General features: G+C 34.7%; 2 protein-coding genes across 4 annotated transcripts; both read right to left on the bottom strand.

Moving 5' to 3' along the window:
• Positions 1-983: 983 nt before the first annotated feature.
• Positions 984-31058, bottom strand: LOC107874779 (DNA repair protein XRCC2 homolog). 3 transcript variants are annotated; one of them, XM_016721523.2, is made up of 11 exons: positions 30776-31048; positions 28152-28299; positions 24754-24911; positions 13877-13947; positions 11904-11966; positions 10728-10865; positions 10169-10271; positions 1988-2024; positions 1813-1901; positions 1476-1715; positions 984-1401 (listed from the first exon to the last, which is right to left on the bottom strand). In XM_016721523.2, exons 1-10 carry the CDS (start codon positions 30956-30958, stop codon positions 1692-1694), a joined length of 1014 nt encoding a protein of 337 aa, XP_016577009.1. In that variant the 5' UTR covers positions 30959-31048; the 3' UTR covers positions 984-1401; positions 1476-1691. The 3 variants fall into 3 exon arrangements, with proteins under 3 accessions (XP_016577009.1, XP_047249916.1, XP_047249961.1); XM_047393960.1 differs by lacking the exons at positions 984-1401; positions 1476-1715; positions 1813-1901; positions 1988-2024 and adding an exon at positions 4400-7194 and having other exon boundaries at positions 30776-31056; XM_047394005.1 differs by lacking the exons at positions 984-1401; positions 1476-1715; positions 1813-1901; positions 1988-2024; positions 24754-24911 and adding an exon at positions 4400-7194 and having other exon boundaries at positions 13908-13947; positions 30776-31058.
• A 23197-nt stretch (positions 31059-54255) lies between these two features.
• LOC107854762 (photosystem II 5 kDa protein, chloroplastic) lies at positions 54256-55029 on the bottom strand. Its single transcript, XM_016699764.2, has one exon. The coding sequence runs from the start codon at positions 54870-54872 to the stop codon at positions 54522-54524; it is 351 nt and encodes a 116-aa protein (XP_016555250.1). The 5' UTR covers positions 54873-55029; the 3' UTR covers positions 54256-54521.
• Positions 55030-60948: the final 5919 nt, after the last annotated feature.

Genomic DNA, 60948 nt, shown 5'->3' with positions numbered 1-60948 from the left:
TGTGTCATTCATCCTGCTTCATGTTTCACTACGCTCTTATTTACTATTATTTATCTTGAGCCGGGAGTCTATCGAAAACATCCTCTCGACTTCTTCGGAGGTAGCGGTATGGACTGCGTACATTTTACCCTCCCCAGACCCCACTTTATGGAAATACACTGGGTTTGTTGTTGTTGTTGTTGTTTGTTTTTGTAATTATATCTTTTTTATATAATTTCTTTGTTATTTCTAAACAATAAAAAAAGCAGAATATTTGATCAGTTAATAAATTTATAGCAAAAAAAAATTGAAATATTTTTAAAAGGGTCGAATTTCCCAGGTTGAATACTATATCAGTATTTTATATAGACTGCGTCAGTATTGTATATGAACTGTATATGAATTACGTAGGCCAAAATGATCCAAATTAGAAATGGTTATAAAGCGAAAATAGTATATCCGACTAACCACTTTTTGAAAAGTTTTCAAACTTAGGTTATTTGTTTTAAAAAGTGCTATAGAGTGTCTTTTGTCCTTTTATATATTACTAGGGATCCATCGGGAATTTGAAATCAAACTTCAACATGACTTGTTAAGGTAAATCTTGTCCAACATTGGATGAAAACTGCCGAAGATAGAAATAGTTGGCGCAATTTTTCAATTAGGCCAAAAGTTAAATGGTGCTCTTGAAAGATTATAGCCCCTATTGAGTTTATGATTTTAAGTGAAATAAACTAATCCTTTTGTCTAGGCCTCATCAGCTGTTCTAGCAGGGTAAGTTAGTATTAGAGTGAAATCTCTTCTGTTGAGGATTAAATCCCAAAATCCAAAAGGTGTTTTCAGACCAAAAACAGTTTAGGTGTGGCTTTGCTTACATGTGCAAGACACCTTGCATTTATTCGCTTGGTGCAAATACCAGGTACGAATAAGTTGTTTCTGAATGACCATTTTGGTCAGCATACCGTAAGTGGGCATGGCGGGGCAATCGATTCAAGCCAATAAAATTTTCAACAGCTCCTGTGCAGAGTCATTTCATTAATTTATCTAAAAACACAGTACATATCCTAAGAACTCTCCAACCAGGTTTCTTGACGTCCTAGTTATTATCTTTATACAGAACATCACAACACCACTACAAAACATATCAATTGGAGAAAAAGAAATGCAGCCTCAACTTCTGCTCTTTACTATTGAAATTACCAATAGTATAATTTTTACTAAGAATTCTCATCTGCTTCACTGTCCTCCGATTTCTCTAGATTTGTGTCCCAAACTCAAAAATATTTCAAGAATCAACGCGAGAACTATTGACATCTTTGCTTTTCCTTTTCTTTCTTGCTTTGGTTATCAATTTACATTGGCTGGTGGAAAGTAGACGGAAGTCAACATCTCTCAGGTTGCCCAAAACTTGCAATACGAGTCCTACAAATCAACTTTCATATCACTCCAAAATTTGAACAATAATCAGCTTGTTAAAAATCTAATGAGATGCGTACCATATTGAGAACAGTCCCTGTATTTTCTGCCTGGAATTTTGTCTATCCAGAATCTTAGTAGGTAGAAAGCTTCCATGTTCTGAATAGGTACAGAACTTCCATGTAGCATCTCACTTCCCAAAGAGCAATTGGATCAAATTCCAAAATGCTTGAGCTCGGGTTGTGGGAGAAATCATGAATCAGTGTGTCAAAAGGCTAGTCCAAATCGTGTAAATTTCATGATACAATTTGTGTGCCATCCTACATTTTGAGGCAAGCACACAAGTGAAACATGAGACTGACTTATCGAATACAAAAAAAAGACATTTTAAAAACTCAACTTTTAGATTGCACATACATCATTGATTGTGAATTTGTCTGATATCTTCAGGGATGGCAACAGCCATTCTGACAAATAGATGGGCTGCTTTAGATATTTACCGTCATCTGCGGGGAGTAATGAGAAATCCAATTTTTTTTTAATTCATGATAAGAGTAAGAAATGGTCTGGCCTAAATGATTTTGAGCCATACCTAAAGGGCGCACAAGTATTCTGTGTGAAACAAAGGACTGCAACAACCAGAAAAGATTATCAAGGTTAGTGAGCCCTTAAAGACCAAATGTGCAACTGAAGAAAAACAGTTATATAAATGTGGGATTCCTGTCAAATCTCCCACATTCATTTATATATAGATGATTGGGTGTCATTCGTAGAACCCATATCTTTTTGCATGTTTTTTGCATTTTCGTATGGTTCTTGTATACGGGCGCCTCTTTATGCCCATGTTAATAGAAATTTAACTTGAAAAGAAATGTATCCTCGGACTAACTCAACCCACATTGGCCCTTTAAGGAATAGGTGGTCTCTTTAATATGACTTGAGCAAATCCTCACCTCTTGAGCTAGTTTTGAGGGTTGAGTTAGGCCCAAGATATATTTCTGTTCAAGTGTTATCAAGGGGAAAAGTGAAAAAAAGGGGGCTCTGCCGTCTGTTGGGTATGCTATATGAACCCTTATTATCTATTTCGACAGAACCTTTCCATCCCAAAATTCAAAACTTGGCCCTTTTAAGTTCTCGTCCGTTTCTATTGACATGCTAATTTCAAAAAAAAAAAAAAAAATCTAAAAAGGTACCTAGCAAATATTGAATCTAATATATTATCGCCTATATGAATCTTCTACTTCCATTATGTTCTCTGTTTTGCTAAATTGATTTTAGGTCCACGTTTCCTTCCAAGACTTCAATGATGGTTTCACTCCTTAAATAACAAATTATTGGCTGTCTTTCTCAAGTCCTTCATTTTATTTTCAACTGTGCATGAAGATGCAGATAGAGAACTACATACACTTTTTGATTTGCATAATCCATATGCAAGAGCATGAATTAAAAATGAGGATATCCGAGACAAGGTGGGAGTGACTTCCATAGAGGAAAAGATGCAGGAAGCGAGGTTGAGATAGAATAGGCAAGTGATGAGGAGAGACACGAATTCCCTAGAGCAGAGGTGTGAGGGGTTGGCTATGGATGCTTCATGCTGAGGTAAAGGTAGAATGTAGAAGTATTCGGGGGAGGTGATAAGACAGGACATGACGCAGTTGCAGCTTACCAAGGACATGACCTTAGATAGGAAGGTTTGGATGACGCGAATTAAGGTAGAAGGTTAGTAGATAGGTTACTAGGAAAAATGAGGTGTGAATGCCTCTCATGTCTCCAATTAATTAAAAGGGACAAGTGGATCCCGCAATATTAGTGGGTCAAGTCCTTCAAACAACTGCACACAGTTGTTCGACAACTGCATTAGTTGTCCCGACAACTATTCAGTCGTCCAACAACTTTGCATAGTTGTCGAACAACTTCTATAGTTGTTGAGATTGCGGGGGCGAAAGTAAAAAAAATAAAAAGCTGAAAAAAATTTGTTACTTTTACCTAATTTTTAAAACTTGAAGGACCCCACTTAATTGACAAACTTAATTTTCACTTTTAATTGCAAATCTCATTATTATTAACATCCATGCTAATAGGTAGAAGTGCATATATTGTTACCCATGCCTCTAGTCATAGTGCTACCTTCGTGTTTCTTGCTCTTCGATTTTTGTTGATATCTGCTGCTTCGTGTAGTTCAATTGTAGTATTATTTTGATGTAGTACTGTCTGCTACTATTTGGTGTTCTTTTACTGCCCACTGTCTCTTGTACTTCAATTACGTCTTTTGCAAGACTATTTTTGTCTTGAGCCAAAGGTCTATTAGAAACAACCTCTCTATCTCACCTCTCAGGTATAAGCAAAGACTACATACACTCCAACCTCATTTTTTGGGAATATACTAGGTATGTTGTTGTATAAATCCATATGCAAGAGTATGGTAGGTAGGTACGTAGGTAAATTGTTTAACACTGTCGAAGACTTGTATATTTGGAAAGACTGAAGCATATATTATTCCTTGATTTCAGGGTTTTGGATGCCAAGCTTTTGTAGCAATGCTGCTCCATTTTAATATGTGTTATATAGGGGATAGGGGATAGGTACATCATCTGTATGCACAAAATCTTTGGAAATATATAATGCTAGGGTGCATTGTGTTCATTAGTTTCATTTACAGAATCTCGTCTACTTCAAATGAATAGTTAATTCAGTACAAGTTATTACTAAAACAAGACAACCTGTTATATGCAGGATTCTCAAGTGTCTAAAACATTTTTGCACAGTTCATTAATCGAGATTGTGAGAATTAATGGAGAAAAATATTATTAAATTGAGTATTTACATAATTACATCGAGACCCTATTTAAAGACACTATAGTACAATCCTTTTTCAAGTAGGATTTTTATTTACTATTCTTATTTCTACTCATATTCTAACACTCCCCCTCAAGCTGGTGCATACAAATCATATGTACCTAGCTTGTTACAAATGTAATTAATACGAGGACCGGTGAGAGACTTGGTAAAGATATCTGCAAGTTGATCACTTGACTTCACAAATTTTGTAATAATATCTCCTGAGAGTATCTTTTCTCTGACAAAGTGACAATCAATCTCTACGTGTTTAGTCCTCTCATGAAACACCGGATTTGATGCGATAAGAAGGGCTGCTTGATTATCACACACAAGTTTCATCTTACCGGTTTCTCCAAATTTTAATTCTCTCAGCAACTGTTTGATCAAAACTAGCTCACAAGTTGCTACAGCCATTGCTCGATATTCTGCTTCCACACTAGGTCGAGCAACCACACTCTGTTTCTTACTCTTCCAAGACACCAAATTACCTCCTACTAAAACACAATATCCGGAAGTAGAACGTCTATCAGAGGATGATCCTGCCCAATCAGCATTTGTGTATCCAATGATATGCTTGTGACGTCGATTCTCAAAGAGTAGTCCTTTACCTGGAGCTGACTTTATATATCGCAGAATACGAACAACTGTATCCCAATGACTATCACGGGGGAAAGTCATAAACTGACTTACAACACTCACAAGAAAGGATATGTCAGGTCTTGTCACGGTGAGATAATTCAACTTTCCAACCAACTGCCTATACCTTTCAGGATCACTGAGTGGCTCCCCTGTCCTAGTAGAAGTTTAGCATTTGGATCCATAGGAGTGTCACTGGGTCTATATCCTATCATTCCCGTCTCCTCAAGAATGTCTAAGGCATACTTGCGTTGAGAAATAACAATACGTAATCTGGACTGAGCAACCTCAATACCTAAAAAATATTTCAATCTGCCAGTGTCTTTGTTCTGAAAATGCTGAAAGAGATTTTGCTTTAATTTAGTGATATCATCTTCATCATTGCTGGTGATAACAATATCATCAACACAAACAGATTTGGTAGAGAATATCGATAAAACACTGAGTGATCAGCTCTACGAATCATGCCAAACTGCTGAATTACTGTGCTGAATTTTCCAAACCAAGCTCGAGGGGACTAGTTCAGACCATAGATTGACCTGCGCAATCGACATACAAGGCTACTAGATTCCCCCTGAGCAACAAAACCAGGTGGTTGCGCCATATAGACTTCTTACTCAAGATCACCATACAAAAAAGCATTCTTAATATCCAACTGATAAAGAGGTCAATGACGAACGGCAGCAATGGATAGGAAAAGACGACAGATGCTATTTTAGCCATTGGAGAGAAAGTGTCACTATAATCAAGCCCAAATATTTGCGTGTATTCTTTGGCAACAAGGCGAGCCTTAAGCCGATCAACCTGACTGTCTGGACCAACTTTGACTACATAAATCCAACGGCAACCAACAGTAGATTTACCTGCAAGAAGGGAAACAAGCTCCCAAGTACCACTCGCATGTAAAGCAGACATCTCATCTATCATAGCTTGCTTCCACCCTGAATGAGAAAGTGTTTCACCTATAGTCATAGGGATAGAAATAGAGGACAAAGATGATACAAAAGTATAATGGGGTGATGATAAACGATGATAACTCAAGAAACTATAATGTGGGTTAGCATTACGAGTGGAATGCATACCTTTTTGAAGTGCAACTGATTGGCTAGGAGAAGGCAAGTCCGCAGTAGGAGCAGCGTCCGACGAATGACATGAATCATCTGAGACTAATGGTGGACGCAGACGACGATGATAAGTCAGAAGTGGTGGCACTGTAACTGGAGACGTAGAAGTAACCGTTGATTCCTCAAAGGTTGGTTCGGGTAAGTCTGGAGATACGGGTAAGACCAAAGATAGTGCGGGTAAGACTGGAGATACGGGTAAAATCTCAGAGATATCAAGATGATCAGAAGATATATAGTAAGGTCGAGATTAAAAAAAAGTGACATCGGCGGACATAAAGTAGCAACGAAGATCCGGTGAATAATAACGATACCCTTTTTGAACTCGAGAGTAACCAAGGAAAGACATGCTTGAGAGCACGAGGAGCTAATTTATCTTTTCTAGGGGCTAAGTTATGAACAAAGCATGTGCTCCTAAAGACACGAGAGGGGATAGAGTAGAGATGTGACTGTGGAAACAATATAGAATGGGGAACCTTATTCTGAATGGAAGACGATAGATGATGGCATTCTATTATTTAGATAACAAGATGTGAGGACTGCATTGCCCCAAAAATCCAACAGAATATGGAATTCAATGAGAGGAGTGTGAGCAGTCTCAAGAAAATGTCTATTTTTTCTTTCTGCTATACCATTCTGCTGAGGGGCGTACAGACAAGATGTTTGGTGAACAATTCCTTGATGAGTCATGAACTCCTGAAACTGAGAGGATAAGTATTCTAAGGCATTATCACTACAAAAAGTACGAATAGAAACACCAAATTGAGTTTGTATTTCAGCACAAAAACTTGTGAATATAGAAAATATCTCAGAACGACCTTTCATTTAGAAAACCCAAGTACATCTTGAAAAATCATCAATGAAACTAACAAAATAACGAAAACCTAAAGGTGAATTAACTCGACTAGGACCACAAACATCAGAATGAACTAATGAGAAAATAAACTCTGAATGACTCAATCCTACGTGAGAAAGTAGCACGAGTGTGTTTCCCAAGTTGACATAACTCACGATCTAATGTAGATAAACTAGACAAACTAGGCACCATCTTTTGTAGCTTGGATAGACTCGAATGTCCCAAACGTTTATGAATTAGGTTTGGAGGGTCTATAACGGAGCATGTTGTGAAGGAATTTGAAGAGATAAAATGGTAACGGCCTCGTGATTCATGTCCTGCGCCAATCGTCTGTCCCGTACTGCGGTCCTGCATTAGAAAAAGTCAACAAAAAAAATTATGCTACAATGAAGGGCACGTGTCAAACGACTAACAGATGCAAGATTAAAAGGACAACCAAGGACATAAAGAACAGAATCTAGAGGGACAAAAGATAGGGGTTTGGCTTGTCTAACTTCTTTTGGTTGTGTTAGGATCCCATTGGTTAAAGTAATAGCAGGAAGAGATTGTGAATAAACAATATCAGACAAAAGTGATTTGTTACCAGAAATATGATCAGAAGCACCTGAGTCCACAACTCATGATCCAAGAGTACTAGACTGTGAAACACAAGCAAAAGGATTACCAACAATAGAAGCATCAGGCTGGGCAACCGAGGCTACTTGTGGAGATGTCTGCTTACTTGCTCGATACTGAAAGAACTCATCATATTCTGTTTGGGCAATATGAGATTATTGGATAGTCGATTAGGCTGTGGTGATATGTGGAGATATCTGCTTACTTGCTCGATTCCAAAGGAACTCATATTCCTTTACAACAATAGGATCATAACTGGGTGGTGAACCATGCAAACAATGGCATATATCCTGAGTGTATCCAACTTTATGACAATACTAAACCTTGATCAAAATTTTCCAAAACGACCTCCTCCTCGCCGATTTTCCATAGGCTGATATGTTCATTTTTCTATGGTTTGACATGCAAGAATAGAAGAGTCAACAGCGGGTGATGAAATTACTTTGTGACTGGGAGGCGCGGCAAGACAAAGCAGACGAGAGAATAACTCATCAATTGTAGGAACCGTAGGACTAGCTAAAATCTGATCACGTACAACATCATGGTCAGTAGAAAGTCCAGCAAGTGTAAGAACTAAAAATAACATGTCTATGCTCTTCTTGTTTTTCCACTTTCCACATCCGCAGTGACGGGCATCAATGCATCAAATTCTTCCATGACAGCTTGTACTTGTCCTAAGTAGGCATCGGATTCTTGTTTCTTCAAGTTGGTCATTCGAGATATCACATCATAAAAACGAGATGTCATAAGTGTATAACGCATAAGCCTTTTCCCAAACTAAATAACACGTCTGGAATGGACGAAACACGGGCATCAACTTGGAGTCAATAGATCGCCATAAGAGACTACATAATTGAGCTTCAACTTTCTCCCATTGTTCTTTAGCTTTCGCATCTTCTGCGCTAGATTTTGCCTTTTCATCTACCACACCAGCCTTATTCGTCAAGTGATCTTAAACACCTTGACTTTTGCACCACAATTCAACCAAGGAAGCCCAGGCTAAATAATTTGAACTTCCCATTAATGGTTCGGAAGTGATCATAAGACTTGAACTTCCGATTCCAGTAGTTTTGGGGCCAAAAACATCATATCAAAAAGACATCTTGGAAATTAACTTGAAAACATCAAGAAACAGGATCTGGAAATCTGAAAACTTGCAGAAAAAGAAAAAAAAAATTGATGTCGCCGGAATTAGGGTTCTAGCAGTCCGAATCTCAAATATTGCCAGAATCCAAAAAAAAAAGTAACAGGTCGGAGCAGAATGGATCGGCGGCCCCAACAAAAAAACAACTCAAAAATTCGATCGGAAATGAGTTCACGCGCCAGATCTCGCCGGAATTTCAGAATTTCAGCAGGCGCGTGTCGGTGCGTGGTTGGTATTTTCCCGGCAGTTTTGGTCAGGTATTTGTCATCTGATCTTTCCGATCCTCTTGGTGGTGTTGTATTTTTCACACAACCCACAAAATAAAAAAAGGACACAAATCAGTCACCAAAATTGACGCACAATGACTGAGTTTTCTTTTCTAAAGTTTTTCACCGATACCATGTGAGAAATAATGGAGAAAAATATTATTAAATTGTGTGACTACATAATTACATCGAGACCCTATTTATAGACACTATAGTATAGTCCTTTTCCAAGTAGGATTTTTATATACTATTCCTATTTCTACTCATATTCTGACATAGATAGATTCTAAAAGGAGAAAAGCTGATAACTTTGCTACTAACTAAGCAGATGCATTTTATTTTATTTGAAACCGATAATGTATTCCTCAACATTGAGGATATGCAAGAGACCTTCAAAATGGGAACAAAAGAGGTATTAGGAGAGAGCCTACTTACAAAGAGACTAAGAGATCGTAACTAAGAAGATTGTATTATAGTTTGTTCAACCATGGTATTTCATTTTCGTTGTTAGTTTATGAATAACGCAGGGATCTACACGGCTATCATTTGATACACCTATTTATAGACTTCAAAAAAAAAAGGTAGTGAAACATTTGTCCTGAGCCGGGGGTCTATCAAAAACAACTTCTCTACTTCATCTAAGGTAGTGTGGTATATGGATTGCATACACTTTATGCTCCCCAAACCCCATTTTGTGGGAATACACTGGGTATATTGTTGTTGTTGAAAAAAAAGGTAGTGAAACATGAATTGCTAAATGCAAAAGTTGTAGTGATATTTAAAAGTTTACAATGTTGTACGCCGGAATCGTCCTCCAATTTTCTCAGTTTATATCCATAAACAAGTCACTATAACTTAAAAAGAAATAGTTAAGTAAAGTACTTGAACAAGATACCCAACAAATGAGTTCTTCGCTATGAAAAGATATCTATAAATCATTCACTAGAATTTCCTTCTCTGATATGGCAAAAACAGATCCAAGAGAATCCTCTATAGTGTCAAGTGAAAAAAAGCGCAGCCAGTGCACTAAAATTTAGCTATACCGTGCATTTCTGCAAGAGGCTGTACTAAACTTTAGCTACAACATTTGAACGGCAGCCTTACCCTACACATTTCTTCAAGAAGCTGAACTAAAATTTAGCTAAAATATTTGAACTCTTGCATTTAAGGTTCGTTATATGAAACACAACATATACTCTCTTTAACTGGAAAAGACAAAGAACACCAAATAGAAAAAGGAAAATAAGAGAGAATATACACTGGCTATACACAAGATTTTCATATATATCATGGTTACCTGCCACAGTGAAGGCATATATTCCCGATACAGTTGAGCATTAGTACTAATCCTAATGGTCCTTGAGTCCAAGTTATTCTCAACAGACAACTGCCCTGTATTCCTGTTTGAGTGGTTGCAAATTAGAGAACGATGAATGTGAAAAGAGAACTATTTGTCGGGTTTGGCAGCTTAAAATCATCAAGAAATGATCTTAGGAACAACTGAACAGTTTCATAAACATGGTATACAAAAGATCCTAAATTGATACTATCATGGGTGGAAAAGCTCATAAACCACTATTAGTGATCAAACATATAAAGTTCCCATATATGTTATGTTACTTGTTTAGTTGAAAAATCAGTCAATCAGAAGACAAACTGTCCAAAGCAATGACAACAGAATATGGAATTAAACCAGGGCACATCTACAGACATACAGCACATATTGGGGCTATAATTATTCCACCACATTCTCTACAAAGGATAAATTATCATATTTATTTGTTCATTTGTAACCAGATTTCAGTAATATGCAATACAAGATTTATTTTGGACAAAAGAAATGTACTGAATCCAACCTAATAACTTCACGTGCTGTAAATTTATCCTGTAAACTTGCTGCTTTTGTAGTTAGAACAACCACCGGATGCACCACAAGAATCTTCTGGATCTCTTGAACAGCAATGTCTGACACACTTTGCAGAGAGAGACTTCTCCTGGTAACAAGACAAATATGTAATACTAAAAAATTCAATTTGAGAATAAGAAGCAAAAGAAAAAAAACTGATGCAAATTATATAGAAAGAAAAGGAAAATACTGTATAAGTAAACATGGGAAGTACACCAATGAGTTTCTCTTTCCTGTACTTCACATTATTTCAGAAGACCGAAAAGAAATATGAAATATACCATTCCTCTTCCTATCTCTTTACCACTCCTTTTACCTCCTAAGAACAAAGCCAAGTGTTGACATAGGAAAAACATGAACAGATGAAAGAAAACAGAAGGAAATTCGTAACCATTCATATGATATTAGAAGTATGCAATTGATCTTACGACACGTGCGGTTATCAAAACCACAACCAGCACCATCCCACCTCCACGAGAAGAAAGAAAAATAAATGACAAGCAAACAACTTGGGTTTATCTAAAATGGTGGAGCTAAACAACAAAAACAAAGGGAAAGACAACTGAACTGCAACCTTTATCATAGGAGTAGAGTTACATCTCTAAAAGACTACAATTATGTGCTCATGCCTGAAGCAAATATGCTTTTAAGAAGCACAAATATGTTTTTAAGAAGCCCTCTATCAAACTGAAAAGCCTATATTTCAAAACTCCTAAGCCGTCTCCAAGAGCCGAGGCAGGCTTCCAAGAGCTATTTTTCTTACATGTGAATTTAGAATAACACGAGAAGCATTTTAGCATATCAAAGAATAGGTTCATATCTTAAGATTAATCCAAGAGTACTTTCCCAGCTCATCCGAAGAAAAAGAAGATCCATAGAGAGTAGAACGCAAATATCTTCAGCAAAACAATTGCATTTCTGATCAACTACTTACAAAGATGATCATTTTCCAACTAATATAGAGGTAGCAGAAAGTGCAGGATTTCCCAACACCACGAAGGTCTTGTGGGAAGTATTTGGAGACTAACTTTCAGGATTCTCCATAACTCACTCTGTGGTATTCACTTTGGATTACATCTTTCATTTATTTTCTCTTCAAATGTAAGATATTATTGTGGACTCTAACCTGTTATTGCTCCCTGGTGATATAGAAGGTGCACCGCGATCCATCCAATAAAAAGCTCCAATACTGGTCATACAAGTGAAGCAACAGAACTTAGCTACACCATTAAGGAGCATTAAAAGTTATAAGAGGGGAAAAACTAAAGTAGGCACAGAGAAGAGGAACATAGACGGAACATCTGAACACACTTTAGCTGACCTAACAGATAATCACTAAATGGACAGTTAATTGTGAAAAACAATCCTAATGCCTGGACAATGATCTGGTGAGTTAACAGAGAACAACCAAATCGATAATTCAGTTTCACTAGTTCTTTCAACCTACATGACAGATCTTGTTAATAAAAACATCTAGTCCGAGTGAAAACAGGACAAGATTATACTCCCCACCCCATGGGACCTGCCAAAGAATCAGACAAGGAACTAATGATAAGAATGCAAGATAACAAATATAACAAGGCACGTTTTGTGGGTTCGGGAGGAGGTTGAGTTTCCATGTAATGCAATATGGGTTCAAAATGCGCCAAGGAAGGTGTGTCCTTTTCACTTGGCTAGCCACTAGAGAGGTGATTTTGACGGCCGAAAATCTTAGAAAGCGGAAGCTTGTCTGCGTTAGTTGGTGCTACATGTGCAAGGAGACGGGCGAGGATGTGGATCACCTCCTTATACATTGCGGGTACCATTCGATTATGGCGGGATATGTTTAGATGGTTTCACACTCCTTGGATAATGCCAAGAACTGTGAAAAATCTGATGCTGAGTGGAAGAGCAGAAGAAGGAGGAGAAGACAAAGGGCTTGGAATATGGTTCCGATAGTGTTAATGTGGGTAGTTTGGAGAAAGAGAAAGAGAAGAGCCTATGAGGGTGTAGAATCAAGTTTCTTGCAATTGAGTAGTCTCCGCGCTCTTATTTTCTTTTGGTGTAAACAGAAAGTTCCTTCTAGCTTAGGGGATTGGGTGGATTTTGTAGAGCTTCATATTTTGTAGAGTTTTGATCTTTTGGTAACCTATGTATACGACCGATTTGGTCTTGTTTATGAATGAAAATTCTTTTACTTGATCAAATTAAAACAATGCACGTTTTGATAAATAGCTGTGTCCTTGGATGTTTCCCTGATAAAGAAAAGGATCATTTTTAGAGAAGACTATCTTATTGGTAGCACCATAGAGTAGGCTGCTTTAACATGGCCACATGAAGGAATTAGCAAATTGCCTAAAAGCAAAGATAATTCAAGATTTATACACTATCAGAAATTGTTTGATGTATCAATCAATATACTTGTCCTAAGAATACTTCTTTTCTGTAGTTTGATCGGAAAATGTTTAACGCATAAACAAGGATAAATTAGATCCTTTTTAAGCCCAATAATGGATGTTATCATTGTTTAGATACCAGTTTGGGTCGTCAGGGTAGGATATTACTTGGTGGGTGTACTTTTCTTGTTATGCTACCTTGTTTCATGCTTTATTACGAACTTGTTTACTAGTCTTCGTGTACTATTCCTTGTAGACGTCGTATTTATGTCATGTCAGCCTATTCCATGCTTTATTACGGATCTGATTATTATTCCTTGTCTTGAGCCGGGGGTCTATCGGAAACAGCCTTTCTACTTCTCCGGAGGTAGTGGTATGGACTGCGTACATCTTACCCTCCCCAAACCCCACTATGTGGGAATACACTGGGTTTGTTGTTGTTGTTGTATCATTGTTTAGATACCTTTGCTACTTGGCCATAACTGTTTATGTATACTTCATTTTATCATGGGGAATTAAAACAGCTTCACCACTTCTTGAACATGTTCACACAAATGCTTTGACGTCAATGGTATGCACTTGCTAGAGAGGTCAATGTAAGAACTCCACTGCAAATGACAACCCTGCTCATAGTAATCAACCATTAAAACCTCAAGTGTCTCTTTATTATTTGTGTGAAACTAAACAACAAAGTCAACAACAAGAAGAGATCAAAAGAAGAAACCTGTCAATCATAAGCAAATAAACACCAGTACCATGTGCCTCTTTTTCCTTTTGAAGTTGGAAATGCAACGTCTGCAACAAAACGAGGTTGAAATAATAGGCAACAACTTGTATATACATTGAATTATTTATATTCAAAGATAAAGAAAGTATCTCACAAACTATGCCAAACAAAAGAATACTTTGTCGAAATACAGAAAATGATAAATAAGAATACAATTAACAGCATATATTCACAGTCCAAAAGTGTTGGATTATGTCAAATTATGCAAACAGCTCGTCTAAAAGTCTAAAATGTTGAAAGGATACAGTGTTTTTTACCTAATCATTAACACATCTGATACTCTACAGTGAGTCAAGCACATCAACATCTTTTTGTAAAGTATGGCGATGAGACTTGAACTCAGAAGTTTCTATTGACCTCTATCTAACTCAACTAACTTTGTTTAAAAGATGGACATTGAGCCTTATGCAGCTCCTAAAATCCGATCACGAGGTAGATTGTCAAAATCACAGTACGTTTCTTATTCTTAATTAATCTAGAACGCTCTTAACATCCCTCTCAAGACTAGACATCAGAAACGTGAATAACTTAAGATCAAGGCCTAGAATTGAGAAGCACAACAAGGACGAGTGTTTTGATACAATGTTGAATTGTGCGACCAACAACTACAAACAGTTATGCATCAATGCCAAGCAAGTTAGGTTTGACTATATGACTTCTCATAGTCCATATTACACCATTTGAACCCATTACAATTCAATATTGTAAACACTTAGTTCCATAAGCACTAAAAGTTCTATACATTTTCTACTAGCATACAAACCTCTAGTGAGACTAACCAACTCCCAGCACTTGGAATTAAAGTAAACATACTAACTTGATTAAAACTTAGTCAAATTAATTTGTATCATCTTTATTTCAATTGCACCTTATTAATTGCCAGGTATGCATGGATTCATGGAGATTGTAAGTTTTACCGGACAACTTCCTTCCCGTCAGTGGTTCCTTGTTAACACATTCATTGAGCATGGTTCACACTATGGGCCAGCGGGAGGTCGACATAGGACAAGACCAACCCCATCTCTGATGGCCTTAACTCATTTTTCTTCTATGTGTGCTACTTGCAGTTTCTACCAAAGGGCTGTCCGGAGCACTAAAACTCCCGCTATCCCGAGGAAGGATTGGACCACAAGGGGCTATTGTATGCAGCCTTATCTTGCATTTCTACAAGAGGTTGTTAATACATGATCCTGAAATAGAAATCTTAGCCTATGTACATTATGAAAGGAAATCAACCTTGTTAGAGCGGTAAAGAGTTAAAATGTTTTTGTCGGATTTGGAATTGAAAATATATTAATTTTTAGTAAATAATTTTTGTTTTCTCCAGAGAATGCCAGAAACTAGTTTGGGACATGCTAAGTCTAGATGGGACGATGAAACTCATCTTAATTTTTTAGAATTGTGAAAAAGAAATAGATCAAACATTTATTTATCGAAAGATGGAAAGAAAAATATGAGTGCTGAATTCAGTAGAATGGCTGGAAGAAAATATAACAAACACAAACAAAAAACCATTGGGATTACACGAAGAAGGAATGAACTCTTTTTAAGAGCTAATTAGAGGGGAGAAAGGTTTAGGATGAGATGCCACGAAAAATACAATTATGGCAGATGATGATTGGTGGGACCAGGAAATTATGGTACATCTCTTACAACGTTCTATGTCTTTTCTTATAGCTTTTGGTACTAAATTTCTTGATTTGTTTAAAGTAGTTTATTTTTCTACAAAAGAATGTCAAGTATAAAACGTTAAGAAATAAAGATCTTTCACTTTTATGGTTTCGCTATAATGCATTGTTTGCTAATATTGTTACCACAAGAGAAGAAGCACGTGCAGCAAATCAAGAACAAATGTCTGGCATCGAAGCAGATCTCGATGAAGATGGAATAAATAATATTGAAGGCTATAAAAGAGAAAACTTTACTAATCCTAATGGTGAAAAGATTGATGATATGCGAAATGTGGACTTTGTTATGTTTCATGAACCTTCACTTAAAAGACAAAAAGCTAAGTGGTATTGACAGTGGAAATCAAGTAAAAAAAAGCAAGACAAAAGTTGTTCAGCATCAACAAAACGAAAAATATACTCTAATAGAGTTTATGTCTAGCCAAAGAATTATTACATCTCCACATAGAAATGAACCCATATCGAAAAGGGTAAGGACATGTTGACAAATACAACTGATATGCTTGAAGGGAGTGACACGTTCAACTATTTTGTGAACATGTTTCTTAAGAAAATGATGCATTAAGTATTTTATAAGTTGTCTTGTAATGAACCTAGGAAGTCGTGGTTGGAGTATAACTATTAGTTATAACTGAAGAAAATGTTATTGTGGTTAAGCACTTTCATTGATTCATGTTCAAACTTTATGGTTGTATGCTTAAACTTTTTTTATTGCTTTTTGTTTTAGACGTAGACTTGTGGTTGTATGGTTGAACATTTTTTATGGTAAGCTAAAATTATCGGTATATGTTTGCAGAACCGTTTTTACAATATACAACCACAAAATATTAGATTGGTTACTCATATTATATTATATGTTCATGTATTGTGTCTCAGTGTATTACCTCGTACGACATCCCCTTCATAGAAAATGACACCCTGTTGAGCATCGCCATGTTCATCTCCTTCATCATCCTATAACATTGAACTCTCACGAGCAATGGACCCATTTTGCTAACCGTCATCACCACAAATTGCGTGAACGGTATATATGGCAAAAAGATTATATATTTCAATTTGTGTTAAACCAAAGAAGTGCATACCCAATATGCCAAGATTAGTATCAACGACCTTATTTTTTCTTGATTCCCTATCTAAAAACAAACAGGTGGTATAGAAAATAGACATTTCCTGCCATAGTTAGACAAAGCAATCCGAGTTATTCATGCAACCAAAGTATGGATGGGGCAATCATTTTCTATGATAGGGGATGAAGTTCCAATGATAATTAAAATCTATTTATTTTTAGATTGGGAATCAAGAAAAATAAGGTCGTCAATACTAATCATGGGATATTAGATATGCACTTCTTTGGTGTAACACAAAGTGAAATGTAGAATCTTTTTGCCATATATACCGTTCACGTAATTTGTGGTGATGATGGTTAGCAAAAAGGGTCTATTGCTCTTGAGAGTTCAATGTTACAGGATGATGAAGATGAACATGGTGATGCTCAACAGGGTGTCATTTTCTATGATGGGGATATGTCGTATGAGGTAATACATCGAGACACAATACATGAACATATGATATGAGTATCAATCTAATATTTTGTGCTTGTATAGTTGTAGAAAATGTACCGCTAACACATACTGATAATTCAACTTGCAATAAAAAGGTTCAAACATACAAGCGCACGTCCACAACGTCTAAACAAAAAGCAATAAATAAAGTTTAACCATACAACCATAAAGTTGAACATGAATAAATGAAAATGTTTGACCATAATAGCACATTCTTCACATTTTCTTCAGTATAACTGATAGTTATACTCCAACCATGACTTTCGAGCTTTATCACAAGACAACTTATAAAATGTTTGACGCATCTCTATCTTAAGAAATATGTTTACAAAATAGTTGAACATTTCACACTCTTCATGCATATCACGAATATTTGCCAACATGTTCATACACTTCTCAATGGTGGCTCATTTCTACGCGGAGATGTAGTGATGCTTTGGTTATACATACACTCTATTAGAAAGGGTATTTCCCGTCTCATTAATGCACTACAGCTTTTGTCTTACTTTTTTTTTACTTAACTGCCACTACCAATACCACTTAAAGATTTTTACTTTTTTAGTGAAGGTTTAGGAAACAATAACGTCTATATATTGCATATAATCACTCTTTTCACCAATAGGATTAGTTAAGCGTTCCCTATTATAGCCATCAATACCGTTACCCAACTTCATCGAGACCTACTTCTATGTCAGATGCTTGTTCTTGATTTGTTGTGCGTGCTCCTTCTCCCATGCAGTACATCATAGCGAAACCATAAGAGTGAAATATCTTTGTTTTTGAACTTTTTATATTTAACATTCTTTTGTAAAAAAATAAACTACTTTGCAAACCAAGAAATTTAGCACTGAAAGATGTAAGAAAGATTGACAGAACGCTGTAAGAGATGTATCTTAATTTTTCGCACCAATCATCATCTAATATACTTGTATTTTTCGTGACATCCCATCCCAAACCTATCTCCCCACTAATCAACTGCTTAAACTGAGTTCATTCCTTCTTCATATAATCCCAATGATTTTTCATTTGTGTTTTCTTATAGTTTTTTCCCATCATTCTACTGATCAATACTCATATTTTTCTTTCCATCTTTCAGTAAATAAAAGTTTGGACTATTTCCTTTTATAACCTCTTTTTCACACAATTCTAAAAATTTAAGATGGGTACCATCGTCCCACTTAGGGGTCGTTTGGCAGAGTGTATTGGAAAAACTAATGCAAGCATTAGTAGTACCTTGTTTGGTACCATATTTAACTATGCATAAATAATACTTGTACCAATTATACACTATATTGTGTATTGAGGTGTGTACTAATAATACACACCATTTTTCATGTATTAGTAATGCAAGACTTTCAACACATGTATTAATTTATTAAATAACATTATTACCCCTTAAATTATTTTTCCGCCTTCTTTTCCCACCATATTACTCCCAGTTCCTTTCCCACCATATCTCTAGGAAGCCCTTTGCCTGCATTGCTTCCAATATCTATTTAAGAGCTCTTAGATCCTTGCCCGAATGGGTGAATTCTAGATCTTTCCATCTCTTTACTATCTCGTTGTAATCAGAAGGAAAGGGGTCTGCAGGCTTTACTGGAGCTTTTGTTGTCCTGGATATAGGTTTCTCCTGCAGAACTCAAGTCCTATCAGGTTGCTTCCAGGTTGCTGGTTTAATGGGAAACCTGGAGATAGGTTTCATAGCCATATCAGGGATTCTCCACCGAGGAAAAGTAGGTTCTTTCCACAAATTCTTAGAGGAAAGGGTTTGAGGAAAGGGTAATTCGGTAAACAAATATTTTTTTACAAAAATTATATAACTATATATTATCTTTAATACATCAAACCAAACAATATGTAAAAATAATGTATGTGTAACTAATACCAGCATTACTAATACTTGCATTAATAATACGGGCATTACTAATACACCATATTTTGCATTATTCTTATATACTCTACCAAACGACCCCTTAGCATTATCAATGTCACAAACTAATTTCTACATTCTCTGAAGAAAAAGTTATTTACTAAAATATTTATGTATTTTCAATCCCAAATCCAACAAAAATATCAACAACAATGTTAGGATCTTTAGGGAAGGATCGAGTCACAAGGCTATATATAAATTCACATTGTTAAACAGAGGTTGAAACCCTAGAGTTCAGAGTTCAGTAGAAAAGAAAACTCCAATCTCTTCAGCTCGTAAAGGGAAACTAAAACCTTAGAATTAAATAGAGATAACTTCAATCTCTTGTTTTTTGTTAAACTACAACTTAATGATTTACTCATCCAAAACCCCTCTAAATAGGAGTCCTGTTACAACAATAGTCTAATTTTATAAAAGTAGGAAATATAAAATCATATTCTTGAAAGTCTAATCCTTATGAAAGTAGAAAACATAAAATCATATTCTCGAAAGTCTAATCCTTATGAAAGTAGGAAACATGAATCATGAAACATAAAAACCTATTCTAGACTAATAACAATAGCTAACACAAATCCTATTCTAGTCTAGAATAATAAATAAAGCTACTAATAATATAATTATTTTTTATTTTAATTGTCTTAAATGCATCCATAAAATTACTCCCCTCTCATTGAAAGAGCTTATTCTCAAGCTCGAATTAAGGACAGTCATCCAGAACTTTTGAATAGTGTCAACTGAACATCCAATTCCAAACCTAGACAATTTTTCTTGAAATTGGCATTGATAAATTTCAACTATACCAGTTTGCCAAAGTGTAACTAATTCGCCCATCGGTTGCTACTTTCTGGAGGTCCAAATCACTGGAAATAACGTTTCTAAAATTCATCTGACCTCATTGGGCCTTCTGCTCGTTTAAGTCGACAATACCATAATTGTGTTTTTCCCAACATGTGAAACTCAACCACTCCAACCTTTTCCCTTCAGTTGTATATTGATTTTCAAAAAAATAATCACAACAATGTGCCCGAATTAATGGGTCGTTGGTGTCGTAATAAGTACAAAAATCCATCTTTGCGTAGCTTGGTACTATTGAATGAGAATTACCACTTGTTAGATGATTCTGATTGGCTAGTTGAATAGGCGATGGATTTCATTAAATAGCAAGAATTGTTGATCTGCCAATCGTCGGAGCGCTACTCCACTTAGGTGTTGCTAGTTTTGTGGAGCCGATTCCCAAGCTAGAAATTTGTTCTTGAATGACTTGGGACAATTCTTTATCCAAGGCATTGTTCCATTGCTGCAATTTAATAGTCCGTTAGGGTTCCTATAATCACACGTTCTTCCTCGAATCTGGAATTGATCTCGCCGTCCATTATGTTGGGCTTTGATACCAAATTATTAAAATTTTCGAGAAAAATCAATTCACAAGTCAATATAGAAATTCAGCTCGTAAAAGGAAGTTTGAAACCTTAGAGTTCAATGGAAGAGAGAACTTCAATCTCTTCAGCTCGTTAAAGGAAGGCTGAAACCTTAGAATTTAATGGAAGATAGAATTTTGATCTCTTGTTTTTTGTTAAACTACGACTTACTGATTTATTCCTCTAAAACCTCTTAAATAAGAGTTCTATTACAACAATAGTTTAATCCTTAAGAAAATAGAAAACATAAAACTCTATTCTAGAAAGTCTAATCCTTATGGAAATAGGAAACATAAAACTCTATTCTAGACTAATAACGGTAGCTAACATAGATCCTATTCTAATAATAAGTAAAGCTACTGCTAATATAATTAATTTCTTGTTTTAATTGTCCTCAACGCATCCACAACAAATAATTTTACATAAAACCTGATTTTTATGCAGCGATAAACTTAGAAAAGAAAAAACTATAAATATAGCAACAATGTATTCAATCATCTATTTGAAGATTTTGACCAGAAATAATAGTAGATTAACAAGTAAAAGGCACAACAATAATGTACATGCCACTAAAATGGCAGAGATGGAGAGATTCTATAGATTCAAAGGGTAAAGAAGAACTTATCACAAGCTCGATTTGACAATGAAATCTTTGAGCAAAACTCCAATGCAGGGACGGAGGAAAGAAAGAAGAATGTAATCCTATCCAAGCGGGCTCGAAATCGCTGAAGAATAAAGGAGAAAGATCGAAGATATATCGAGGAAAGTGAAAGATGGAGGAGAAGCGGCTGAGGCGAATGAAAGAAATAAAGGAGTTCGATACATTTTAGGGCTAAAAAACGGGGGTAATGTTGGAATTAGGAAAAAATATAAAGGATAAAAGAGTAAATATTTTGGCCAAACTTAATAGAATTTTAAGTTAAAAGGCAAAAAGGGTGGTGGTGGGGGGGGGTCTAAAGTAATTTTTTATTTTACCTAGCACCTAAAAAAGCTAAAAAAGAGATTAAACGCTGGTCAGCGTTTCATCCTATCCAAACGAGCTCTTAGTATTTTAGTTATAGAACATTTACTTTATTAGCATTGAACTTGATTGTTATCACAATATACATGGCTTATTATTCCCATATAAGGAGTACTTTGTCTACATTGTTGATCAACTCAATGAAAAGTTTATTCTATTTTTTACACGACATTAGAGCCTTTGAGATATAGCTAGATTTGGGTGGTGTTTGCTGCCGGAAGGTGGTGTTAACCGACTTGTGCTTCCTGGTCAGTGTGTCATTCTTTTGTTCTTACTTTGGTGTCTGACGTCACTCCTCCCTATGGAAAACCAGCTCCCGCTACTCATCTCGCTGACAATTTTCATCTTTCAGGCAATTGTTCAAGCATTGCTCTTCAGTACAAGAGTGTTCAAGCGTTACTGCTCATCTCTCTGGACAGTGGGGAACGATGCCCACCTCCGAACAATGAAATTCTTGCCATTGTGGGACCAATTCAAGCTGTATTGATAATGTCTATTTAGAACACTAACTCTTGGTGACTGAGAATGATTTTTTTCATTTATAGTGCAAGAAGCACTTTCTTTAGCTATTTATAGTGCAAGAAGCACTTTCTTTAGCTATGGATTTACCAACAATTTCCTAAAGAATGAAGTCCGACACGCTTTTCTTTTTGGTGATAGTGCATTTATTCTAGCGAGAATTCAGCATCAACTTTCTACTCTTTTAAAAACGGTTTTCTTACTTAGAGTTCGAGGAATCATGATAGAATATCAAAATAACATACATCTAGATTCCTACATGTATCGATTGTACTTGAAGAATATTCTATAGGATACCTTAGGGTGTTTTATATTTACTTATAGAATATTTACTAACCTTATTAGCATTGGAATTGATCACCACCATATTATGTAAGCCTGTGACTCTAATAAAAGGAGCACTTAGTCAATGAAAAGTTTCTTTTATTTTTTGCAAATCTCCATGCTAATAAGGTAAGTAAAAATTTCTTAGAAAATACAAAACATCAAGATATCCGATAGAATATTCGGTAAGATTTTCCCTATTCAAGTAGAATAAATCTAGACATATATTGTCTTGATATTCTAATAGCCTCCATTAAACTCAAAAGTTTCCACTTTTGAGTTTACTTATTTTGAAACATATAGAAAGTTGAGGTCAACTTTTTTTCAAACTGCTTTGTAATGCTTTTACTTGAACCGAGGGTCTATCGAAAAGAGCTTCCCTACCTTGTAGATGTAAGGTATGTGTACACACTACCCTCATCAGACCCCACCTGTGGAAGTTGAGGTCAATGCTAAAATAATGCACAATCGCAAAAAAGAAAAGAGGTGTTAGAGGTCTTTCCTTCGAAATTCGCTGGCAATTGCACAATGGAAAAAAAAATATTTTTTGAACTACACAAAAAGAAATCTATTCTTAATTACTCAAAATAGATATGGCGTTGCAAATCTCCCAGACACCAAGTGTGACTTGAATTGGCACATCAATCACAAGAAGTTTTTCACATTGAGGGGATGATTTTGATATATGACAATTCGACGAAGAGAAAGATTACATGTGGCACACAAGTGTAAAAGTTAGGGAGAAGACATGAATCACCTCCTTTAACATAGTCAGATACATCTCCCTTGTGGGAAATATTGCCATGGAAAGTCTTGTGCGGATGATGCCACCACGAGAATCCTATACGAGTAGGAGATTAGGTGTCGTCCATAGTGAACCATATTTATTTTTGTAAGGTTTTCTACTTATTTGATATACTTCCCGTCTACAAGTGTTCATTACCTTTGTTAATAAAATTTATTACTTAAACAAAAACAATAATCACAAGAAGTCAAGGCAGTGTTCAGGAATGCGCTCGCATCGTCGCATAATGCGATGATGCAAAGCGATGCGAGCTCGCCTCGCTGCGTGTGGCTGATGCAAAGCGCATCATGTTGGTTTTATTTTTACGGTCAATTTTAAATTTAAAAAAGAGTCACTTCGTGTTGATTTTATATTTAGGATCAATTTAAATTTTTAAAAAATAAAGTCTACTGTCGTGACTACGCATGCTGCGATTTTCTAAGAGTTAACTTTGAAGTCCACTGCTGCGACTTCTTCTTCTTCACTATGCGAGTACCACTACTACGCCTTCTTCTTCTTCACTGTTTCACTTCAATGACGCACTCGCATCGCTTCACGCTTCCCTAAACACAGAGTCAAGGTTTAGATGAGGGTATAGGTCATATAGAAAGTAGTAGCTCTAGGCGTGGGAGAGAAGAAAGGTGCTTATACAATTCTAGAGCAAGGAACAACGCTTGAACACTGCTAGGAAGAGCAATGCCTAAATGGTTTGCAAAGGAGCAACACCCTAACAATTGCCTGTAGAGAGGTATCAAGGGCTGCTGGAGAGAGGAGAGGCATCGGACATTGATAGAAGGACGAAAAGAAGAAAACATTGGTAGGATGGGCGATACACATTCGTGAGGATGGTCTGCTAGTAGCACAAATTGATTGTCTTTACCAAGATTGTAGAAGCTCTGACATCATATTTAAGTTAATAGATCTTGGGCCTAACCAATCAAAAAAATACTATCTTGTGAGGTGAGGATAACACAAGACTACATAAGGAGATATCTCATTTCCTTAACTAATACGAGACACTTTAACACCCAATCGCATGCAAAAAGCCGAATATCTAGAGCATGGATAACATAACTTGGAACTCAACATAGCCAAGCCTCCTTAATATACAATTGTTAACACTTAATATCCCATCCCCCCCACCCCCTATCTTCAGGGTATTTCATATATATTCATCTAAGGAGACGACATTTATCATTCTTAAACGAAAATAGTTCACAAATGTTCAGTAAATGAAAAGAGGTACAAGTTTCTAAGTTTTATACCAATATATTTTAACAAGACAATGTCAACGTAGAGCCATCTCAACCTTGATCAATCATTCACTCACTTTATTTACATATCTACCTTCAAAGGTATTGCAGAAATTGTCTGGAATGCTGGTTGTAACAATAATCTTAAATAACAAGATCTAACGAAGCATTAGCAAGGTCAAAGGAACAAAAGCTATAGGTATATTGATAGCAAAGATGACTCATTAAAAATGAGAAAAAGATAGGTAGAAAAGCATAGAAGCAAAAAATAGATAAAATGTGGAAGTTAAAACCTTAGTGCTCATTCTAACTCACCTTAAGAGTAGCAAGAAATTCGAAACTATCATAACAGCGGATGTACAAGAACCTTCTCATGCTGACAGCGAGCAATTCTTTGTCATATTCAGCGCATGCATCCTTTGATCCACTAGGAGAATCATCCACCTTTTTTAGATTGTGGCCTACACCATTGCCTGATTAGACATAATAAACCAAATACTACTTCCGTCAAATGTGTGAGGCCATAAACACGTTTAGTTACTATCTTTTCCACCATTATGAACATGTGTGTGTATCTTCAATTGTGCAAGGGCAGGTTTTGAGACGGTAGGTCATGGGTTTGAGGCGTAGACGTAGCCTCTTAGAAAAAATGCTGGGGGAAGGCTGCACACTGGATATTACTATTCTTCCTCCACCGCCTAGTGTCAGGAAGCATTTTGTGTAGGGGGCAAGCCCTTATTCTGCTTCAGCTGCACCTTTCCCTGCTAAGCCTCGAGCTTGTCACTTGAATTACACTTTAAAATTTGCAGAGAAGACTATCAGAATTGGAATTTTTCTTTTGATAACCAAAAAATCTTCGAGGGCTAGTAGAGCACGGTTTAAAAATTCAGTGGACACCATAATTGGGAACCTTTATGATTTCACCCTTGGAAAACAGTATTTTCTATTTTCTACTTTCTCGTACAAAAAATTCAGAAAAGGATATTGGTCATTAGAGAAATGCCAACAACTACTATCAAGGAAGCATAGCTCTCAACTCTTGCCAAATTTTCAGTGATACCTATGTGCTTCATTTATGTTTAGTTCCTACTGAAAAGTATGAAATGTCACTAATATTCACCAAGATGATCCATATGGATACAAGTGTTCAGAACTCTGAAACTCTATCAAACTATCTACAGTTAAAAGGGTCTTTTATTTACACCAAAAGCATAATCAGAAAACAGAGTTGTTGATTTCCAGATGGGTCAGTCAACTGCTTTCCTCCTGTTTTATTCTCAACATATCATCCATCAGATGCAACACAATGCCAAATTCCAAACTTCCTGCCTTTCCTTACCTATTCTGCTCAACCTCACGTTGCACGAGCATCAACAACCGTTAAGGGAGTACCCTTCATATATTAAACATGGAATACACCATACCACACAGCTCCATGACATAGAAAAAATGAGACGCAAATGTTTAGTCTTTTTTCCTTTCTTGCACTTACAATACCAACACAACATTATACAACTCTACTCTTAATCCTATTCAACATAGACCTTTAATAAGTTGGCAATTTGCCAACCTCTTGGCACTTTCAAGCTTGAATTATCCCCTTATTTCATTTGATTCGAGGTGATTCTCACGTTAAATTGCTCGTTTGTGTAGGTAATGGATGAATACAAGGTTGAGCTACCCATACGAGTCAAATGGGATGCGAAAAGTGATGAATAGGAGCTCAAAATAACACATTGGAGGGGTGAAGCCCACATGCGCACACAGGTGGGAAGGCAGCTTGGAGAATTAAGTTCTGGAAGAGCTAACTGTGTTGGCACTTTCCAAGAACGCAAATTTGGGGTTTTAAACGGGGTTCTTCAGCTGCATAACTCTATCTTTGTACTTTTTGAAGCTTGAGAAACATAGAGTGAAATCCTAAGAGTGAAATTAGTGACTTTCTTTTGCCTTTTATTGAATTTGAATTTCAATTCTTGTGATAATCTTTGATTCAATGGAAGAATGGAATGAGGATTTGGGTAATTTTCCTCTTTCTCTATGAGTAACTAATTTCTTTGCTTAGGGTTATGCTTGAGTAAGTTGTGATAATTGTACGGGTGTTGTTTATTTGTCTTTTACTCCTACTCCATGTTTTCAGTCTATAATTAGAGGTTGCAAACTCTAGTTAATCTTAGAACCCTTGACAAAGGGAATGAGGGTGATGAATAGGAGTGAACAATAACTTGATGTCATTTCTCATATAGTTACACTAGTGAGGTGTTCGAAAAAACCCACTCGTGAGATTTTGACGTTTGATTGATAAATTAACACTAAAAATACTCATAATCCAGCCTACCCATGACTATTTGCTGAATCTAGACAAATTTTCAATCACCCATACATGCACTCACCCTTATAATAGCATAACCCCAAGTCCCATTATACACTTGATTTCAACTCTTTCTCTAATCTTCGAAGTTAGCATTTCAACTACGATTAACTTGACAATTACAATTTGTTCGACTTAAACCCCCAATTTTATTTACCCATTTGATTTTCATCACATTACAAGCCAACTTGTAGCCGCTAAAAACTTGAGACTGAAGCTTGTGCTCTCATTCCCTGTGGATTCAACCCGGACTCTTGTTGGATAAAGTATATTGACAACGACCGCTTATATTGTGATATATAATTTGAGCATCATCAACTTTATCGTACTTTCGAATCTTCTGATGCAGTCACTGAATTTTAATCTTTTTTGCCAATAAACATCCTATAGAACTTAAGAGTTAAATAGCTAACCTTACACCTCTACATTGGAAACTCTAATCTATACAAGTTACTCAAAATTGAGATCTGCGAGCATTCAGAAGATGCTCCAAAAGCCAACAAATGACAGGCAGCTCAATTCATAAAATTATACTGCATTTTCCATTGGGTATGCTTGAATTACAGTTCATTTTTTTTGATCAAGTAAATGATAATAACAAGGACATCTTGACCATATACAAGGGGTATACCAAAAAAAGAAAAGACCTACAAAATAAGGTTCTTGCTTCTTGAATTACAGTATAATGAATTCCCGTCATTTTCTGAAGAATAATAGAGAATTCTGGTCATTCCAATGCCAAAAATCAAACATATCCTTTTACTTCAACCAGCTTATCAATATTGAAAGCTTCTAACATCAAGAACGGCATTTTCAATAATTACCTAATTTATTAAACCAAATATTCAGTTAAAACAAATTAATTCACAGCACCCAAGAGTTTAGTTCTTCTGTGTTAGAGAGCTTTGACACAACCTTGATTTATCTCCTCCACTTATCAGAACACCATTGCTTAAAGATGCAATATTACGATAGACTACACAAAGTTTCAAAGCATATCATCAATATTGCAAAACCAAAAAGCACAATGTACAATCACAATTAAAACTCAAGTTAACTCAGCCAAACATGAAAAAATAAAGTAAACTCTCAATTTGAAAATAGAATGGGTTGATCTACTCAACACATAAACATGTTATATTTCAAATGGTATTTCGAAATTGATTCTAAAACCAAATATGTTGATTGCAATATTATTATAGCTATTACTACTACAATGTTATGGAAAACATAAATTAGTCATACGTTTCTAGTAATTGACTAAACTACAGAAGTAGAGACTCCCAATTTTAAACAACATGAATTCCATAACACAAAACAAACAAGCTCAAGAAAAAGTATCTACCATTTGCTCGGATGATCCGCTGCTTCAGTGATCGCGAAAGGCTTAACACATCAAAACGACAATCCAGGTCAACAAACATAACTAATCGCTCCAAGCCTCCATAATTTACGCCCTTCCACTCCTTAGGCAAAATACAATTAATAGCAGCCTAGCATGGAACCAAAAAGAATCACATTAAGCTTCCTTAATGGAAGTAGGAAAAACAAGTTCTATAAGTGATATTCTATGTTTATTGTATCCTCCCACACCCAATACCCCCAACCCCTAGCCCTTGATCATCCCATCCCCACCACCCCTGAAGCCCCACACACCACCCTTCCCACCTCTATAATTTTTTACTAGATTGCATATAAATGCTATTGAGATAACACTGTTTTTTGCTTCCTTACCAAACACTAGAAACTATTTTCCTTCGTACCAAACACACACTAACTTTTTTTTGTCTTTGCCAGGAACCTATTTAATCAAAATAGGGACTTGTATGTCCATCAAGAGTATGGACAAGTGTGAGTTTTTGAGAGTTCCTTATTTGCATGATAAATTATTTCCCCTTTGTCCAAGAAGTATTATTTCATTATTTGCAAATACTCAGTTTGGTCATGTCATTTTGGGGAACTTCAACTAGAAATTGAAGTAGTTGTATGAAACTATGAAGGTGTATTTCAAGTGAAGCTTTTCAAATCTTCAACTTCCTTCCACAAACCTTTACCACAACTTCTACTTTCCTCAACTTCAACTTCAAATAATCTTCTTCCAGCTTTAACTGAAAACTGTCCAAATTCCCAATAGTATTGGTATGAAACAGACCCATACTTTTTTTATAACTGTGGTGTCCGGGCAAGACCCGCACATCCACTAATTCCACGAGATACTTGTCACCTCCCACCAGCAATAAATACGAGGTAACTCAGTCTACCAAGGCTAGGATAGATGTGAAGAGAACTCCTAGTGTGTTTGTCTCTGCTTGGATTAGAACCACGGCTTGGATTAGAACCCGAGTCCTCGTGGTTCTCACCCCACGTCATTGACTATTGGGCCACACCCTTGGGTGTTGCTGTAATAGGCTCATATTTTATTGAATTAAAAAAATAAAATAGACCCATATGGAGCAGAATGGTCGCATAGAATTCAAATAAAACATCCAACCCTAACTTATTGGTCCCGTGTCCTAAGCTCCTGCTATGCTTAGGGTTCATGAAAGGGTTGTACCATAAAAATCTATTCTAAGCAGCCTTACCCTGTATTTCTGTAAGAGGTTGTTTCCACAACTCGAACTCATGGCAACAACTTTACCAATTACGCAAAGGCTCTCCTTCTAATTGATTATTATTGGTAACAGTATAAAATGTGGGAGTCCAAGAAGCAAAATAAAAAGGCTTAATATGTAGCCAGCCTCTTTAAACTTAAGAGAATATTCCATTTAGACACTCAAACAAAATCATGTTTTGAATAAACCCTTCAACTTCTAAACAAACGTTCCAAATTAGACACTTTTTTTATAACCGTGGTGTCAGGGCCAGCTTGCGCGCACCTCGACTAATTCCACAAGAGACTACCACCTCCTACAAGCAACAGATATCAAGTAACTTTGTACATCGAGGCTAGAACAAATGGAAGAAATCACCTAATGTTTGTCTCTATTGGGAATTGAACCTGAGACCTCATGGTGCTCAATCCAAATTCATTGAACCACTAGATCACTCCCTTGGGTCTTCAAATTAGACACATTCAACTTAAATTTCAAAAGGAAAAAATGCACAAGTGTTCATTCATTGGTTCGGTAGTTAATTTTTTTTTGAGTGTGTGTTCTATCCACCAAGGCTAGATATATGGAAGAAATTACCTAGTATTTTCGCCTTTGCTAGAATTTAAACTTAAGACCTTATAATTCTCAACCCACTTAATTGACCTAGGCCATTAGGACATAAAATATGTCAACAACATCCAGTATATTCCCACAAAGTGGGGTCTGGGAAGGATAAAGTGTACGCAGTCCACCCCACTACCTCAAATGAAGTAGAGAAGCTGTTTCGGATATAGCCCTGCTCAAGACAAAGTGGGGTCTGGGAAGGATAAAGTGTACGCAGTCCACCCCACTACTTCAAATGAAGTAGAGAGGCTGTTTCGTATATAGCCCTGCTCAAGACAAATAACAATATAACAAACAAACAACATAAAAACAAACAACATAATGGGATAACACACCACTAGATAATAAAAAAAAACAAGTCATGTCATCTAATTATACCCAACAATCTCAAGTTAAAAGCCTGAGATTTTAGACTTATTGAAGCAAATACTGATAGGATAAAGTGTACGCAGTCCACCCCACTACTTCAAATGAAGTAGAGAGGCTGTTTCGTATATAGCCCTGCTCAAGACAAATAACAATATAACAAACAAACAACATAAAAACAAACAACATAATGGGATAACACACCACTAGATAATAAAAAAAAACAAGTCATGTCATCTAATTATACCCAACAATCTCAAGTTAAAAGCCTGAGATTTTAGACTTATTGAAGCAAATACTGATAAATAAAGTAAATGAAATACTTTATGTGACTAACCTAACTACTTAATAGACAAATAATAATACACACAACATAGGTGGGGCTTGCCTGTATAAGAATGCGAGTTTTTGAAGAAGGAGAAGGACCAACTATTTCGACAACGTTGCCCGGGCGAAGTGGAATGCGATGAAGTGGGGGAGGTAGTATTAGTAATGGTCGCTCTGTAAAAACCCTTGTAAGGAATTGATTCGCCGTTTCATCTACTTCGATCCATTCTTTCGCTGTCTCCATTTACACTCTTCCCCGAGAAAATTAAGTGGGAAATGATAAAAAAAGTTTTGAATTAAAAATGGTGATAAAGTTTTATTTAAATTATGATTAAATTAATTAGGATGTTCAAACTCCAAATTTTAAATTTTGGATCCCTTTTTCTTATTTTTTAATCTTTTTTCTTCTTTTTCTTTTTCTTCAGCTTTTTTTTCTTATTTTTTTGTCTCTCTCTAAATTTTTGTCTTCTTCCATTTTCTCTTCTTATTTTTCTTTCTCTTTTCATTTCATTGTTCCTTTTCAAATTTTCATAGACTATTTTTATAAAAATGAATTAAAAAGTTTAAGAAGAAATTTTTTGATTTCTTTTAAAAATTAATGAAGAAATAATTTAGCAAATTCAGTAACTACGAGAGTTGTTTCAGCAACTATGAGAGTTGGTTCAGCAAATACGAGAGTTGCTTCAGCAACTATGAGAGTTGGTTCAACAACTATTAGAGTTGCTTCAGCAACTATGGTAATTGCTGCAACAACTACTATTAGTCGTTGTGTTACAGCAATTATCAAAGTTACTGTAGCAACTGTCGAAGTTGCTGCAAGCAACTATCTTTGTGTAAATATGGAGTAGGGATCTTTATGTAAATAATAAAACTTGAGAATTTTAAAATTAGTGTCATTAACATTAATCTTACAATTGTCACCACTACTCAATATTTAAGACTTGTGTTACTCTTTTTTACTTTTGAAACTTTTTTGTCGCCCTTAATTATTTTGCCCCCTTCCCCTCTGTTGCTCGGCTTTAGGAATAAAATTTAAACGTTAATAGACCTTCGGATAACTTGTTACTGGAAAAAAGAAATAATTATATAATCATAATTTTTCGGAGTTAAAGTTGGAGTTGGAGTTGGAGTTAGAGTTGAAGTTTTGTTTGATCATGAATATAAATTAAAGTTATTTTTGAAATTTTAAAATTGTATTTAAAATTTTCATGGCCAAACGCTTCTTATTTTTACTTTTTTCACTAAAGTGAAATAATTTTTCAAAAAAAGTGAATAATTTTGATGGTCAAACTGCTACTATGAGTGTAAAAGAGAGGAGTAAGACAGCTCCTCAAAGTTACACTTATTATTATTTAAGAATTTTCTTTCACTTGCTTTAATCGTAATTATATTGTATCACCTTTAATTAATTATTATAAACTATTTACATATTAGAAGATTAATAATATTTAATAAAAAAAATAAAATAGACATTCTGACATGTTTGTTTCAGCTGGTTCAACCGTAATTTTACTATATTTAAAAAATAATGATATTTAATAAAAAAAGATAAAAATAAACATAAAATGATAAATTAACTCTGATTATTTTAAATTAACTTGACGTCTTATGTGAGGCCCACTTAAATTTAATTTGATCGATGCTTCAATTGTAATTTTACTATAAGTCGTTTAAGTATTAAAAAATTAATAATATTTAATAAAAAAAAAAGTAAAATAAACATTTCTGACATATCTGCTTTAGCTGGTTTGACCATAATTTTAATATATCACCTCTAATTAATTATTATAATTCATCTAAATATTAAAAAATTAATAATATTTAATAAAAAAGATAAAATAAACATAAAATGATAAATTAACTCTTGATGTTTTAAATTAACTTCACGTCTTATACGAGGCCCACTTAATTTTTTTCACAAGTATTCTTTGTGGTAGTTTTGTTATATCGTTTCTAATTAGTTATTAAACAGGAAAGAGTACAAGCTAGCGAGGAAGGAGGCGAAGTCAGCAGTCACGTCAGCTAAGACGGCCGCTTTTGAAAGCTTGTATGCAGGGTTACAGGGGAAAGGAGGGGAGAAAAAGTTGTTTAGACTCGCTAAGGCTAGGGAGAGGAAGGGTCGTGACCTCGATCAGGTGCATTAAGGGGGAGGAAGGTAGAGTGTTGGTGGAGGACGGTCACATTAAGAAGAGATGGCAGTCGTATTTTCATAGGCTCTTGAATGACGAAGGGGATAGAGCTATTGTGTTAGGGGAACTGGAGCACTTAGAGAAGTGTCAGGATTTTAGCTATTGTAGACGTTTTAAGGTAGAAGAGGTTAGACAAGCTATCCGCAGGATGCGAAGGGGTAGGGCGACGGGGCCGGATGAGATACCGGTGGAGTTTTGGAAGTTCGTTGGAGAGGCTGGTGTAAGGTGGTTGACTGGATTGTTTAATGAAATCTTCAGGATGGCAAAGATGCCCGAGGCGTGGAGGTGGAGTACCATGGTCCCTCTCTATAAGAATAAGGGGGACATTCAGAGTTGCAATAACTATAGGGGATTAAGTTATTGAGTCACTCTATGAAGATCTGGGAGAGAGTGGTCGAGGTGAGGCTAAGACGGATAGTGTCTATTTCGGAAAACCAGTTTGGATTTATGCCCGGCCGCTCGACGACGGAGGCAATCCACCTGGAGAGGAAGAAGGATCTGCACATGGTGTTTATCGACCTGGAGAAGGCATACGACAAAGTCCCCAGGGAGGTGCTTTGGAGATGCTTGGAGGTGAGTGGAGTACCGCTGGCATATACCAGAGTAATTAAGGATATGTATGATGGAGCGAAAACCCAGGTGAGGACGGCGGGAGGAGACTCAGAGCATTTCACTGTCCTGACAGGATTGCATCAGGGATCTACTCTTATTCCCTTTTTGTTTGCGTTGGTGATGGATGTGTTGACGCGGCACATTTAAGGGGAGGTGCCGTGGTGTATGCTTTTTGCAGACGATGTAGTGATGATAGATGAGACTCGAGGGGATATGAATGACAAATTAGAGGTGTGGAGGCAAACTCTTGAGTCTAAAGGGTTCAGGGTGAGCAAAAGCAAGACAGAGTATGTGGAATGCAAGTTTAATGACGTGAGGCGGGAGAATGAGGTAGTAGTGAAGCTGGAAGCACAGGAGGTATGTAAGAGGGATAATTTCAAGTATCTTGGGTCCGTGATCCAGAGTAACGGTGAGATTGACGAGGATGTCTCGCACCGTATTGGGGCGGGATGGATGAAGTGGAAACTCGCGTCGGGGGTGCTGTGTGATAAGAAGGTGCCGCCCAAGCTTAAAGGCAAATTCTACAGGGTGGTAGTCCGTCCGGCCTTGTTGTATGGAGCGGAGTATTGGCCAGTTAAGAACTCTCACATCCAAAAAATGAAGGTGGCAGAAATGCGGATGTTGCGTTGGATGTGTGGACTGACTAGAGGGGATAGAGTTCGGAATGAGACTATCCGGGAGAAGGTTGGTGTGACTTCAGTGGAGTGCAAGATGCGGGAAGCACGATTGAGATGGTTCGAACACGTGAAGAGGAGGGGCATGGATGCCCCGGTCCGTAGGTGTGAGAGGCTAGCGTTGAATGGTTTTAGGAAGGGTAGGGGTAGGCCGAAGAAGTACTGGGGTGAGGTGATTAGGCGGGACATGGAACAGTTACAGCTCACCGAGGACATGACCCTAGATAGGAAGGTCTGGAGGGCGCGAATTACGGCAGAGGATTAGGGCCAGTTTGGGTCGCTAGTGTAGGGAATTACTTGGTGGGGGTTTTATTCCTGTTATGATTCCGTGTTCCGTGTTCCATGTTTTATTACGAATCTGTGTGCTTTCCCCTGCTTTCCTCTGTTTTATATTACTTATGGGTGCCGTATTTATGTTATGTAATCTGCTTCTGTGTTTTACTATGTGTTTGTGTGGTATCTCGTGCCTTGAGCCGGGGGTCTATCGGAAACAACCTTTCTACTTCATCAGAGGTAAAGGTATGGACTGCGTACATCTTACCCCCCCGGACCCCACTAGGTGGGAATACACTGGGTTTGTTGTTGTTGTTGTTGTATTACAAGTCATTTACGACATGTCTGCTTCGAAGTTTCAATCATAATTTCACATATCACCCCTAATTAATTATTAGGGTCATCTAAGCATTAAAAAATCAATAAGACTTTGTAAAGTTTATGAAATATTATTATTAACTATTATGGTAATTAATTATTATGGGCATTTAAGACTTTTATGACCATAATAATTAATTAGGGTGACATAGTAAAATTATTATTAATAATTTATCACCCCTAATTACGGTTCAATCATAATTTTGCTATATAACCCCTAATTGAGAAAAAAATAATATATGTTGGGCCCGTGCTAGAACGGGCCCATCGGTATCTAGTTTATACTATAAGAAGGAGTGAGCAGCTTCCGGTCATCCTGCTTGCGGACCGTTGAGATGCTTGTGCGGTGATTTTATTATATCACCCTTAATTAATTATTATACGTCATTTACATATTAGAAAATTAATAATATTTAATAAAAAGTGAAATAGAAATTTATAATATGTCTGATTCAGCAGTTTCAACCGTAATTTTATTATATCATCCCTAATTAGTTATCATAAGTCATCTAAATATTAAAAAAATTATTATAAAGTCATCTAAGTATTAAAAAATATTTAATGTTAAATTAACTGGACATCTTGTATGAGGTTCACTTATATTTCCCCACAAGTATTTTTTTGTAATAATTATGATATATCACTTCTAATTAGTTATTATAAATCGTTTAAGAGATATTTGCTTCGCTGCTTCAATCATGATTTTACTATATCACCCTAATTAATTATTATGGACATCTAAACATTGTTCCACTTAATTAGAATTGAAGAAAAAGTATGATAAATTATAATAATTAACAGTTTAAAATATCTTTAAAAAATTAATTTATTATATATTTTAAAAAAATACGTAAAAAATACTATAAATCACAATAATTAACAACATTAAAAATTCAAAGATCAATCTTTCTGCGTTGACACATATTCATTGGTCCTTTCCCTTGCCTTCATCCATTTTAATTTTTTATTTTATTTTTTTTAATTTGCTATATTTCAAAAAAAAAAACTTGTAAATCATAATAATTAATAACTTAAAGAATTTAAAAAAATATAAAATATTTGGTTGACTCTCCAAATTATATCAATACCACTTAAATTGAAATAGAAGAACGAGTATTATAAACCACAATATTAAAAACTTATAGTATTTTAAAAATATAATTGACTATCAATGCCATAAAAGTTTGGACAATGTTACGACCCATTTTGTCGTTACTAAATTATCCACAACAAATTTATGAAAATCTTATTTTTCATTCCTCAATATTAACTTGAGTCCAAAATAGTCATCATTTTATTTATTGTGTCACCTTAAGCTTTTCAGCTAAGATTTAAATCTTTCGATGTGTCTAGATAGACTCAAGCCCTATGAATTTAATTATCCATGAGTACTAATATCAATTCTTTAGTTTGAAAGTTCTTTAGGTGTTACTTAAGGTCGTACAATATCGCTAACACAAATTTAAGTTTAAAACTTTCTTTCTGATAGAGTTTCGATATGGGGTTCTATTAGGACAACTTTAAACGACCATATATCCTAGAATATAAGGAGTTAATAGGTGAAATATCTACTAAATCAAAGATCTCTGAGTCTTTTTTCCAACACAATAAATCATTTGTTAACTCAAATTCAGAGTAAAAAGTTATGACCGTTTTACTGAGCACTGTCCAGGCTAAAATGGAATTTCGCTGTAGTAAAAATTCTGGCTGTATTTAAATCAAATTTAGCTGTATTTTAGGTCTAAAAACCCCAAACTTTATTGTCCAACTCTAGAGAGGTGATTTCCCAAAGTTAGTCCTTCAAAGAGGAAAGTTTTTTCGTTTTTTCCTTTATCTTTGAATCCTTTAACATCTTAGAATCCTTAGAAAGACTTTTAATGGTGGATTTTTTTTTGGGGAAACTTATGGGTGTTTTTAATATGACATAAAGCTGATTCTAAATTATAAATTAAAGATTTCTAACATGAATTTCGTAAACTAATTTATGACTTTTGATGGTTAGGAACCTTGAATTCCACAAAGATAAGACTTTTAGAATAAAAACTCCATTAATGGAGATAGATTAAGCTTAAAGAACTATTTAATGGATAATTGACCTTGGAAATGACATAGACTTTGAATTAAGGGTATAATTTGTGGATTTGAATTTCTAACACATTTGTTTGGAGAGTAATAGTTTAATTACTTTTATTATTACTTGATTTTTAAATGGTTGATTATTCCAAGGCATGAAGGAATGACAAGAGCATTCTTGTTGCGACTTGCTCCTTCCAAAAGTTTGGTGTCCAGGTAGGCTAGGTTTAATGAGTAGAATACTATGTTATTTCATATTTTCATAATTTAGAATTGATAAGAGATAGCATGTCTAGGCCTATAGGCATGAGGTTGAAATGGATAAAGACATAAGAACTTTACTTTAATCCCGAAAATAAAATTATTGATTGATTATGTTATATTTATGATATTATATGTTATGTGCCTGAAAGGAGATTGTAATAAATGAATGTGACACCCGAAGTTCTTGAGCTCTAGACCTTTCAAGAGATGAAAATTGAGTTAACCAAATTATGAAAATAATGTCAAAACTGCCAGTGACAACGGTCCTGATGACAACTTATTATCAGACATAACAAGTCCTGACAAGGACTCGTTATCATTGAAGTAAGAAAGCCCATGTTTTGGTCCCTTGATAAGAGTCTAGGGTATGACCCGTTGTGAGACACAATGAGTCTTTAGGAGGGACTCGTTGTCACAACAAAAGGATACCCCCGAGTTCAGCCTCTGACCATGAGTCTTCATCAAGACTCATGATGTCAGATGACGAGTCATAATGAGAGACTCGACATTATAACAGTGAAGGAGTATATTTTTTACCCTCAAGTAATGACTTCAGGCCACAACTCGTGGTCAGACCTCACGAGTCGTTACCCAAGCTATGACGATTGTTCTTAGGATTTTCCTACACGTTTTAATTAGGGTATTTTTGATCTTTTTTCTTCTTTCAAACTCTTTCCCACGATTTAAAACACCCTAAAGACCACTTTTACTTTAGTTATCAAGATTAAACCTTACTCTTTTCCTCTTTAACTCCCAAGGTAAGACATATTAGGGTTTTACAAGGAATTCTACATTTAGGCTTCAAACTTTGAGTCCTCTCCAAATTCTTTGGTATTTCAGGCATGTTGCTCATCCATGACTTGTATTTTTACATTGTGGCATTTATTTAATCATTATTCATGTAATTTTAATTGATGGGTTTGAAATTGGGTTGAGGGCTTTTGATGGTTATTATGTGGATTGTTTTCCAATGATTTAAATATGTTGTTCATGCTTTAATTAATGAATTTTGGGACTAAATAGGTGCATTTTTATGAGGATTGGAATGGGTAATATGGGTTTTTCCAAAGTGATGGTGTTTTGGCTTGATAATGTCATTAACCACAATCCACTTTAAAAAACTTGGTTTGAACACTCAATTTACATTATTTAACTTACCTTTGAAACATTGTATTAAAGGATAATAGATAATAAAAATAATTTTGGAATGCCTTTGGTTGTCATGGTTTTGGGATTTAAATGGAACTTGTGAGTCTAATGGTTACATGGATTGGTTTGACATTATTATATAAGCTTGCAAGCGTATTGATCTGATGATACCAAGTTTGTAAATGCCTTAATGAATGACTCATGATTAATGTTTGGTTTTATGTGAAAACTATTTTAATTTGGGCTTAAAGAGAATTATATAGCTCATTGTAAAGTTATAGCTCCCGGGCAGACTAATACTGGAAATCACATTTGTCGACGTAGGGGTCTATGTGACCGTGTGCTTGGTGCACACATTATATTTTGGATGGCTATCACCTTGGTGTTTTTAGCATTTCCTCAATTTCCTCAGTTCGTGCGGCTAACACACACTAAGGCCCTTTCAGCAGGGAGAGCTGAACCCATATAGCCTATGGGTGCCTTTAGGACTGAAGGAACTACACAATTTAGGTTAATAGTTTAAACTACTATGTTCATGACCCTTATACCTATCCTAACATCTTATATACGTAAATATGAATGTTGTGTGAATGGTTTTGACTAGTTTTTGGCAATGATATTATTTTATCTTTTTTCCCTGAGTTACATGCTAGTGCTCCCCACACTGATCATTCCTAGACGCTGTATAATTTTATGATGTAGGGTTCGAGGGTTTCTCTGTACAGCATTAAGTGGTACAGTACGTTGGTTGAGTTGTTGTGAAGTAGTGAGCTTTCATCTTTTGAAAGCCCTGCTATTTCATTTTTTTTTCATATTTTAGAAATTGTGAATTTTTTTTTGTCATTGTCGGGGGCATGTACCAACCTAGTTTGATACTTCTGGTTTAGAGGCTTTTATGGATAGTGACTTGATTAAACTTATCTATCCTTATTATATATTTTGGTTGGCTTTTACTATTTACTTTTATTGCGCTTTGAAAGTTAGGTTAAGGGGGTGGTCTCTAGGCCATGGTGGGCTTGAGATACCCGTTACGACTAGGCCCTGATTCAAATCGTGATAAGCTTGGTATCAGAGCATGATTCAGGGTCTTTGGGTGTCCACAAAGTTGTGTCAACTAGAGTCTCTTTTATGGGTGTATAGTGCGCCACACTTATAAAGGAAGGCTATAAGACATTTAGGAATGTTTTTATTTCTTGTGTTTTATTTCGGACTATAGAGTCTAGTTTTCATGAAACTTCTCTAACTCCTGGCTTACTCGCATTTCAGATCATGCCTCCCCAAAGATCTAATGATCGTAAAAACTCTGCTAGAACCTCTACCCCACCCGAGGAGAATGTGGAGGGAACTCGCCCTGTTTATAGTATGTAGACCTGATCTAACGTTCTAACTCTTGACTATACCACTACACGTGGGGTTCCACCAGTCCCTACTAGTCCCCATCAGGCTTCCCGGGATAGTGATACTTATGCTCAGTCGATTCAGGGAGACATCTCCAATGTGGAGTTCTGTCAGTCTATTCATATGCTTGCTCAATTATGGCATCTCGGTATCATCGACTTGATCATTTTGGTTCTACTATTAGTTCATTTGAGGTTACTCAGGTTGGCCAATTTATGAGGTTAATCCCTAACCTTTACAGGCTCTAAGGTTAAGGAGAATCCTTAGGGGTTTATTGATGAGATAGAGAAGATTTCTAGGGTAATGTATGCTATTGATTTTGAGGGTGTAGAGTTTGCTTCCTATCAGTTGAAAGATATAGCTTACCAGTGGTCTAAAGAGTGGGAAGCGATCAAGGGTGATTATGTTGAGTCGGCAGTATCGGATGAGTTTTCAGGCGTTTTTCTTAATCATTTCTTTTATCAAGATCAGAGGAAGGTTAAGTTCGAAGAGTTTGTGAACTTAAATCAAGGTAAGATGAGTGTTAAGGAGTATGCCCTGAAATTCCAACAGCTGTCCCGTTATGCTCTGGAGTTAGTGTCTAATATGAGGTGGATAAGTAGAAAGTTTGCTTCTGGCTTGTCTCGTGATTTGGTGTTAGAGTGTAAGACTACGATATTGGCCAATTATATAGACATCTCCAATTTGGTGGTTTATATGTAGAAGATGGAAAATAAGAAAAAAAAGTAGGTAGAGATGGGAGAGGTGCAGAGCAAGAAGTTTAGATATTCAGAGTAGGGTGCAAATTAGCAGAACAGTGGAAGAGATGGTGGGCAGTAGATTAAGAAGAAGAACTGGGGCAATTCATATTCGACAGCTAGTTATTCTTATCCTAAGCCTTCTTGTGATCGTTGTTTTCAGGCTAGTTGTAGTCCTAAGGAATAGGGTGCCCAATCTCAGGTCAGTGAAGCTCAGTCAGCCTCACTTTACCCTTCTTGCCATTTTTTGTAGGCAACTTCATCGTAGTTATTGTGAAGAGGGGAGGGGGGGAATTTGTGTTTTCATTGTGGTCAACTTAGTCATCTACACTGAAATTATCCGTAGCTAAAGTTGCCACCGGAGCTAATAAGGTCCCAATATCCACTTCTTTGGATCCTGCACCTAAGGGCACCTCTTCAGGTACCGACAATGGGCGGAATTGCCTCTATATACTTACTACTCGCCAGGAATCTGAGACATCCCTAGATGTTGTCATTGGTATGTTACAACTCTTCTCCTGTGATGTTAATTATTTACTTTATTAGAATTCTACCCTATCCTATGTGACCCCTTATGTGGCGGTACACTTTGGTTTTGGTCCTGAAAATATTTTTGACCCCTTATCAGTGGGTAACTCTATTGTTGATAGAAAAATCTGTAGGGGTTATGCAGTGTCCATCTTCATTCGTTTTATGCTTCTCTAGATTGTATGACTTGAAAGTTTAGTTTCTATTTTCCTAATGAACTGGTGATTTAATGTTAGGGTTATTCCTTAGTACCTAAAAGGAGGTTTATTTCCTATCTTAGAGCTCAAAAAATTATTTTCAAAGGGTGTCTGTATCATTTCATTTGGGTTAAGGATTCTAATTCCAAGAGTCCCTTTTTGCAATCTGTCCCTGTGGTTAATGAGTTTCCTGAAGTTTTTTTCGATGATCTTCCTGGAATTTCTCTTGGTAGAGAAATAAATTTTGTGATTGATATTTTACTAGATACCTGTCCCATTTTTATTCTTCTTATAGGATGGCTCTGGATGAACTAAAAGAGTAGTTGAAGGTTCTTCTTGATAAGGGTTTAATCCGTCCTAGTGTTTCTCCATAGGGTGCACCTATGCTTTTCATGCGAAGCAAAGATGGATCTATTTAGATATGTATAGACCACTGATAATTGAATAAGGTTACAGTGGAAAGTAAGCACCCTTTTCTTAGGATTGATGACCTCTTCGATCAGCTTTAGAGTGCTAGGTGTGTCTCTAAGATTGATCTTCATTTGGACTGCCATCTATTGAAAATTAGGGAGGTTGATATTCCCAAGACTATTTTTCTAACCTGATACGTCCATTATGAGTTTCTAGTTATGTTATTTGGGTTGACTAATGCTCCTGCTACCTTCATGGATCTTATGAATTGGTTGTTTAGGCAGTTTCTGGATTTATTTGTTATAGTCTTCAGTGATGACATCTTGGTGTACTCTAAAATTGAGGAGGGTTATGTTAATCACCTTCGAATTGTGTTGCAAACTCTTAAGGACCAGAAATTGTATGCAAAATTTTCTAAGTGTGAATTTTGGCTAAGTGTTGTGACATTTATTGGGCATTTTGTTTCTAGTAAGGGAATCAAGGTGGATTCACAGAAAGTTGAGACAGTTAAGAAGTGGCCTAGACCTACGACTCCAACCGACATTAGGAGTTTCTTGGGCTTGGTTGGGTATTATAGAAGGTTTGAGAAGATTTTTTCATCTATTGCTGCTCCGCTGACAAGGTTGACTCAGAAAAAGGTTAAGTTTTTATGGTTCGGTGCTTGTGAGGGTAGTTTTGAAAAGTTGAAAGATAAGTTGACTTCTGCTCCTGTTTTGACCCTACCCAAAGGTCCCAATGGGTTTGTGGTGTATTGTGATACGTCCCGTGTGGGACTGGGTTGTGTTTTAATGTAGCATAGTAAAGTTGTGGCCTATGCTTCCAGACAACTTAAGGTTCACGAAAGGAATTATCCAACTCACTATGTAGAGTTGGAGGCTATGGTTTTTGCTTTGGAGATCTGGAACTATTATCTGTATGAGGTGCATATGGATATTTATTCAGACCAAAAGAGCTTGCAGTATGTGTTTATGCAGAAGGAACTGAATCTCAGGTAGAGGCGGTGGCTTGAATTGCTTAAAGATTGTGACATAAGCCTTCACTACCATCGAAGTAAAGCTAATGTTGTTGCTAATGCTTATTGAAGGATATTCACAAACAGGCTAACTTGGGAGTTCGTCTCTTGGACTCAGAGAATAGAGGAGTGATTATTCAAAAAGTGGTTAAATCATCTCTTGGTGTTAAGGTGAAAGAGAATCAGGCTTTGGATTCCATATTTATGCAGATTAAGGATGACGTGGGTCAGCTAAAAGTTATGGCATTTAAGATTAGGGGAGATAGCATTTTGAGGTACTAAGAAAGATTGTGTGTTCCTGATGTTGATGGACTAGGGGAAATGATTTTGACTAAAGCTCATGAGTCCAGATATACAATTCATCTGGGTTCGACTAAATTATATGATAAATTAAAGAAAATCTACTGGTAGAATAATATTAAGAAAGATATGACAAATTTTGTTGCTAAGTGTATGGTTTATCAACAAGTTAAGGTTGAGAATTTGAGGCCCGGTGGCATATCTCAAGAGATAGAATTTCCCATGTGGAAGTGGGAGATGATCAATATGGATTTTGTTATAGGTCTTCCACAGTATGATTCTATTTGGATCATTGTGGAGAGGATGACTAAGTCTGCTTACTTCTTGTCGGTGAGGACTAATTACTCAAGAGAGAATTATGCTAAGTTGTTCATTCAGGAGATAGTTAAGTTGCATGGAGTACCAGTGTCCATTATTTTAGATCGAAGGACGTAATTTTTCTCTCACTTCTGGCATTCATTTCAGAAAGGATTGGGTACTTAGGTGAACCTTAGCACCACTTTCCTCTCTTAAACGATTGACAAGTGGAACAAACTATTCAAACATTGGAGGATATGCTAATGGCCTATGTGATTGATTTCAAAGGTAGTTGGATTGGCTATTTGCCTCTTATTGAGTTTGCGTAAAATAACAGTTATCATTCTAGCATTCAGATGGTTCCTTTTGAGGTTCTTTATGATAGAGAGTGTAGGTCTCATATTGGATGGTTTGGGGTTGGCGAGACTAGGTTTTTTGGTCCTGACTTGGTTCACTAAGCCATGGAGAAGGTAAATGTGATTAGAGAAAGACTTAAGACTGCTCAAAATCGTCAAAAGTGTTATGTAAATGTGAGGTGAAGAGAGTTGGAGTTTGTCATAAATAATTGGGTATTCTTGAAGGTTTCTTCTATGAAAGGAGTCAGGCAATTTAAGAAGAAGAGGAAGCTCAGACCCTGCTACATTAGTCCATATCAGATTGTGAAAAAAATTGGGAATATCGCTTATGAGTTTGATTTGCCAGTAAGTTTAGCCTCAATTCATCCTATTTTCCATATGTCCATGCTAAAAAAGAAGGTGGGTGACACCTCTTTAATAGTGCTTGTTGAGGATGTTGGTGTTTCAAATTCGTTATTTTACGAGAACATCCTAGTTGAAATATTGGAAGGCAAGTTTGTAGATTGAGAACTAAGAATGTAGCTTCGATAAAAGTGCTTTGGAGAAATCAAAGGATAGAAAAAACTACATGGATTCTGAAGAAAATTTAAAAGCCAAATACCCGTCCTTGCTTTCAGTGATGGATGGAAGTGCTTAAGGTATGAGTTTCATTTCCCTTTTATCGCATTCTGAAATTGTCCTTGGATTCTATTTGTATTATTTCTTTTATCGTACTAAGGGTGCCCTAACTTCTCATTCGAAGATGAATGATCCAAAAGAGGGTGCGCAGGGGGAGGAAGGGGGGAAAGGGGTAATATGACACCCCAAGTTCTTAAGCTCTAGACCCTTCAAGAGATGAATAATTAAGTAAACCAAATTATGGAAATAATGTCAAAACTGCCAGTGACAACGGTCCTGACGCCGAGTTATTGTCAGAAATAATGAGTCGTGATGAGGACTTATTGTCACGACAGTAAGGAAGCCCAGGTTTTGTTCCCTTGACAACGAGTTTAGGGCACTACCCGTTGTGAGACATAACTCGTCGTTAAGAGTAACTCATTGTCATAATAGAATTATGCTCCTGAGTTCAACCCTTGACCACGAGTCTTCATCACGATTTGTGATATCAAATAATGAGTCGTGATGAGAGACTCATTATCATAATAGTGAAGGACTAGATTGTTAACCCTCAAGTAGCAACCTAGGCCATGACTCATGGTCAAACTTCACGAGTTGTTACCCAAGCCGTGACGACTATTCTCAGGATTTTCCTTCAAATTTTAATTAAGGTATTTTTTGGTCCTCCTCCCTTCAAAATATTTACCGCGATTTAAAACCACCTAAAAGACCCCTTTTACTTTATCTATAAAGATTAAACCTTACTTTTTTCCTCTTTAACTCCTAAGGCAAGAGATACTAGGATTTTATCGGGAATTCTATATTTAGGCTTCAAACGTTGAGTTCTCTCCAAATTCTTTGATATTTTAGGCATTTTGCTCATTCCTTACTTGTATTTTTACATTGTGGCTTTTATTTAACCATTATTCATGTGATTTTAACTAATGGGTTTGAAGTTGGGTTGAGGGCTTTTGATAGTTATTACTTGGATTGTTTTCCCATGATTTAAATGTGTTGCTATGCTTTAATTGATGGATTTTGGGATTGAATGGGTGCATTGTTATGAGAATTTAATTGATGAATTTATGGATATTTGGCTTGATAATGTCATTAACCTCAACCCACTTTAAAACTCTTGGTTTGAACATGTAATTTACATTATTTAACTTACCTTTGGAACATTGCATTGCATTAAAGGATAATGAATAATAAAAATGCTTTTGAAATGCCCTTGGTGGCCATGGTTTTGGAATTTAAATAGAACTTGGGAGTCTAATGGTTACATAGATTGGTTTGGCATAATTATATAATCTTGCAAGTGTATTGGTATGATGATACCAAGTTGGTACATGCCTTAATGAATGACTCCAGGATTAATAATTAGGTTTATGTGCAAACAATTTTAATTTAGGCTTCAAGGAAATTGTGTAGCTCATCGTGAAGGCGTAAGTCTCGGGAGGACCAACAATGGAAACCACATTTATTGGTGTGGAGGTCAATGTGACCGTATCCTGATGCATACATTATATTTTGGATGACTATCTCCTTGGTGTCTTTAAGTCTTTTCACGGTTCGCGTAGCTAACACGCACTAGGGCCCTTTCAGCATGGGGAGCTAAACCCATATAACCCGTGGGTGTCTTTGGGACGGAGAGAGATACATAGTTTAGGTTAATGGTGTAAACTCTCATGTTTATGACCCTTGTTCTTATCCCGACATCCTATATACGTCCTTCGACGCTGCATCATTTCATGATGTAGGGTCCAAGGGCTTTTCTATTACTCCCGTGCATTGTTAGGTGGTGTGGTATGTTTGTTGAGTTGCTGTGAAGTGGTTAGCCTTCATATTTCGAAAAGCCTTGCCATTTTATTTTATTTTATTTTATTTTTATTCATATTTTGGAAATTGCCAATTTTCTTTTGTCATGGTCAGGGGAATATGCCCTGACCTAGTTTGGTACTTGTGGTTTTGAGGCTTTCGTAGACAGTGTAGGGATGTTTTGGTCATTGTATTTTGACTCTTAGAACTTTAATAGACTTATCTATATTTATTATACATTTTTGTTGGCTTTCGCTATTTAATTTTATCATGCTCTGGAGGTTAGGTTAAGGGGTGGTCTCAAGCTCACGGTGGGCTAAAGATACACGTCAGGACTAGGCCCTGATTTGGATAGTGACAATGAAGTATGTGGACATGATGTTCCTTAGTTGTTCTAGTGATGAACCTAGTTGAGTTATAATGATATTAAGTTGTATGTATTGTGCAATAATTTGATGAGGAGAATTGAGCTAGGATCAAGTATGAAAAGCATAGTAATATCTAAGGGATAGATGACTTGAATTGGTGTGATGATTGTATTATGTGGAAAGAGGTAATAACCTTTTAATAAATAATGAGTAATTAAGACTCCAATAGTGACTTGTATGCCTAAGTGTTAAATTGTGATTTATTTTATGATATTCTTATTTGGTATTGAGGAAGTACTTTATCTATTGGATACCTATGAGAGGCTAAATTGGTGATGATGATTTATTGAATTGTACCTATGAGAGGTTTGTTTGACAATGATAACTCCTTGAATGAATGCCATGAATGGATTGTTGATGATCATTATGAATTATTGAAATAATGCCCGTGAGAGAGTCAAAATATTGATAAATGAAAGAACTTGGTCGAAATACCTTATGATTTTAAGTGCACTTGTAAATTTGGTATGGTGTATTGTATCATGAGAGATAGCGTGAATCTAATAAAATGTATATAATATGGTTGTGGAGGATCGGGTACCACGCCGGTACAGATATGAATATTGATATTACTTATTTATGAAGGATCTGGTACCATGTTGGTACAAATATGAATATTGCTCTTACTTATTTATAGAGAATCAAGTACCACGCCAGTACGGTACATGAACTTAGATTGTTTCCTACAAGTCATGACTAGTTGGACAAAAATAAGTCCCTTAGCATACGTGTACAAATTAGTATTGATTTTGAAAGTTCATGCGGTTGACATAATTGTTACCTATGGAAAGATTGTTAGTAGCAATGTGGCCGATGTTAAATTTCGGTATTGCTACTTTATTGATTTCTCAAGCAATGTGGCCACAATTAAATTTTGATATTGCTGTGTGATGTGATTGGATCAAATGCAACGAGCTAATATGGTGATGATGATGATGATAATAATAATAATAATAGTAATAATAATGGAATTGATAACAAAGTGATCCAAAGTGATGAATCCGTCGAATAATCTCAAAGAAATGATCTAGAAGTTTCAATAATTGAATTAATCCTTCTTCAAAAGTATATATAAGATTTGTTAATGAGACTTGAGTTCTCTGGTGTGTCTTACTGAGATGCGAGTTGACTTGTATTCTTGATTATATCCTTGAAATTGATTGTGTGACACGTGCTTGAAAAAGTGAAACTTTGTACTTACTTTCTAAATGTTGGTTGACTTGCTTCATTTATATTTCTTGTAATCGTAGCTTACCCGAATGACTAGTTACTATTCTTTAATTTTATAAGAAAGTGTTTGGTTCTTAGCCCAAGAGTTTAGTGTGAGCTGTCTATGATTACTGGGTTGATCCTATAGATGTGGGTAATGAAAATGATAATGTAAATAATGGGGTAACAGTGATGGTTTAGTGTTGCATTGTGGTTGATGGTATGAATTAATAAGGCTATACTATGTTGGTGGTGAATATAATCTCGTTAATAGAGTTGGGGAATTGTAAATCATATGGGAAAAACGTTATAATGATATTACAACCTTAATTGAATTATATTCCATTTAAGATATCATGATTTTTTTTTTTGATTCTATTTAATGATTATGTGGACTAACATTGGTGGGCCGATGATGCCTACCAGTACGTGTGTTTGTATTGACCTTACTCTTCTACATTCGTTCTTGGGGTGTAGACTGGATGCAAGTGATTTTGCAGTTACTAGATTGATAACGATATTCAACACTAAGTTCTGCACTTTCTTCCTGGTAGATGTTAATGCCTTTGTATTATTTATTTTATTATCAGTCTATTCTATTAAAGGAAGCTCTTGCCATGACTAAGTCTTGGGGTAGTGATGGACAGTAAAAAAGGTGAGTTTCTTGTTTGGGTCCGTCGTGGAGGTTCTCTTTTTTTCAATGTTCTTTTTTACATATTAATTGAAGTTATTTGGTTGTGAAAATGGGAAGAAATAGATGGGTGGATGTTACATTTTTCTTTCTAAAGTATTTTAAATTTATTTTTTTTGTGTGTATACATTTTATACGTGTGAAATTACGCATTTATTTCAACTCACACATTAAGTTGCCACCTAAGCTTAATCATTGGTCAGAAGAGTTTAAAATATTTTGTTTGATGAGTGGAGGGGTTCAAATGACAAAGGGTTAAGTGAAGGTATTTACTTTATAAATTCAAACAAAGTAGAAAGATCTAGTACTCCATTTTGCCTAAATAGTGAAACAAAATAATGTTAAATTTAATGGATTCTAAATTTTATTTTGAAACTAGTTACGAGAAGCCCCTTCAAAGCACTGGCCCGTCATTTATCCTAAATTAATATTATAACGATAACTATATCAATTAATGTGACATCTTTTGAATTTTGAAATTTAAATAACTTTATTTTTAAGGGTAATTTTTGCATATATTCTCAAAATATATTAAATTTTCAACTATTGTGATTTAATATTCAAAATATATAATTTTGTTTCAAAAGTTTAATACATGGTAAAAAAATAAATTCTATAAATGTATAAATTGATACAGAGCGTGAAAAGCAAAATTCGATGGGCATATATCACTGTTTTTCAGATAACACAGACTCAGTATATGTTGTTTTTTTTATCTCAATTTATTCGACACAAATAGAATTTAGATAGTGAATCATTTTAATATATTTTAGACATTTTAGACTACTAACTATTGTAATTTATGAGATTTTTTAATGTAGTTTTCAAATTATACATATTCAAACCTTTGTGGCGTTGATAGTCAGTTACATTTTTAAAATAATCTAAGTTTTTAACTATCATGATTTATAATACTTTTCTTCTATTCCAATTTAAGAGATTGATATAATTTCAAGAGTCAACCTAGTATTTAATAGCTTTTAAATTTTTTAAATTGTTAATTATTGTAATTTATAGTATTTTTATACGTATTTTTTGAAATATATAACAGATTATTTTTTTCTTAGACATTTTAAGTTGTTAACTATTATAATTTATAATACTTTTTATGTAATTTTCAAATAATATATATTACGCTCCTTGTCCAAACTTTTGTGGCATTGATAGTCAATTATATTTTAAAAATAATTTAATTTTTTAATTATTGTAATTTATAATATTTTTTCTTCTATTTCAATTTAAGAGGCATAACACCAATGCCCTCTCCACTAAGATTTTCTAATCCAACAAAAAGGTATAATCATTTGTCTTGGACATTATGTTATAACTCTTATGTGTTTCAAATGTGTAACAACATAGTGTAAACTATCGATAAAAACCATAGCTGAGGTTGTTCAGTATGCTTAGATTACCATAATAATTAATTAGGGGTGATATAGAAAAATCACGATTAAAGTAGCGAAGCAGACATGTCTTAAATGATTCACAATGACTAATTAGAAGTGATAAAATAAAATTACAATAAAAATACTTGTGAAAAAAATTAAGTGGGCCTCATATAAGACGTCAAGTTAGTTTAAAACATTAAGAGTTAATTTATTATTTTATATCTATTTTATTTTTTAATTAAATATTATTAATTTTTAATATTTAGATGGCATATAATAATTAACTAGGGGTGATATTTAGTAAAACTACGATTGAAGTAATTGAAGCAGATATCTCATAAATGTCTAGTTTACTTTTTTTTTACTAAATATTGTTATTTTTTAATACATAAATAATTTATAATAATTAATTAGGGGTGATATAGTAAAATCATGGGGCAAGCAATTGAAACAAGCAACATAAGCAGGCATGTTGACGCTTTGCTACCTGCTTTACTTCTTATTGGTAAGTACTAGATGTCAAGGGTCTGTGCCAGCATGAGCCCAATATATGTTATATTTTGGTCTCAATTTATGTGACACAAATAAATTTAGATAATTAATTATATTTTTAATTTGCTTTAGATATTTTAGTTTGTTAACTGTCGTAATTTATAATTCTTTTTATGTAATTTTTAAATAATACATGTTACTTTCCTTTTTCAAACTATTGTGGCATTGATAGTCGATTATATTTTAAAAATAATTTAAATTTTTAAATATTGAGATTTATAATACCTTTTTATATTTTAATTTAAGTGGCATTGATATAATTGCAAGATCCAAACAAATATTTTATATCTTTAAAAAATTTAAAGTTATTAATTATTGTGATCTATAGTATTTTTTATGTATTTTCTTGAAATATATAACAGATTATTTTTTTATTTTTTTTTTGCATATTTTAAGTTGTTAACTATTTTAAAATGCAATAAATTTTATGTAATTTTCAAATAATCTATGTTACTCTCCTTTTCCAAACGTTTGTGGTATTGATAGTCAATTATATTTTTAACTATTCTAATTTAAGTGGCACTGATATAATTTTGAGAGTCAATCAAATATTTCATATCTTTTAAATTTTTTAAGTTGTTAATTATTGTGATTTATAGTAATTTTTTACGTACTTTTTTGGAATATATAAGAATTTCTTTTAGATATTTTAAGTTGTTAAATATTGTAATTTATAATACTTTTTTTTTATGGAATTTTGAAATAATATATGTTACTCTCCTTGTCTGTCACGATCCAAACTAACAGACCGTGCGGGCACCTACGCTATTCTAAGTAGCTAGGAAAATCCTTATTACCCAACTAAAAATATGCGGAAGACTTCTGTTTTTGAGAAAATACTGATTAAATATAATAAAGTAAATTAAATATCAATAAATAAACTTTTTCAAAAACTTCATCAGAGTACCGGACTTCTAATCGATAAATGAATTATTATTCTAATAAAATAGGTGAGGCGACTTCTTGTGGTTGTTTCATTGATCGGGGGTCGATGGCAGTCAATTGATTTGGAGGAAGCTAGTTCGTCGGTTGGTGGTGGGTTTCAATGAAGGAAGGCGTCAATGGTGGAGGTGATTGAGTTGGTGATTTGAAGGTTTAATTGAGATTGTTCAGATATTATTTGTGAAGGAAGAAAAAGGGAGGAAAGGAGGACAAGAGGGTGGGAGGCTACATTAGTTCAGCGATCAGCAATGATCGACAGTGTTGATGTAGAATGGGAACGATGAAATTAGAGGTTGGGTGTTTTTTGATATTGGTAATGGGTGAAGTATTGGTTGTTCTAATTGTAATGTAGAAGAGGAAAGAAAAGAAAAATGGCATAAGGAAGGTAGGGTTGGTGGTGGTTATGGGTTGTGTGAGGTGGAGATAAAAGTGGTGGAAAGTGGTGGGGATGGTGGTTGTGGGTTTAAGGAGTTGGAAGAAGGTGAGAAATATGAATTTTATATTAAAAAATAATTTTTAATTTATTATTTTGCCTTTTATTTGTTATTGTTGATTAATAATTTATTTTTTAAAAAATAAAGATAATTATGACATGACATTAATTTATGGGACGTGGATTTGATGTGTCATTTATTTTAGGGCAAGTGAGCTACACACATGGTATAATGAGTTTAAAATCTTGTATTTTGAGATTAAGAGATTCAGATGATAAATGTTAAATAGATGTGTCCACTTTACAAACTCAAACAATTATAAATGTGCAATAGGCCTTTTAACCTACTGTTTATATTAAAATAATAAAATTATTATTACATATTAAGGGGTAGAATAAAATAATTTTATGGAATATGTCAAATTCTTGGGTATACCTTTTATCCTATCTGGGACTAAACGGCCTCACTCGGTATCAATTTATCTCAATTTTTTTTTTCTTTTTCAAATTCTAAATTCTTAATTTTGATTGTATGATTAGATATGAAATATTTTATTTTTAAAAATAAAATTTATATATTTAAAAATTATATAAATAATATTAGGGTCTCAACAGTAACAATTTAGAAAATATATAAAAAAAATTTGGATACAATATAATTTATGTGACTGTCGAAATTTGAATAGAAATATTGTCAAAAGTAGGGGTGTTCATGGTTTGGTTTTTAACCAAACCAAACCGCTAACCAAACTAAACCGATTAAAAAAACTGATATTTGGTTAGGTTTGGTTTGATTTTAAATTTTTAAAACCGATACTTATGGGGTTTGATTTTGATTTTACTCTAAAATAACCGACAAAATAATCAAATCGAACTGATAAAAATTATATATATATATATACATATACAAACACATATATATGTATATATATGTATACACACACATACATATGTATATATATGTATACACACACACATGCATATATAAATTTTTTATATATTATTCATAAATAAAATATAAATATTTTAAATATTTTAAATTTTATTCATGAATTTAACTTTTGTCATAACGCTTTAGTCATATGTCTCCATCTAGTTGATGGTACGTTATGAGATTCTATATGATTTTTGCACTTTGAATGACAAATGATACTAATTGTAAAATTATCTTATCGTCTATGGGATTTTATAGATGAGTTTTATTAGACTATAGATAATCACTAGTTTTGAACTTTCTTTTTAGTCCCTATTAAGCAAAAAATTTATGTGTTTATCTTTTAAGGGGTTTATCATATCATTCTTTTATATATAGTTTCTAAATACTTTTGTAGAAACGTTCATATAGTGTTGTTCATGACTTTGCCTAAGTATAACACTAAATTGACATCTTAATTTCAAGGTTGAGGAACAACACTCGGTTGACATCTTATATGTTGGATTGAATTTATTTAATTTTTTTTTTTTTTACTTTTATCATTAACTAAAGTTATAAATTGAAAAACGAACCGAACCGAACTAAATCGAAAAGAACCAAACCGACGGTTATTTTTTTGTGTTGGTTTGGTTTAATTTTAGAAATTTAAAAATCGACTAAGTTGGTTTGATTATAATTTTGACCAATAACCAACCCAAACCGATCCATGAACACCCCTAGTCAAAAAGTATGAAAACAAGATTTCACTTGGCTCGGGTCAATTCACACTCTTTAGTCAAGTAATGACTACTTTAAGATTAAAATTTATTCATTAATCTTAATAACGTTAGAAAAATATCAATTTAATAATATTCTTTATTATAATTAGTTATAATTTTATACTTTTAAGATTAATTTCATGCAATTATTTTTTTATACACATTGTTTTTCAAGATATTCTATGGAACTACACGTAAATTCAAGTCAAAGAAATATAACATTTTATGACTTTTTTTTTTGAATTTGCTATTGCTCTATTTTTGTTTTTTTTTTTCATTTTTTTATTTTTTTTACTTCAAATTCTGTTTTTCGTTCAATATCAACTTACCTCATTTGAATTAAATCCTCGTTTAGACTATATTATATAAAATTACATCAAGTTGAATGTAATTATAAATTTAAACTAATAATGATATAACTCGAATAAATATATCATAATTTAATTATTTTTAATGACGTAATACTATATAGAATTGTTAGATTATAAATACTTTTCAATTGTTTTGAAATTTATGAAGTGGGAGTTCAAAAGGGAGTTACATTAATTATACTTTTTGAAAGAATATATAAAATAATTGTCATACTTGTATGTACTTAAACACCACTTCTGAAGAATTTTAGTAACTTAATTGGTTAATTACCTGAATAATTACCTGAATTTCTATTTTGTTGGTGAAAATTCGATCCCACACATTATAATCTCTTTCCCTAATTCCCTTCACCTACACCCAATTCTAAAAAAAATAAATAAAAAAAACAAAAAAAAAAACACCACTTCTAAAAGTTGACTAAAAGATTGTTGTGCTTGTTTTTTAAATTTAAAACACAACTTCAAATTAAATTTAAAATTTTCATAATCAAACATAAATTTGAAATTTTCATAACTAAACATTAATTTTTAAATCAAGTGAAAAATTATTCCGAAAAAGTCAATAATTTTTATGGTCAAACAAATCCTTTGCAATTGAGGAACATTCTCTTTTTATTTACTTAGATTTACATAGGAAACTTGCATATACATATTTACAACGGACATGAGTTTCAGTAGCAGTGAATATAACCCGTTGGCTGCTAGTTCATATATTTATAACTTTCAACACAGAGTACAGTAGACACGAACCTAAATTTAACATTATAATGAGTATAATACTAAATTTTTTAAAAGTTGAACCCATTAAACTCAAAATTCCGAATTCGTCTAAATTTTTTCACTTGTGACATATTCTAGCAGTTGGCATTGTGACACAAATAGGAGCATACTTCTTCTTTGCCTCAGGTGTCCCTGCCTTTGGTTCCTCAGCTATAGCAACACTTGCAAATGAACTTGCGGCAGCTATTGCCATTAGGGCTAAAGCCAATTCCCTCCTTCCATTGATCTTTTTTTCCTTTGTCTTTGTCACAATGTTTTCATCCTTATTAAGGGCATTCACTTCTAACACTTTTCTCCTATTGCTTTTTGAACGGGGGGAAAGGGTAGAAAGCCCTTCGTTCCTGATTCTCCTATAGTTGGATCCTCCAATATGGCTAACAAGTGAAGATAACATTGGTAAAGAAACCATTAGGGTAAAGTTTTTGTGATTGTTTTTGGAGTTGTTGCACAATTTTATGGTAGTACTTGATAGTTTTATTTTTTATCTCATGCAAAGGGAAGTTGATGATATGTGTTACATTTAAAGTTGCATATGAATTGTGCTAGAAGGATCCATTTTAATCAAAAACTTATCTATAAAATTTGTGGTATCAACTTAACTTGTGACAATTGGCTTCTGAATCTTCTTTTACAGGAAGTTCTAGACTATCTTTAAACTGTTTGAATGTTCTAGATAGGACTACTTTATGGTCCCTAGTGGTGTCGTGGGGTCCGTGATTATATAAAACAATCTGAAAGTCAGTTCACTGTTCTTACTTTGGATGGTTATTACGTATTTTTTGTAATGTATTGAATTGTAATATGTTGCGTTGTGTTGTATTAAAGTACTCTATTGTTTTAATAAGGATAATGTTTGGATATATAGATTATATCGTTTTCTTTGTCATGTAGTATCATAAATCAATAATTTGAAGAATAAATCTAAAAAAAAAAAAAAAAAGGTATGGGATAAAGCTATCATATAAAGATAAGAGTAAAGACTAAGCTAGAATTATTAAATACTCCATAAGTAAAGATAAATGAGGAAAAAAATAAGAGTCCGAAGCTTAAATGATAACTTTTTATTTTTCAAAAATTTCAAAGGGGCAAGGGAGAAATCAAAAATTTCAAACTAACAAAGATATATGGTTGCTCACGCAATACCTAACGACTTAACGAACATCTGTTATAAAAAGAATGTAAGGCGTAAAGAAGGCCATACCTTGTGGGGCAAGAGCTCTCCCATACCTTAGTGCGTTGGAGAATAAATTTCCTACTGTCAAGGCGCAAGTCTTTGCACGCCACACCTTTTGACCTTGTAACTGATATGATGCACTTACCTTGTAAGTGCTAAGACGTGCAAAGCCTTACGTCTTTTCAACAGGGAATTTATTTTCCAGCATTCAAGCCAGTCAGGACCTAAGGTGTAGGAGAGTTCTTGCCTTGCAAAGCGTGACCTTCTTCACGCCTTACTTTTTTTCTTAACTGACGTCCGCTAAGTCTTTTAGGTAAGACGTGAGCAAGCATACTAGGTAAGGCGTGAGCAAGCATACACCTTTACCAGTTTGGAATTTTTGAAAAAAAAAAAGTTACTCTTTAGACCCCGAACTCAAAAAATTAAGGGCACAACTATCACACCAAATCGGTTATTACAGAAAATGAGACATTTCGTTGTTACTTAACAATGAATTTAACGAAGAACAGCTCTAACTATCAATTTCTTAAAACAACAACAAATCTAAACTATTAATTAAGAACCCTTTTAATTTTTTTTAAATGTATGTATGTGCTATGACTAAAACACATGTTAATATTCTAAAAATTTCAATCATATGTATTTGAATGCAGAAGTAGAAGAACACAAAAACCATAGGTTTTTGCATGAAAATTTCTTGATACTGAATATTCATTAAAAAAATCATACTATTAAATATACTTAAATGGGACAACAAAACTAGACCTCCCCATAAATTTTTATGTTTAAGTTAGAAATTCACTTCTATGTTTGGACTCCTTGCAACTATCTAGTCTATTTCCTTGACTAAACAATGACAAAACTTTCAATCTAAAGGAGGCCTGAAGTTGACACCTAAAGAATTCAATATCATTGTTGACTTGAAGTCTCCTTCTATAATTGATTGATTGGCGAAAGAAAATTTATGACACAAAATTAAAGAAGACATATCAATTGAAATAACAACCCGTGGAAGAAGGCCTAATATATTCAGCACGATATTGGAAATTTGCTATTAATAACGAAGACATTCAAAATGGAAGCGCGAAAATAAGATAAAACACGCTTGGGCAAATGTTTATTCTTATCTTAATAATAAAGTTCACAGGCAAACAAACCGTGGTCCATGGTGGAAACAACCTTTTGCTAAGAAGCAAGACTCTTGTAAATATACGTGAATAGCAAAAGCGTTAATACATCAAACTGCTTTGTCCCTAAAATATGGGGCATGTGCCCAATATAAATAAAAATACATTAATATTTTGTCAAAGTTAAGTGATCATTTGAATTAAAATCAACTTTTTGGGTTGACTTAAAGTATCCTCCTATCATTTGGTTGGAGGTTAGGGAAAATGACCAAAATATTCTTCTACTTTAATAAATTAGCTAAATTTATCCCTTGTTATATTATTGAGCCAAATATACTCTGTGGTTATACTATAGAGCCAAATATATCTATGCCTTTAGCAAAGTTATAAAAAATACTCCTAATTTTAACACTTATCCACCATGGCATGGTGAGAGCCACGTAACGTGACATTTGGATCAGGTGGCATGCCATGTCCGTAAGAATTTCTTTTTCTTTTTCATTTTAAACTTTTTGCTTCAAATTTTATTACTTATTTAAAAATTGACAATTTAAATACTCACATATTTTATTTTTTTATAATAAAATAGTCATCATCGTTAATAAATGTCGATATCTCCTCACCAAACAGAAGAGAACCACCACCAAAGGTGGCGGAAGAAAAAGATGTGTCATATGGCGAGCTCTAAAGAGTAAAAGTGGTGAGTTTGGGTACTGAGTTGTCGGAAAGGGTGGTAAATTTTAAAAAATTCGGCAAAAAGATGTTGGAAATGAGTTTTTAAGGTTAGTGAAATGATAGGAAAAGTTGATACCACTATAGATGTTTTACTAATAGTTATAGTGCTTAGTGATCAGCGATTAGTTTTTTTTTTTTTGGTGTTAAATAGTCGCGTATTTTATTTGTTTAGAAAAATTGATAAGTTAAATAATTAAATAAAATTTCAAGCAAAAAATATAAAATGAAAGAGGAAAAAAATCTGATGTTGAGGTGGCATGCCACGTGGCATCTACCTTACCAAATGTCTCGCCACGTGGCTCACACATTGCCATAGTGGAAAAATATTAAAAAGAAGGGTATTTTTGATAACTTTGCTAATGCCAAAGATATATTTGGTCCAATAATATAACAATAGGGGTATATATGATCTAATAGTATAACGAAAGGCAAATTTAATTAATTTATTAAAATAAAAGAATATTTCTGACCATTTTCTGAAAAGAAAGTTTAAGACACCAAATTAAAGATGAAGTATCAGTTGAAAAAACATGTGGAAAAAAGAAACAAATTTTCTAGATATTATTGAATCTTGGAAGATAGACAATGGATGAACAACTAAAAATAATCAACTCCATGGAGAAAACTTTTCTGTTTTATGCTAGTTTAGGCAGTCTGACGTCAAATTTTGAACAATTTATAGTGAAAAGTGTGCAAATCTCATATTTATATCGGAAAAGGGATAAATATGTCCTTAAACTATCATAAATGGTATGTATATATCATCCATCATACTTTGGGTACATATACCCCTAACGTTAATGATGGTATGCATATGCCCCACACACTAATGGTAGGGGCATATGTGTACCCTAAAGTATGACGGATGATATATATATATTATTTATCATAGTTCGGAGGTATATTTGTCCCTTTTCTATTTTAACTTTCTTATTCCAAATAATTAACCCTAACCTACTACCCGACCCAATGAACCCATCAAACCCGATTTCAAACCAACTTGATCCGACCTTTGATACTCCATCTGTTTTTCTCTTAAACGTAAATCTCATCAAATTGCAGGAATTGATCGCTGCTACTAGTTGGTGTTTACTGGTTGGAGGGAGTGGAGATTAGGTTGGAGGTGGCCGGAGCTAGGCGTGCGACGATGGTTCGCCGGTGGGGTATTTTCGATTCGACAGAAACAGTGGCTATATGGTGTCGACCGATGGTATGTAGTGTTTTTTCGATAGAATTTCGCTGAAAATTGAAGCGTAAGGGATTCAATTTATTTGGTGTTGTTTCTGGGTGTTGTGGTTAATGATTTTTTTTTTTTGAAATTGATAGTAGTAAGTGTTACTGTATTGTGTATATATCGTTATAGGGATGTGAATAACACGTCTGCTAGAGGGTTTGACGTTAATAATTTGAAATAAAAAAGAGACAAATATACCCTGAACTATGATAATGGTATGTACATACCTTCTGTCATACTTTGGGTATACATATGCCTCTACTATTAGTGTGATGAGTATATACATACCATTTCATTAACGGTAGGGGCATATGTGTACCCAAAATATGATGGAGGGTATATATATACACCATTTATGATAGTTTAAGGGTATATTTGTCCCTTTTCCGTATTTATATTGTGAAATTCATTAAGTATATAACAAATTTAATAACATGGTGATTGTTGGATATATCACAAACTTTATTGTTTAGAAAAAAATTTCATAAATTTTGTTATGGCCTAGCCATGTTATTCAGAACAACACGAATTTACCTATATAATGTCACTTCAATCAACAATTACATCTATTTTTGCAGAATCAGAACAACTCTCAAGTCTTAAGTAACTTCACAGACTCAGATGGGCTTATTAAAGAATTAAGATTGAACTCTAGTGAACGTGGTGGCAACAATTCAGAGGGCCTGGGAGGCGTTTGCAAAGCTTGCAATTCGCCTTCAAGCATTTCCACTACTTTAGTCATTGAGGGACGATCGAGTGGATTCATTTGTATGCACCACAATGCAACTAATATGAAAATATTAGCATTTGCTTCCTTGGTGTGCCATGAAGTCCATGAATGAAGGTCTACAATACACCCACGTAAGACCCCGCAGAATCCTAGTCGTTTGAGTCCTTTAAAGCATGCCAAAAGAGGTCCTAGAATTAGAAAATTTCAACCAAGTAGTAGGACTAGGTCATTTCTAAAGCCCTCAAACTTTGAGGAATTTATTTACGACCTTTCCGACCTCAGAAAGTTAGTTTTTAAGTTGATTCATGATCGAGGAAGTCGATAGTACATCTCGGATGAGTTTTGGAATTTTTGGACAAGCGTAAGGGCATGTTTGAAACTCCAAAACAGTGGCTCAGGGAGATTAACCCGCGGCACCCTGCTCAGTCCAGTGCTGGGGGGAGCCCGCGATACAGACCGTGGCGCCCTACCCAGTGCGACGCTCCAGAGCCCGCGATGCCCTGGCCCGCCCTGTCTGGGTAATTTTTGCTGTTTTGTTTTGCATTTTTAAGGGCAAATAGGTTGTTTTCCCTTCACCCAATAGGTCCATAACACGGGATTAAAGCCCCAAATAGCATAATTGCTCATCTTTTTCTCAAAATCTTCTCAAGAACAAGCCATAGTTTCATCAAGCTCAAGAATCAAGTCTCAAGAACTCACCACAATCTCTACGAAATTAACAATCTAGGTATGTTAGGTGTTCATTCATGGGTTTCTTTCACCCATGGAGTCCAAGAACCTTATTTAAATATACAAGTTTATAGATTTATGATTTCCATGCTTGAAATTGATTGTATTCATGTTCATGATATTAATTGGGTTCCAATCCATGATTAAATTGTAAGTTTCATGAAATTAAATAGCATGAGTGATGAATACGTGATTAGCATGATAAACCCTTGAATTTACAATTGATTATTGAATCCATGATGTTCATGTATTGACTATTATTATGTGAAATAATCATGCTCCCCAAATATTTGATAAAATGCTTATGTGGATTGAATAGTGAAGTCATAACATGTTATTATAAGGTCCCGTTCATTGTACAAGCTCATGTATATAAAGTGTTTGACAAAATATCTAAATGAATGCATTATTAACAAACAAGCATTATCATGCTTTCAAGATTGTGCAATGCTTTATTTTACATGCTATCGAGTCCCGGGGGTATTCAATACCCCAAAATCTAGCTGTTTACTTAGAGCTATAGTAGTTGCAGAATAGTCTCAGAAGTGTCACGATTAATAGTACTCAATCAGTTATAGAACTCAATTAAACTCAGATCAGTCCAGTTCAGTTTAATAATCAGTTTCTATTCAGTTGGGAGTAGAATTCAGTACTGAGTGAACCTAAAGATGGGGGCTCACCTTCCAGTAGAGGGTGTGACCTTTAGAAACAGTCCTTGCATTCCGGAACTACGTAGCCAGCGTAAGTTGAGATACC

The sequence above is a fragment of the Capsicum annuum genome, chromosome 1 (assembly GCF_002878395.1).
Source record: "Capsicum annuum cultivar UCD-10X-F1 chromosome 1, UCD10Xv1.1, whole genome shotgun sequence".
NCBI classification, from domain to species: domain Eukaryota; kingdom Viridiplantae; phylum Streptophyta; class Magnoliopsida; order Solanales; family Solanaceae; genus Capsicum; species Capsicum annuum.
This window is presented reverse-complemented; position numbering and strand designations above follow the sequence as displayed.

Coding starts and splice junctions, on each gene's coding strand:
- LOC107874779 (XM_047393960.1), bottom strand. CDS start 30,958: ATGGAGACAGCGAAAGAATGGATCGAAGTAGATGAAACGGCGAATCAA. Junction 13,948..24,753: donor AATTTCTTGCTACTCTTAAG/GTGAGTTAGAAT, acceptor GTTTTGTTGCAG/ACGTTGCATTTCCAACTTCA. Junction 11,967..13,876: donor TATTTGCTTATGATTGACAG/GTTTCTTCTTTT, acceptor TTGTATGACCAG/TATTGGAGCTTTTTATTGGA.
- LOC107854762 (XM_016699764.2), bottom strand. CDS start 54,872: ATGGTTTCTTTACCAATGTTATCTTCACTTGTTAGCCATATTGGAGGA.